The 72,089-nt window shown below is 43.8% G+C and overlaps 2 long non-coding RNA genes across 4 annotated transcripts; both read right to left on the bottom strand.

The window, feature by feature from the left end:
• Positions 1 to 31,203: 31,203 nt before the first annotated feature.
• On the bottom strand, positions 31,204 to 31,914 carry LOC141025571 (uncharacterized). The gene is made up of 2 exons (XR_012187401.1): positions 31,624 to 31,914; positions 31,204 to 31,499 (listed from the first exon to the last, which is right to left on the bottom strand). It is a non-coding gene; the product is annotated as an uncharacterized lncRNA (long non-coding RNA).
• A 162-nt stretch (positions 31,915 to 32,076) lies between these two features.
• LOC109777116 (uncharacterized) lies at positions 32,077 to 36,971 on the bottom strand. Of its 3 annotated transcripts, none has more exons than XR_002236223.4 (6): positions 36,693 to 36,971; positions 35,838 to 35,950; positions 33,733 to 34,040; positions 33,123 to 33,183; positions 32,433 to 32,591; positions 32,077 to 32,317 (listed from the first exon to the last, which is right to left on the bottom strand). It is a non-coding gene; the product is annotated as an uncharacterized lncRNA (long non-coding RNA). The 3 variants fall into 3 exon arrangements; XR_005759696.3 differs by lacking the exon at positions 32,077 to 32,317 and adding an exon at positions 36,428 to 36,555 and having other exon boundaries at positions 32,388 to 32,591; positions 36,693 to 36,943; XR_002236222.3 differs by lacking the exon at positions 32,077 to 32,317 and having other exon boundaries at positions 32,388 to 32,591.
• Between the last annotated feature and the right edge of the window lie 35,118 nt (positions 36,972 to 72,089).

Below are 72,089 nucleotides of genomic sequence, written 5' to 3'. Positions count from 1 at the left end.
AAAAGAAGTAACTTCTTCATGTTAGGAAGCAGTTCCAGCGAGGAGGGAAGTATGGTCAACCTCGAGATCACTACTGCAGGATGTTGCTAACGCGACACTACGATCAGAGACCCTTCGACGAAACTGTGTGCGATGCCATAATCGCAAACGGTGGTGTAAAAAACCGTCAAAAAGGTGCAAAACGTTTGCGATGGAGGATGCATCAAACACGGTTCAGATTTTAGTTGCGTGTGTGATGCAGGGCATACGGTTCAGCTCAATTAACCGTTTGCGATGAGGAGGAACAAAAGAAACGGGCAGCCAGATGAAAGTGTGTGCGACGTACAGCATACGGTTCACTCGGATGAACTGTTTGTGATTAGGCAACACAAAAGAAACGGTCAGCCAGATCAAAGGTGTGTGCGATATACGGCATGCGGTTCACTCGGATGAACTGTTTGCGTTGAGACATGAGAACAGAAACGGTTCAAATGAACACGATGTGTGTGATGCGAGGCACACAGGTCTATAATCGGAAACGTGTGCGAAGACCGATAACAACACAGACGATTACTGCTAACAAGCCGTGTGTGTTGTGAGCAAACGATTGATGGTATACAATTGTGAGTGATTGATGAAAACATCACCGACGGGTTCCATTGTTTAGTCCGTGTGCGATGTGATTTTCTTTGTCCGCACAACATCTACGCTCTGTCTACAGAGCATCAACATATATACTTAAAAAGACAGCATTGCATAACCAAATTAAGCATACAATTACACAAGTGACTACACACATAACATTTCCACACACCAAAGAAAGCAATTACATGCATACTAAAGTAGGGGAAACGAGGATCTAATCATCTACTTATTGTTGCGATGACGCTTGCCATTGCTCTGCTTCCGGCTGGATCCCTGGCCGTTTTGGGGAAGGAGGCACTTCCTCATGTCAACGATCTGCTTGTACATGTCGTAGCTCGTCTACGCCTCCTTGGCCGCGTACACAATGTGAGCTTTGTCGAGTTTCTCCATCCAGGACGAGTGCCAGGCACGCTTGTACTTGTTGCACGAATCCTTCATGTCTCTGTAGTAGGGGTCGATGATGGCCTCGGCGAGGTGAACCAGTGAGTCCTTCGCATGCTCCTTGCTACCCCAGATCTTGTATTGGCCCTGGATGTCGACAAGATTCTGGCAGGCGATGCCCGAATTCTCGAGCGCCTTTACATTGTTGGTGATGTCCACCATAGCGAACATGTAGTGGGGGCTGTTGAAAAACCTGGCGAAACACTCGTAAGGCCTTGTGGCCAGGCAGTAGTGGTAGACGAGGACGTGGTGGCGCACGCACATCTGGGCGACGGCGACGCTGGGACGAGACCCAACACGAGCGCGGGTGTACTCGAGGTCGAACCCGACCACCTTGTACTTCTCCTCGGCAAGCAACAGCTCCATCATGTGGATGGAGTGCTCCACTCAGACCGGGTCGTTGGTGTACACCACCGGGAGGTCCATGAACCTTCTGTGGGTGTCCACCACGGCACGCATGGTGAACTGCTGCTCATCATCGGCAGCCGCTTGGAGCGCCATTGGAGCCGCGCGGGATACCCTCTAAGAATTTCTCGTGGTGGGTGTGCTTCTTGCAATGGTGGGGCGCGATCGAAAGGTTGAAGAGACACAAGGGTAGGTTAAATGGCCGATGTAATAAATGGGGGCCGGCCTGTAATCGTCATGTCTTGTCACGACGTTCATAGCAGAGGATTCCAGTGCACGCTTGACAACACCGCACCGCACGCGTGGGCTCGAAGAGGCACCAAATGTATCGTCGGTGAGCCTGTTCTCGCGCTACCACACTGTTTACTGCGCAAGCTTCCCGCCTGGCTAATTTGGCCACGCGTCGACTAGAAGAGGGACAAATCGTGGGCGCTTATTGGCAAAAAGCTTTGTAAAAACAAAGTGTGTGGAATGACTTCGGTCATAAGTTTACCCTTGGGTGATGAGGTCATAGTTACACAGAAGGGTGATGATGGACACTCAAGTGCGATAATTAATTCTGCGCTCTACAGTGCACATGATGGAAGAAACCAACTGTGTGCAATAATGTCGAAGATCGCAGTCGAGTTAGCTTTACAGATCATGTGCTGTGAGATTGACAAGGTAAACTAATTCGAGAATGGTTAATAAAATCTAAGACCATTGCATATTAAGGTCAAAATAGTGCTAGCAATATACGAGTCTCATACGATGCCATTTCAACGATTGTACCACAAAAGCTCGAAATGTTACAAGGTTCAAATTCCAGAGTTATATGGCTCAAATTCGAAGATTACAAGGTTCAAACTGATATTAGAAATGAAATTCAGCTCATCAGCTGCAAATGCTCACGCTGATCCGCTGAACATGGATATCAGAGAGGTTCAAACTAATATCACCGCTTCTAAGTCTGGCTTCGAAACCTCACATTTTTTGCAAAGGGGCCAGCCACTGAGAAGTCATGTATGGGGTTGATACGATGACTTCCGATTACTCTATCATCTGAAGTTCCAAAATGAAATTCAGCATTTTTGGAGCCTACTCCATTCTGCCGCAGGCGCCGGCGCTGATCAACAAACCATTCATTTTTGCGAAATAAATGTAGGGCAAACCTCATTTCCTTCAGCACCCTTTCTCTGAGAACAAAGAACCTGGCGAATATAATCTCCGGTAAGGTCCCTTGGTAGGAGTTCAAAGTAATTTCTGAGAGATGCAGATCTAGGCATTCGACGTGATTGTTATATTGTATCGCATTATCCACTACTGGGCCTAATCTTATCTACAAAAGAAGAAAATGTGTTAGTGCCTACATGCAGTTTTGAACATTACTATAGGCCTAGCTATTTGGTTTGTAGGATTTGTAAAATGCACTAACATGCAATCTTCGATCTGACATGATTAACATGGGCAATTGATTACATTCTAGAAAAATGTAGCCTTCTTCACAAGAGGTTGGAGTGGATGAAAAGTTCCCTAAGAAAACTAGTACAGATGAATCCAAAGGAGAAATGCTTATTGACTGTAACCATATGGATCAAGCAACCAATATGGGGGGGACATGTATGTACTGAAATCCTCCAAAAGAACCTTCAGAAATCGTAGTACATTGTCATTGTAAACTTGGAAAAAGGTGTCACAAATTGAACTCCCTTATGGTTAACATTTAAGAGGAAAGGAACATCACCTCGATATATAGCTTCTCCAGGCACGGAAAGCATCTCAGGAAACTGACAACTTGCTCCAGGTCGGGCCCGATAGATTCTAGTGCCAAGACTTCACTATGCATAGTTTCGGGGTCAAACTTGTGGGAATCATTTTCTGAATGACAGACGAACAAACATCTTCAAAATTAGAAATAATGTTAATTTGTAGAAGGAGAGGTAGAAGGCCGCTATTGTACCTGAACGGGTGTGGATCCAATAACAAGTTCGGAGTATTTGTCAGACGAGTAGCCCACCACTTTCAATTTCGGCGCAGAAATGACATTGATTCTTGTTGGACCTTCTTGATCAACTACAAGTAATCTCTCAAGTGCAGGTGTGTCCTGGATGACCATATCGTGGTACACATCTTGTGATGTCTTCCTGCCGCACCAGCAACACACATAAATAGTCCGGAGAGTCATGGAGGTGATGTGTAAGGTACTCAACCCATTGATCGCCTGAAGACAAAGGTACTCGAGTGTAGTACAGCCATGGAGCAGGCGCTCCATGTCACCCTTTGAGAGGCAGACGGCGACGAGCTCGAGGTGCTTCAGTCGTGGTAGAATAAGAGCGGGTGCATCATTAAGGGGCGGTAAATGGCAGTTCCTTAACTTGGCGACGCGCAGCGTGGGCGCGAGGCAGAGTGCGGACGTTGGCAGCGACCGCGTATGCCCATCATCAAAAGTGAGCTTCTCGAGCTGATCTTGGGTGGGGGACCGGAACCAGTCGTCAAGCTTGGCTCGGTCCTTGCCGTTGGAACGGAACTTGCCATTCTAAGGCCTTTGGTTGGGCCAAGGTGACTGCCGAGGATCTTGGAGAACGCATCCAAGCTTTTGCAATAGCCATGGTAGAGCTCGTGGGTGCCGATGAGGTCGAGAGGGCTGGAGTTCCATAGGGGGCGCCACCGCCGGGAAAGGAGGGTTGTCCGCGCCCCATATTTGATTGGGAGGAGGGAGATGACGACTGTCAACATATCATAGGGGAGGCTGCTGATTAAGTCTAGGCCTGCTGGAGTCGCTTGCGGTTCTAGCTCGCCCCGCCTCCGCTTGTTGGAAGCCCCGTTCTCCACCTCCGGAGTCTTCTTGTCAGCAGCGCTTTCTGATAGAAATGGGAGTACATGGAATATTTAGTTAAAACAGGGCAATAGAAAAGTGTATTGGTAACTAGAAGTTATTAGGTAGGAATATAGTAAGAAAAGGGAATAACAATTGGTTGCTTAAATACTACACAATTCATTTGACATCGCTGGGTAAGTCAACATATGTAGATAGTTGAAAAGAAAACTTACTTTGAACAAAGTCTGGACGGATGATTTCGTCGGGGAAGTTAGCATATATCTCATGACCAGGCCCTTCTATGTGCAGTGCAATTTTAGTGCCAGCTTTCAGTACATAAAACTTTGCAATTTCATTCCAAAAGCCAGTGCCAAAATAGGAGTCACCACTTTCATCAAGTCTTACAGTAGCAACGATTGTAAATCCATGGTTTGTGTGCAGTATGACATCCATGGAGCCTTGATCTATGTAAAGGGAAAAATTGTGCACTACATAATCTGTTGCATAGCGAGGGATGTTCTGTAGAAAATGGTAGGATTGTTAAAGAAAATATGGTAACATGCAAATATGGGCCCAAATTGAAAGAACTGTACAACAGTTGAAATGGAAGGACAAAAATCTATAATTAAACAGATAGGGTAAACATGATGTCATGGAAAAATGAGAGTAACCGAAAGAACAATACATCATTAATTGGCCTAATATAGAAAGAAGAGGGGAAAATCCCCTTTGACGTATATGGTGCATGTGGCACCTTTTATCCAAATGTAGCAATATTTAGAATATGTTCAGGAAAGTAGGCCATGCCAACCGATTTAGGGTGAGATTGAACATACCGCGCGCGGCTTCAAGTTATCTGGTACGGTGAGATGGAATCTCTAGCGGCGGTCGCAAAGTCTTGAAGTTTCGGCGCACTGTACATTCTATGAATGAAAGAAAACCCTCAAATCAGCTCGAATAAAAATGAATTCACGGCGATTTCTGCTGGGTGATTAAAGGAGGCAGATGAACTGGGATAAGAGATGAGATAATATCTCGTTAAATTAGTTACCTTGTCGTCCATGAGAAATAACCCTCAGTACGGCAGATTCCCCAACCGAGCGGAGCTGGGTCGACCGCGAGCAGCGTCGAGAAAGTTGGTGGCGATAGGCGGCGGCAAGCGAAAGTGGCGAAATGTTGTGGGCTTTGCCGGCAGTCTGGCGGCGGTGGCAGGCGTCGAGCTAAGTGTTTGCCGCCGCGATAGGCGGTGCCATGGCATAGACGCCGAGGAGCTTGTGCATGTGTGAATGAGGAACCACTACTAGGGAAAAGCCTAGCAGCAGCGCGGGTTTTAGGACTATCAGTAGCGCGGGCAGGAGCGCTACTGGTACAGCGCTACAGCTAAAGGTTAGCAGTAGCGTTGGTTAACCAACGCTACTGCTACACCGACTTAGTAGTAGCGCTTTCTCAATGCTGCGCTACTGGTAATTACTAGTAGCACTTCTCCCAGCCCGCGCTACTACTATTATTCCGTATTTTATTTCTTTTTTATTTCATGTTGTATTCATACACCTCTATAGAAGTTTTCATACAGCAGCAATTTAGAGATTGTTTTTACATCATAATGAGTTATTACATCATTGGGTGAAAGAACCGTGTACTAGTTTCAAGTGGATGGACATCCACTTGAAACTAATCCGCGGTTCTTTCACGCAATGATATAATAAATATCATCATCATATCATTAACAACTTATCATCATAATACATCATTGTCATATAACACCTCGTCATGATCATCGTTTTCATCGATGAGACATCACATAGCAAGTTGGTCACTAGTCATAATCACAACTACTCCTCATCATCAACTCTAACACATTGTACCACATAATAAACATATTGTACCTCATAGGACCTACTACATTCTCTTAGGACCTACTATATTCTCTAAGGTAAAATAGCAAAAAACAAGATAGCCCCTGGCTCTCCATTATGGAGAATGCAGATTATCCTGTCTCCAATTCTTGCCTTTCGCTTAATGTTGCTTCCAAGAACCTCCTTACGAATGTCCAAACATTTTTTCCACTCTTTGATTAGCATGTGTTCACCGGTTTCAGAAATCTGATATGCACAGGTGAGATCCGTAGGATGACCTGGCTGTATGTTCAGAACTTCAAGGCAACCATTGTAATACATTAGATGAGGCACACAATCCATCGGGATTTTCTGTTGAAAAAATAGTAATAACTTCGTAGTTAGCAATGATGTACTAGTTTTAGAAGTATGCAAAAGATGCACGAATGTCGTAATAGTAAAAAATCTTACCAGGGTATCTCCATAGAAGTTATCGTGGTTCAACACGTGCACTAGTGGCACGTATTCACCATAATTTGGAGGAGTTCGATAATAGGTATTGTAATTCTCAAAGAAAGTACAAAATGCGATCAGATGATTTTTCTCCTTATAAGTTAATTCGGAGCCATCGGTGTAGTGGGTATTGTCTACCATCTTCCGCACATTCTTTGAAGAATGAAAATAAGATGTCAATGGAAATAAGCTGTCAAGTATTTTGAAATAAACAATATAAATTTGTTAATAACTATGTTTGAGAAACTCACATAGCGGTAGAATCGGAAGCGTATCAACAAGGACCGAAATGTCCATATTGTTTTGCTCGATATCAGGATCACCAAGATCCGTGGTGACAATCATACCCTCATAAAAACCATACATTTTGCAAAGTGCTTCCCAATTTTGGCAACCAAAATGGGTTACGCTCTGAAAATTGTACAGATTTACTTTAAAATCCATATCCTGATGGGTCCTTAGGTGTATTTTCTTTGTTTCAAAATTTTCATGGTCTTCAAAACCCATCCTCTCCAAGACATAGCGTCTTGCATGGCATGGGATAAGCTAGTCGAATTGTAAAATATGAAAATTAGACGTTGACATAGTTGAAGTCATGCTTAATTACGAAAAAAAACACTTGTCGTCGTTGCGTGCCATTTCAACGTCGAAGGTCTCCTCGAGCTTAATGTTGAAGCGTCGATCATCGTCTAGGTGAGGGCACCTGTGGCACAGACCTCAATCGTCGTGGCACCAGCTGCACTCCCCCGGGAGACTTTCGTCATCCGAGTATGACATTTCCTACGTTCATAATTCAAAGTGCTTCCCAATTAAATATATGTACTAAAAACCTAAATTAGATCATTATCTTTCGAGAAAATCCAGGCCACTCGATATTTCCTACATATTCTAGCACAAGTCATGCCAGAATTCACGGAAAAATCCGGCATGACCTTTGCTAAAAAAGGACATATCGAGCGCCTGAAATTTGCTGGAACGGAAATTAATCAACACTCCGGAAAAACATAGGCCACTCGGAGGTGTAACCTGAACATGACCGGCCACTTGGGCAACCACATATCCTATTTGAGCAACACAGGATATACATGTTTTTATCTACATCATATATATCTTATAGGACTCATATTGACATGGAGATTTGGCTGGTCTCACCTTGAGGTCGGAGGGGGTCGGTGGAGGAGGGAGGAGGGACTCCTTGATTTCTGCAAAAGCAAAAACCCCATAAGTTATCACTAATACATCCCGAATAATTGCTTAAAATAAAAAAGTAACAACAAATATCACATGTTCAACTAGTTCTATTAATTCAACTAGTTCTTACTAAATATAAACTTACTATAAATAGAAAAAAAACTAGTTCTTTATAAAAATAAAGTAGTTCAACTAGTTATATTAATTTCCTTACTAAAAATACATTAGTTCTATTAATTCAACTAGTTTATTAATTTACTTACTAAACTAGTTCAACTAAAACTAAACTAGTTCAACTAGTTTATTAATTTACTTACTAATTATTTTAAACACTTCCTAAATAAACTATTTCTATTAAACACTTGCTAAAGATTCTACTACCCTAGTTCTACCCTAAATTTTCTTACTTCTATTTTATTCAAAACACCTAAAATAGTCAAAAAAATATTCTATTAAAAAACCTACATTCTACAATGTCTACATTCTAAAATCTACATTTAAATTACCTACAATTTGCAAGAACAGAGACAAGGGAGGGAGGGAGGAGAGAGGAGGGGGAGGGGGTGTCTGGAGGAGGAGGGGGAGGGGCCGGCCGGAGGAGGAGGAGGGAGGGGCGGCGGGAGGAGGGCTGCCGGCGGAGGAGGGAGGAGGGAGGAGGGGCGGCCGGAGGAGGGGGAAGGGGCCGGACGGAGGAGGAGGAGGGAGGGGCGATGGAAGGAGGGCTGCCGGCGGAGGAGGGAGGAGGGGGCGGCCGGAGGAGGATGGAGGAGGGGGCGGACGGAGGCGGAGGGAGGAGGGCGCGATGGGAGGAGGAGGGAGGAGGGAGTACCTCGGTGGAGGACGGACGACGGCGGCGGCGGCGGCGGACGACGGGTATCGGCGCGGGCGAGAGTGACTGAGAGGGAGAGTGAGTGAGAGAGGGTCGGCCGCGTGGGGAGGATAAGGTAGGGTTAGTAGTAGCGCGTGTGCGAGAAAAGTGCTACAGCTAAGGAGAATAGCAGTAGCGTTGTGCGAGGATACACGCTACTGCTAAGTTGGGCTAGACATGTGCGCCTAGTTCAAACATAGCAGCAGCGCTTTTTGCTCGTACGCGCTACTGCTAAAGTTATAGCAGCAGCGCGGTTTATTTACGCGCGCTGCTACTAAGTAGCAGTAGCGCATGATTTTGTCCAGCGCTACTGCTAAGATGCTGTGTATAAGGTTTTCCCTAGTAGTGAACGTACCGGAGGGGCCGAGGGGGTGGCGGGCGGGGTGAGGGTTTTTGTGACGTGGCGATGGTGAGGGTTTTCTTTTTTGAATTGGGTGGTGAGGGTTTTCTGTCCCACAAAGAATTTTGGGGGCGACGGTTTGCTAGAGCGAACCGTGTGTGATTGACGCAACAGGCAAAATGAAAGTCATTGCACACGGTTCCAATTTTGGGAACCGTGTGTGATTGACGTACTACCTCTGTCCTGGTTTATTGGTCCCCCGTTGTAATTTTTACCAAAATTTGGCGAAATATTTAACATACTCAGACATAGATAATAAGCGTACACGTACATAAGCATAGTTCAACCATAAGTATGTAGTTCAACCGTCATTAAGCATACTCAAGCGTACATAGTTCGATCCATCCCACATCTCATCTCACATGCGGCCGGCACGATCCTGAAGCTTCTCCAGGTACTCGACGTACGCGTCGTGCGCCACCCTGCGAGAATACTTCTGCTTGAAGGAGCCAACGGCCCGTCCTCTTGCATGTGCCAGAAAACTTAGATACGCGTCATGAAGCTTCTGGTTGCAAAATGGGCATCCATAGCCACCGTTCCAGGTCCTACTAGGCAGGTTATGCATTCCCGCATAAAGCTCCCTCAGGATTTGCCTCTTGTACCTCCTCTGGCTATCTTCATCATCGCTGTCCACATCGTCAGACATCACCTATACAAATAGTAAAACAAATTTGGCATCAAATCAATGATTACATGCCGTGAAGTACGATTAGGAATTTATGGCTCTTTATTTATACATATCCAGAGATTATGGTTTGATTTTTAAGCACACTCGTCTATGTACAGACCAATCTTGAAGAAAATAATGGCACAAACATATGTAGGTCACTCAAAATCAATTGTCAAACCCTGGCTAGGAATTATTAGCACGAACACTAATCCTAGTCAGATTACTAGCAGAAATCATTTGCACAGATGAAACAACTAATCACTTATCACCTGTACCATTCAAACAATCAATACGCTACACGGATCTAACGAAACTTACTCAGATTTCATGGATTGGGAGAACATAACCATAGGATTTCTATTCCAAAAAGGGGGAGGCAGGAGTAACCAGAGAAACCCTATGATCTATTTGACACATAAATGGGTATAGATGACTAACCAGCTGTCCGTCGTTATCGGAGTCTACGCCGGAGTGGTCGTCGGAGTCGTCGCTGGAGTGGTCGTCGGAATCGTCGCCGGAGTGGTCGTCGGAGTCGGTGTGGAACTCCGCCTCCGGCTATGGAAGCTCGACGCCGTCGACGACATCAGGGTGCAGCGATAACTCGTCGGCGGTGACGGCAACCTCTGTCTCCATCTCCACGCCGTGCTCCGGTGCTTTAGCAGCCCCAGCGTCGCCACTCCCTCCGATGGGGCGCTTCGGCGGCATCCTCATACACTGACGGCTTTGAGGACTGAGAGCGGCGTCGAGGATGCAAGCGGAGAGAGAGGATTCTATGTGCGTAGCGAGGATGGGGGTGTGGCCGCTCGGGCGCACCATTAATATGGAGTAGTGGGAGTTGTGGGAGAGAGGCGGGCGGCGGTCAAACCAATGGCTCGCCACCCGGTGAGCCTACGCACCGGACTGCTGGCATGCCTACCAAAGTTTCACACAGCTACTCACACGCCTCCTGATGACACTGCGCAGCGAGCACGCCTCCGTCAATTCACACACCTGCACGCACGCCTCCCCGTCTGCCTGCGCGGCGGACTGCTCGCATGCATCCCGTCAACTCACGCGTGCTCGCACGCCACACGGGTCGCGCGGTGGCAGATATATTGTTTTTTCTATTTGGATGATTAATGTTGTCGCTTTATTGCTTAACCGAAGCGTGGCACGTATCCATTGTTGGTCTAACGCTCACGGTTCGAATAAATAATCCGTTTGGGATATTGGTTCCCAATTATTAATAATCTCCCGTCTGTAATTAGATAAAGATTACATCAAAACTGGTCTCAAATTTGACAAAAAAAGTACAATGCCACTTTGTATTGGTGTCCATATGACAACATGATAAATTTCATGAACTTCAAATAAGTTTTGGATGTACTAGGATTTAAAAATCAAGATTCTCAATGTTTGAAATTTGTTGCACTGGGCGTAAACATGCACCCAGTGAGACACATGTGTTTTTGCAATCCATTTAGGTTCACTGTCACGTGTGCATGTAGCTCAAATTTGATTTTTGCACATTATACCCGTAGAAAATCAATCAATCAATGTACTAAAACGTCTTAATGATCTCTATGATTTTTTTGAATTAAAAAGTCCCTCCTTTGGTAACATGTACGTTCACCGCGGGATAATTAATTTAACATGCATCGTAGTTGCGGTGGATTCGCGATGTGTGTGTGGGTGTGTGCGTCTGGGGGTGGCGGGTGGCTCGCAGTACACTACGAGTTGTGAGCCACCGTGTGGGTTGGCCGTTTTGTTAGGTAGGCCGGTGCCACATCAGAGTCGTGAAATCGTTATTTAAAACATTACACAATCCTTTCATAAATAAATGTTTTGGCCACATGCAGTCGATGGTTGTCCTACAAGACACTCGATACTCGCGTGTGACGCTTTCTATGGGCCCGCGAGGTCGTCGTTGATCACTTTGACGAACAGCCAGCAGTGAGGTTAATTTGACCAGCAAGGCTAAATCTTTTTTGTTTGTGTTATGGTGGTATATAGTACACGTCGAAGAGGTGGGAGGGGACTAGCTTATATACTATACGTACGCGTCCGTGAACAAGTACACCTCACTCAGTGTCGGGACTGTTTGGTTACCGAGGCACGTGCCACATCAAAATTGTGAAATTGGTTATTCAAGCATCACACAACACCTTTTTAGGCCACATGCATATCCTAGCTAGGACACTCATGTGTGACGCTTCCATCTGTGGGCCCACGAGGCCATCATCGATGCATGCATGCATCACTTTGACCTATATTAGGAGAGGTTAATTAATTTCACCATCGATGAGGATTCTTTTGGGTTGTACATATATTACGGCAGGAACATATAGTATGCGGTGAAGAGGGGGGAAGGGGACCATCATATGTAGTACGCTTGATATGAACCTCACTCTGTGTGGGTGCATGGTTTATAGTTTTTGCGGCATGTGGCACATCAAAGTTGTGCATTTTGGGTATTCAACATATATATGTTTGGCCCACATGCAAAGCGGTGGTGGTTGTCCTCTCGCACCCACTTAAGCGGTTATCCGTGATATCCATGCTTTCCATCTGTGGGCTCGCTTGGTCCATCACTACTTTTTGCCTGACAACAAGAGAGGTTAATTTTACTTAGGAGGGGATTATTATTTTTGCTCTGGGATGACATGCATGATACAGTTTGAGCACACACACATGCATGTGTACACATGAATCCCTCCCATCGAGTCGAAGTGGCTAGTACAACGACACATCATGAACCGATCTCGCTCTGTGTGGGGAGCTAGTGTATGATTTTTGACACATGTGCCACATCAATGTTGTGTATTCAAACATGCATGCACGCATCACCTCCATACATATGCATGTAGTGGTTGCCTTCGAACGATACACTCCCTCGCATGGTTATCGGCGACGAGCCTATATATTCGTGGGCCCGCGTGGACATCCATGACCACCTTGACCAACAACAAGATAGTTTACCATGTCGAATTCTTCATTCGGTTCGTGTTATCGTAGTATAGGTCATGGTGAGATTCAGACCTAATTAAGTTTGAGCGCATATAATATGCGCGCATGCATGCATGAATCCCCGTCGTTGGCTTGAAGTGTGGTGTAACATACATATGCATCGTCAACCTAACCCTCACTCAGTGTGGGGATTTCTAGTTCGAAATCACGGTGCCACATCAAAGTTGTTCCTTTGTTACTCAAAAACACACCTCTCCATACATATGTTTGGGCCACACGCATGCAGTGGTTGTCTTCAGGAACTAGCTACTTGCATGATTATTGGTGAGCTAGCCCATCTCCGGGGTCGCATGGACGGCCATCACTTTTACCAACAACAAGAGAGAGGTTGTACGACGAAGGTGGATTATTCTTGGTCCGTTTTATGATCCATCTTGGTGAGATATATGCCTCTCTGGCCCGCCGACTGAAAGTGTGTGGGGGGGTGCTACTTCGCAGTTTGCTAGGTGAACCTTGGTTGAGGGGGGCATGCATTCATAGCTTAGGATTCCCTTCGTGGTGACACGAGGGGGGGGGGCTGCTAGCTACTTCGCACTTTGCTAGGTGAACCTCGGTTGGTGAGGAGGGGGCATGCATTCATAGCTTAGGATTCCCTTCGTGCCGACACAAGGGGGGCTGCTAGCTACTTCGCACTTTGCTAGGTGAACCTCGGTTGGGGGGCATGCATTCATAGCTTGGGATTCCCTTCATGCCGACACGAGGGAGGGGTGGCTGCTAGCTACTTCGCACTTTGCTAGGGTGAACCTCGGTTGGGGGGGGGGGGGAGGGCATGCATTCATAGCTTAGGATTCCCTTCATGCCGACACGAGGGAGGGGGCTGCTAGCTACTTCGCACTTTGCTAGGTGAACCTCGGTTGGGGGGGCATGCATTCATAGCTTAGGAATCCCTTCGTGCCGACACGAGGGAGGGGGGCTGCTAGCTACTTCGCGCTATGCTAGGTGAACCTCGGTTGGGGCATGCATTCATAGCTTAGTTCCCTTCGTGCCGACACGAGGGAGGGGGCGGCTAGCTACTTCGCACTTTGCTAAGGTGAACCTCGGTTGGGGGGGCATGCATTCATAGCTTAGGATTCCCTTCGTGCTAACACGAGGGAGGGGGCTGCTAGCTACTTCGCACTTTGCTAGGGTGAACCTTGGTTGGGGGGCATGCATTCATAGCTTAGGATTCCCTTCGTGCCGACATGAGGGAGGGGGGCTGCTAGCTACTTCGCACTTTGCTAGGTGAATGAACCTCGGTTGGGGGGCATGCATTCATAGCTTAGGATTCCCTTCGTGCCGACATGAGGGAGGAGGGGGCTGGTAGCTACTTCGCACTTTGCTAGGTGAACCTCGGTTGGGGGGAGGGGGCATGCATTCATAGCTTAGGATTCCCTTCGTGCCGACACGAGGGGGGTGGGGGCAAGCAATACCGTGCGCTTTGCGAGAGAGGTGCCACATCGAAGTTGCATTTGGTATTTGAAAATCAAACCACCCTTTTGATACATAAATTTGGTCCACATGCAAGGGTGTTCGTGTTCTCACCCTCTCCCGCATCATTTTTCGCCACATTCATGAACATTAGACAAGTCGAATGACGCAACAGACACGGTTCACTCAAACTAACCGTGTGCCACGCCGGTGCACCTGTCATGTACACATCCGCACAGTACATTGGGCTCCACGAGGCTCCCCCTCTCAAAAATATCTGCCCGCCTCGTGGGTTTTTCTGTTTCATAACACACGGTTGTTATCTCCGGACCGTGTGCAATGTTTCTTGTTCCCAATCCCGCCTGCATCCCTAGAAAATATCTACCCGCCTCGAGGGTTTTTCTGTTTCATAACACATGGTTGTTATCTCCAGACCGTGTGCGATGTTTCTTGTTCCCAATACCGCCCGCATCCCTAGAAAATTTCTGCCCGCCTCGAGGGTTTTTCTCTTTCATAACACACGGTTGTTATCTCCGGACCGTGTGCGATGCACTATCATCAAAATTTTCAATAGCCTGGCATTTCACTCCCGCATTTGACTCCCGCGTAGTAAAATTTTCAGTACCCGCGTCATTTCCTCAAACACCCCGCGCCCCCTCCACACACACACACACACACACACACACCAAAACCTCCTCAGGTGTGCGCGCGCACACACACCCCCTCCCACGCTCGAAACCCTAGCAAGGTCCCCGCTGCCGCCGCCGCCGCAAGGCCTCCATTGTCAACATCTGCCGGTTTGCCCTTGCAGCTTACCCACCGATCTCCATACCCAGGCCGCCTTGAGATTCTTAGATGACGCCTACCAAACGCCCCCTTTCCCATAGATCCCCATGCCCATCCCCATCCCCCACTCCAGAGTGTCACAGTCTAAGCCCGGCTACGCTTCCCGTGGAGCGACTGGCCCAAAAGAGGTGTATAGCGGTCTCTTCGCCCGACGTCGCCGAGGAAGCTGACGACCATTACTGGCGGCAGGCACTCAAGCAGCGGGCTAGAGTATGCGGGCATGTCTCGGCCACCGGCTACGACATCGAGGTCATCGACAGCGACGGCCTGAGGCGGGCTGTGTCACAGGTTAAGTGGCCCACCCCCAACCCCTCGGGTTCAACCGCCGTCGATCTCATCCATGGCCCCGCCGCTTATCTCCTCTGGCTCGCTGTCAAGAATTTGCCATTCTACATCGCCATCGAGCCCCTTTTGTCATTTTTGAAGGACACATTCTGCGACGCTGGCTTGGGATCCACAACTTCCAAGTCAGACCTCATCGACGGCAACCACGAGGAGGGCACCCTCTCCGGCTCTTCCAAGGGGAAAGAGCCCATCTGCTCTTCCAAGGGGAAAGCGCCCGTCTGTGACATCAGGGAGGGCACCCTACAGCCGTGCTCTTCCAAGGGGAAGGAGCCCATCTGCGACAACATGGAGCGCATCCAGGGTCCGTGCTCTTCCCACGGGAACGAGCCCATCTATGACAAGTGAGGAAACCCATGATTTGTTTTGCCGTGCCTCTTCACAGGGGGAAACCCATGATTTGTTTTGTCGAGTCCCTTTTGTAGTGTAGTGAGAATATGTCCAGTTTTAATTGCTATATCTGGTTGTTTGCAGTATGCCTTGTTTATTTCAGTTGTTCACAATGTGATGCTCTATATGTGCAATTATTTACTGTGCAGTACATTTCATCAATCCAGTTTTAAACATACCGATAGGAATGCATATATTTGCTTGTTGTTAAGCCTGTTATAGCTAGCATATGCCTCTTTTAAAGTTTTTTGATTGCTCGGTTGTTTGTAGTTAGCATATGTTCAGTTTCAAATGCTATCTTTGGTTGTTCGTAGTATACCTTGTTTATTCCAGTTATTCACAATGTGATGTTCTATATGTGCAAGTATGAACTGTGCAGTTCAATTTCATCAATACGAGTTTCAACAATACCACTATGAATGACTACATTTGGTTGATGCATCTTGTAGTTAACACGCCTTTCCATTTTTTTAACCATAACCAGTGTACTTAGACCGGCACAATACCAGTTTGAATGACTATGTTTGCTTGTTGTTAAATGTTAGGCCTGTTGCTTGCTTTACTAGTGTGCTTAAACCTGCACACTGAAGCTATCTTTTGGAGATTATTTTGTCTGCCATGTATAATTTGGGTTGATGTTTAGCCTGTTGTGCTTAACATGCTTCTCGATGTACCTACACAGGACAATTTTGGGAACGACTGCTGTTCCATTGAGGTTATTTTCATCCCATGGCTTATATCTGCTCAATGTTCAGGATATCGGTAGTTGGTACCATATAGGCCGGCGGCTGATAAGGGACTAATCAGTGAATCAGACTTTTAACTGAATATATCTGCAACCCATTTTTCGTTAGGTTAACTAGGGCCATATGTAATATATCTGAGGCTACATAGCAACATACACTATACTTAATGTCTAAATATGCAATCCTAGGCTACATAGCAACAAGGAAGAGTGTTACATTAATGTTCTAATGATGTCTAGATATACGTAGAAGAGCAGCAGCAACAACAGCAACAACACAGCCTTGTTTGGATACTCAACTTAGCTAGAGGTTAGAGTTAGTTTCTAGCTCATTACTAACCCTGAACTAACTCCATCCAAAGAGTTGTTTGGATGGCAGGGTTAGATTGACAATAAGTGCACTAGGAGAACTAGCTCCAATTAGCACCTCTTGGGTTGGATAGTTTTTTTGGGTGGGTTATAGATGCAATTAGCTCAAACTAGCCCTCATATTTAGATATACTTTAGGGCTATTTGAGCCCGAACTAGCTCAAACTAATTGTAACCCATGGATACAACAGCAGTTAATCAGCCGATAATTTGTAAGAATGAACTAAACTCCTTCCGGCCCATAATATAAGATGTTAATTCATCTAATATGTGAGTATATTGGATGTTATAAGATACTCCCTCCGTTCCTAAATATTTGTCTTTTAGAGATTTCAAATGGACTACCACATACGGATGTATATAGACATAGTATAAAAGAGTGTTGTACTACATCATTGTGCAATTGCTGTTTAGCTTCTAATATTAACTTGGTGCTTTTAGGTACATATGTCATTGGTAAAGATCCATGTTTCAACCCTTTCTGCGTATGGGGCAATGAGATATCGATGAACCAGCATCAAGTGAGGAAGCTGATAAAGATTGTTAGTAAAATGGGTCCAAAGATGGCAATTAAACTATTTGTTTACACTTTATCCAAGGCAACAGCGAACTGCAGGATGGTAAGTAAGAACTCTGCAGCCTTCTTTTTACTACCCATAATGAGTTGTGTTAGATGACAATGTCTGAATTTTTTTCCTTTGCAGTGGTTGCCAAAGCAGTTTACTCAAGATTACCTCTCAAACTACATGATTGGTGGGCATGCAAAGGTTAAAGTATTTCTACCAGAACACGATGAGTATCTAAATGTTTTCATGAGGACCGTGAAGGATGGGCAGTCGGCCATCACAAGGGGTTGGACTAGAGTCGTGCGTGCCTTCTGCATGGAGGAGGGCACAATATGGGCATTCCGCTTCACCTTGTTCAGCAACCATAATATATTTCGCCTCTTTCTTTACCGTCTTTAATAGTACAAGTATACAACTGTGGTTCATCATTCTTTATTTGGTTCTTATGTAGTTCTTGAACATATGTACCTATGAATCGAATAATGCATTGGTTGTTTGAAACTGATGGATATGAATAAAGCTGTGGCATACATTCAAATTCAAACCAAAATCCGGTACAATTAGGAAAAACAGCAATTAAATTACGGTGAAATTACACTCTCCAGGTTGTTACGGCACATACGGTTGGTAAAACACAAACGTTTGCGATATGCACCATAATTCGAGACGGTTCACAGAGAGGAAACGTGTGCAAGCATGCACACAGTTGCCGTTTGCAAAGCATGTGCGATGTCAAACAATATCACAAATGGTGTGGGCAAACTAAACGTTTGTGTTAGTTGCCTTATCGTACACGATTCGCAACCATGAACTGTTTCTGATGAAGTATGCATCGTAATCATTGCACCACAGAATAGCGTGTGCGATAGTTGTCGTGTACGACGATGTTACGACGGTCCGACGTTTCGTAATCCTGTCCGACACTCGTACGACGATTAGCTAATCTTCGTAATGGTGAAACGTTTGTGATGGGCCGCGCATCATACACGTTCTATAATAGTGAACCGTTTGCGATGGGCCGCGCATCGTAAATGTAGCACCACATAATACCGACTGCAATGGCAATGCGAGCAGAAACGAGTAGGAGTACTAGAGGCGCCCTATCCCCGACGGTTTCTGAGTCATGTGGGAAGGACCCCCCTATCGCCCACACTCACTTGGCGACGATTCCAAATGCCGTCGCGAAAAGGGGTTAAAAACCATTTGTTTAGGACCGACGCGTGATACGTCTCCGTCGTATCTATAATTTTTTATTGTTCCATGCCAATATTATACAACTTTCATATACTTTTGGCAACTTTTTATACTATTTTTGGGACTAACATATTGATCTAGTGCCCAGTGTCAGTTCTTGTTTGTTGCATGTTTTTTGTTTCGCAGAAAATCCATATCAAACGGAGTCCAAACGGGATAAAAACTGACGGAGATTTTTTTTGGAATATATGTGAATTTTGGGAAGTGGAATCAACGCGAGACGATGCCCGAGGGGGCCACGAGGCTGGGGGGCGCGCCCCAGAGGGGCAGGCGCGCCCTTGACCCTCCTAGACACCCCGTAAGGCAGTTGTTGCCCTTCTTTCGCCGCAAGAAAGCCAATATCCAGATAAAAATCGTGTCCAAATTTCAGCACAATCGGAGTTACGGATCTCCGGTTATAAAAGAAACGGTGAAAGGGTAGAATCAGGGAACATAGAAACGGAGAGAGACAGAGAGACAGATCCAATCTCGGAGGGGCTCTCGCCCCTCCCGTGCCATGGAGACCAAGGACTAGAGGGGAAACCCTTCTTCCATCTAGGGAGAAGGTCAAGGAAGAAGAAGAAGGAGGGGGGCTCTCTCCCCCTCGCTTCCGGTGGCACCGGAGTGCCGCCGGGGCCATCATCGTCACCGCAATCTACACCAACAACTTCACTGCCGTCATCACCAACTCTTCCCCCCTCTATGCAGCGGTGTAAACCCTCTTTTACCCGCTGTAATCTCTAATTAAACATGGTGCTCAACGCTATATATTATTTCCCAATGATGTATGGCTATCCTATGGTGTTTGAGTAGATCCGTTTTGTCCTATGGGTTAATTGATGATCGTGATTGGTTTGAGTTGCATGTTTTATTATTGGTGCTGTCCTATGGTGCTCTCCGTGTCGCGCAAGCGTGAGGGATCCCCGCTGTAGGGTTTGCAATATGTTCATGGTTTGCTTATTGTCTGCGTTGCGTGAGTGACTGAAACACAAACACGGATAAGTGGGTCATGGTGTGTGGGAATAAAGAGGGCTTGATACTTTAATGCTATGGTTGGGTTTTACCTTAATGATCTTTAGTAGTTGCGGATGCTTGCTAGAGTTCCAATCATAAGTGCATATGATCCAAGAAGAGAAAGTATGTTAGCTTATGCCTCTCCCTCAAATAAAATTGCAATAATGATTACCGGTCTAGTTATCGGTTGCCTAGGGACAAATAACTTTCTTGTGTGACAACAAGCTCTCTACTAAAACTAACTTAGTTATTTCTTTATCTAAACAACCCCTAGTTTTTATTTACGCGTTCTTTATTATCTTGCAAACCTATCCAAAAACACCTACAAAGTATTTCTAGTTTCTTACTTGTTCTAGGTAAAGCGAACGTTAAGCGTGCGTAGAGTTGTATCGGTGGTCGATAGAACTTGAGGGAATATTTGTTCTACCTTTAGCTCCTCGTTGGGTTCGACACTCTTACTTATCGAAAGAGGCTACAATTTATCCCCTATACTTGTGGGTTATCAAGACCTTTTTCTGGCGCCGTTGCCGGGGAGCAATAGCGTGGGGTGAATATTCTCGTGTGTGCTTGTTTGCTTTATCACTAAGTAATTTTTATTTGCTATTCTAAGTTGTTCTCTATCTTTAGTTATGGATATGGAACACGAAATACCAAAAAAAATTAGGTGTACTTGCTACTCACGGAGATGGGGAACCTCCTAAAACCCTCGATGCTCATTATGTGAAAGATATTATGTACTACTTTGATAATCCTGAGAAAACCCCATTCAATTATGTTATGGGAGACACGTTGGATCAACGTGAATACTTTAGGAATTATCGCTTGACTCAAAAAGGGAAACTATTATGGGATCAAATTTATATGTTGCATTGGTATGCTCGGCAACTATGCTTGAGATATGATTATACTTGTTGCTCTAGGATGAAGGTTCCACACCTTCCCTTTTCATGTGAATTTAATGATAATGAAACCTTAGCTTCTTATGCTAATGGTATATATGATTACTATGATGTGGAACAAATAGAAGAGTTCGTTGCTTTTATGGGTGCTTATGACATTGAATCTTTGTTTAAAGAGTTTGAAGATTTTGATGATTCAGTTTATAGACCTAAATTTTTTGCTATACTTAAATATTGCTATGAGAATTATGAATTCAATTCTGATATTGATGATTTTATTGAGAGAGTCTCCGATGTCCAAGAAGAGACTAATATTTTGCAGGAGTCTATGGAAGAAGAAATTAATGACATTGTGAGCTCATTGGATGAAAAAGATGAGGAGGAGAGCGAAGAACAAAAGGAGGAAGAGTGGATTGATCACCCGTGCCCACCTTCTAATGAGAGTAACTCTTCAACTCATACATTGTTTAATTTCCCTTCGTGCTTACCGAAGGATGAATGCTATGATGATTGTTATGATCCCGTTGATTCTTTTGAAATATCCCTTTTTGATGATGCTTGCTATGCTTGTGGCCAAGATGCCAATATGAATTATGCTTATGGAGATTAACTTGCTATAGTTCCTTATGTTAAACATGAAATTGTTGCTATTGCACCCACGCATGATAGTCCTATTATCTTTTTGAATTCTCCCGACTACACTATATTGGAGAAGTTTGCCCTTATTAAGGATTATATTGATGGGTTGCCTTTTACCGTTGCACATGATGATTTTGATGAATATAATATGCATGTGCTTGCTGCTCCTACTTGCAATTATTATTTATTATGAAAGAGGAACTATATCTCCACCTCTCTATGTTTCCCACATGATAAAATTGCAAGAAACTGTTTATACTATGCATTGGCCTTTACTTTGTGTGCGTGAATTGTTCTTTTATGACATGCCGATTCATAGGAAGAGAGTTAGACTTCGTAATTACATGATATATGTTACTTTTTGCTCACTACTAAATTACAAATCATTGTTAATTAAAATTGGCTTTGATATACCTTGGGATCCGGGTGGATCCATTACTTGAGCACTATATGCCTAGCTTAATGGCTTTAAAGAAAGCGCTGCCAGGGAGACAACCCGGAAGTTTTAGAGAGTCATTTATTTCATTTATGTGCTTTTATAAAGTTTAAAAATAGAAATAATGTGCCAAGGTTTGCCTTTAGGATGTTTTAGATTACTTGTTGGTTTGTGCGGTGCAGGACAGAAACTTTGGCTGTAGTGCGCGATTTTACATTTTTTTACTGGAACGTCAAACGGTTCTGAAACTTTTTGCACTGTCTTTCTATACAAATTGTTTATTTGTCCTAATTATTTCAGAATTTTTGGAGTACCAGAAGTATGGTGAATGTTCAGATTACTACAGACTGTCCTGTTTAAGACAGATTCTGTTTTTGATGCATAGTTTGCTTGTTTTGATGAAACTATCGATTCCTATCAGTGGATTAAGCCATGGAAAAGTTATACAGTAGATATAATGCAAAAAAAAATATGAATTGGTTTGCAACAGTACTTAGAGTAGTGATTTGCTTTATTATACTAACGGATCTTACCGAACTTTCTGTTGAGTTTTGTGTGGATGAAGTGTTCGAAGATCGAGGATGTCTTGATGTGACGAGAAGGAGGAGAGGCAAGATCTCAAGCTTGGGGATGCCCAAGGCACCCCAAGTAAATATTCAAGGAGACTCAAGCGTCTAAGCTTGGGGATGCCCCGGAAGGCATCCCATCTTTCTTCAACAAGTATCGGTATGTTTTCGGATTCGTTTCGTTCATGCGATATGTGCAAATCTTGGAGAGTCTTTTGCATTTATTTTTCACTTTTCTTTTATGAACCATGCTGGTATGAGATAGTCCTTGGTTGATTTATAGAATGCTCTTTGAACTTCACTTATATCCTTTGAGTACGGCTTTATAGAATGCTTCATGTGCTTCGCTTATATCATTTGAAGTTTGGATTGCCTGTTTCTCTTCACATAGAAAACCGCCATTTGTAGAATGCTCTTTTGCTTCACTTATATTTGTTAGAGCGTGGGCATATCTTTTGTAGAAATAATTGAACTCTCTTTCTTCACTTATATCTATTTAGAGAGATGACAGGAATTGGTCATTCACATGGTTAGTCATAAAATCCTACATAAAACTTGTAGATCACTGAATATGATATGTTTGATTCCTTGCAATAGTTTTGCGATATAAAGATGGTGATATTAGAGTCATGCTAGTGGGTAGTTGTGGATTGTAGAAATACTTGTGTTGAAGTTTGTGATTCCCGTAGCATGCACGTATGGTGAACCGTTATGTAACGAAGTTGGAGCATGAGGTATTTATTGATTGTCTTCCTTATGAGTGGCGGTCGGGGACGAGCGATGGTCTTTTCCTACCAATCTATCCCCCTAGGGGCATGCGCGTAGTACTTTGTTTCAATGACTAATAGATTTTTTCAATAAGTATGTGAGTTCTTTATGACTAATGTTGAGTTCATGGATTATACGCACTCTCACCCTTCCATCATTGCTATCCTCTTCGATACCATGCATTGCCCTCTCTCACCTCGAGAGTTGGTGCAAACTTCGCCGGTGCATCCAAATCCCGTGATATGATACGCTCTGTCACACATAAGCCTCCTTATATCTTCCTCAAAACAGCCACCATACCTACCTATCATGGCATTTCCATAGCCATCCCGAGATATATTGTCATGCAACTTCCATCATCATCATATACATGACTTGAGCATTTATTGTCATATTGCTTTGCATGATCGTAAGATAGCTAGCATGATGTTTTCATGGCTTGTCCATTTTTTGATGTCATTGCTACGCTAGATCATTGCACATCCTGGTACACTGCCGGAGGCATTCATATAGAGTCATATCTTTGTTCTAGTATCGAGTTGTAATATTGAGTTGTAAGTAAATAAAAGTGTGATGATCATCATTATTAGAACATTGTCCCATGTGAGGTTATCAAAATAAAGGTGGCCAAAGAAGCCCCCCAAAAAAGGAGAGGCCAAAGAAGCCTAAAAAAGAGAAAAAAGGAGAAAAAATAAAAAAATGAGAGAAAAGAGAGAAGGGACAATGTTACTATCCTTTTACCACACTTGTGCTTCAAAGTAGCACCATGTTCTTCATATAGAGAGTCTCTTGAGTTATCACTTTCATATACTAGTGGGAATTTTCATTATAGAACTTGGCTTGTATATTCCAACGATGGGCTTCCTCAAATGCCCTAGGTCTTCATGAGCAAGCAAGTTGGATGCACACCCACTTAGTTTCAGTTTGAGCTTTCATACACTTATAGCTCTAGTGCATCTGTTGCATGGCAATCCCTACTCCTCACATTGACATCAATTGATGGGCATCTCCATAGCCCGTTGATTAGCCGCGTCAATGTGAGACTTTCTCCTTTTTTGTCTTCTCCACACAACCTCCACCATCATATTCTATTCCACCTATAGTGCTATGTCCATGGCTCACGCTCATGTATTGCGTGAAAGTTGAAAAGGTTTGAGAACATCAAAAGTATGAAACAATTGCTTGGCTTGTCATCGGGGTTGTGCATGATTTGAATATTTGGTGTGGTGAAGATGGAGCATAGCCAGACCATATGATTTTGTAGGGATAACTTTCTTTGGCCATGTTATTTTGAAAAGACATGCTTGCTTTATTAGTATGCTTGAAGTATTGTTGTCTTAATGTCAAAAGATAGACTATTGCTTTGAATCACTCGTGTCTTAATATTCATGCCATGATTAGATTAGATGATCAAGATTATGCTAGGTAGCATTCCACATCAAAAATTATCTTTTTTTATCATTTGCCTACTCGAGGACGAGCAGGAATTAAGCTTGGGGATGCTAATACGTCTCCGTCGTATCTATAATTTTTTATTGTTCCATGCTAATATTCGAATATTCCCTTTTGCTCCTACGTGCATATGCACCCATTGTCGAAATACACATTTCGAAAAGTTGAAAAATTCGGAACAAAAATCCCGCGTGTATATCCGGACATTTTATGTCCGTTCACAAGGTTTCGGTGAAAAACGACGTTTTTTGTGGCTTGTGTAAAAAAGACAATTTCTGATGCTTCATTCTAACTATTCACGAGGCATTTCTTTATCTTTTTTACACAAGCCACAAAAAATGTCGTTTTTCACCGAAACCTTGTGAAAGGACATAAAATGTCCGGATATACACGCAGGATTTTTGTTCCGATTTTTTTCAACTTTTCAAAATGTGTGTTTTCGACAATGGGTGCATATGCACCTAGGAGCAAAAAAGCCGCGTCCGCTAATATTATACAACTTTCATATACTTTTGGCAACTTTTTATACTATTTTTGGGACTAACATATTGATCCAGTGCCCAGTGCTAGTTCCTGTTTGTTGCATGTTTTTTGTTTCGCAGAAAATCCATATGAAACGGAGTCCAAATGGGATAAAAACTGACGGAGAGTTTTTTGTAATATATGTGAATTTTGGGAAGTGGAATCAATGCGAGACGATGCCCGAGGGGGCCACGAGGCAGGGGGCGCGCCCTTGACCCTCGTGGACACCCCGTAAGGCGGTTGTTGCCCTTCTTTCACTGCAAGAAAACCAAAATCCGGATAAAAATTGTGTCCAAATTTCAGCCCAATCGGAGTTACGGATCTCCGGTTATAAAAGAAATGGTGAAAGGGCAGAATCAGGGAACGTAGAAACAGAGAGAGACAGATCCAATCTCGGAGGGGCTCTCGCCCCTCCTGTGCCATGGAGACCAAGGACCAGAGGGGAAACCCTTCTCCCATCTAGGGAGAAGGTTAAGGAAGAAGAAGAAGGAGGGGGGGCTCTCTCCCCCTCGCTTCCGGTGGCACCGGAGTGCCGCCGGGGCCATCATCATCACTGCAATCTACACCAACAACTTCACCGCCGTCATCACCAACTCTTCCCCCCTCTATGCAGCGGTGTAACCCCTCTTTTACCCGTTGTAATCTCTAATTAAACATGGTGCTCAACTCTATATATTATTTCCCAATGATGTATGGCTATCCTATGATGTTTGAGTAGATCCGTTTTGTCCTATGGGTTAATTGATGATCGTGATTGGTTTGAGTTGCATGTTTTATTATTGGTGTTGTCCTATGGTGCTCTCCGTGTCGCGCAAGCGTGACGGATCCCCGTTGTAGGGTTTGCAATATGTTCATGGTTTGCTTATTGTCTGCGTTGCGTGAGTGACTGAAACACAAACACGGATAAGTGGGTCATGGTGTGTGGGAATAAAGAGGGCTTGATACTTTAATGCTATGGTTGGGTTTTACCTTAATGATCTTTAGTAGTTGCGGATGCTTGCTAGAGTTCAATCATAAGTGCATATGATCCAAGAAGAGAAAGTATGTTAGCTTATGCCTCCCTCAAATAAAATTGCAATAATGATTACCGGTCTAGTTATCGGTTGCCTAGGGACAAATAACTTTCTTGTGTGACAACAAGCTCTCTACTAAAACTAACTTAGTTATTTCTTTATCTAAACAACCCCTAGTTTTTTTTTACGCGCTCTTTATTATCTTGCAAACCTATCCAAAAACACCTACAAAGTATTTCTAGTTTCATACTTGTTCTAGGTAAAGCGAACGTTAAGCGTGCGTAGAGTTGTATCGGTGGTCGATAAAACTTGAGGGAATATTTGTTCTACATTTAGCTCCTCGTTGGGTTCGACACTCTTACTTATCGAAAGAGGCTACAATTGATCCCCTATACTTGTGGGTTATCAACGCGTACCAGTGGATCATGTTTCCAAAATGAGGATGGATTACACACAAGGTGCCATTTCCCTCATGATGTCGGATTAGACACAAGGTGCAAATTCCCAGATGATGCTGGATTACTCACAAGCCAGGTGGAGTCGTCAAGTGTTCGTGTCCTCGTTTCTCTAGTAAAGGCTAAAAGAAAGCATGCAGCATCCCTTGAGAATGTAGCTGAGTTCCTGAAGAAGTGAAAAGAGCAATCAGATGCTCTCTTCACCCAAGCCAAAGAAGAGATGGAAGAAGCCAGAAAGAAGCTAGCAGAGGCAGAGCATGCTAGGCGTCTCCTGCTATCTAAAACTGTTGTCAATACAAATTTCCAGTCATAATAACTAGGTTCAAATGTTTATCCAGTCAGCATGCCTGTTGTGATGTCCGTGCATCTACTGATGTGGCACAAAATAAATTTTTTCGGGTCATGTAATAACAACCATTACTTTCCGAACAATAACAGACGAACCATTGGACATGGTATAGTTCACACGCAAGCCCAACATTCCAAGTTCAACTTCCACATCAAACTCATGTTCCCAGATATCTGCATATTCATAGATAATGTCCACAACCATGATTCACTTCAAAGCCAAAAAAAGTGAGGAGAGTTATAAATAAAGAAAAATCTCTAGTTCCTACTACAAGTGTGAGCACAACAAGTCAAACCCATACATAATTAATTATATTTTGGTCATTTTTTTTACTAAACGCGAATAACTTCTAGAAGCAGGTATAATTTCTAATGCTGGCCGCAGCTGGGGTCCACGATGTTTTGAGCCAAACCAGGCAACACACCGGGTGTCTATGCCGGCGACGCAGTGGTCGTAGCATTCGTGGGTTCGGAGCGGCGGCGAGAGCGGCGGCGACTCTTGTGGTCTACTATTCCTCGGTGTTGGCGGTGGCCGCAGACGTGTTGGCCACCTCCGCCAGCATGCCACGGTTCCGCCAACGTTTGCGTCGGATGGCGTAGCCAACCATGGTGCATTGGACGCCGTGGTCCCCCGTGTGCCGACGTGCAGCAACTGGTCACTCCTGTGCGAGCAGACTTGGAGCGTCGAGTTGATGCACTAGGGGCCAGCTTGGAGCGGCGTCTTGCTCCTCCGCTTGCCCACCTGCAACGTCACCCATGGTACTGACAGCCTGGGGCGCGGAGGGAGGTGGGGCAGCGAGTTGCCTAGCTCGTCGGGCACCCAGCCGGCTTTTATGCCGGAGAACTCGTCTTCCTGCTCACCGGATGCTATGGAGGATTTGGAAAAAATGGTGCAAGGAGGATACGGGGAGCGGCGGTGTGGTGCGTTCTTGCCAAGCGTCTGGCCTCGTTTAAATAGCGGGCGAACGAGAGGAGCCAACTGGCCGGCTCGTGGAAGGACTTGTTACCGGCAGCCCGACACATGCATGGATTCCATGGAGGTAGGTGCGGTAGTCTGAAGCCGGTTGAATGCGGCAAGGAGCCATGTTCAGCCTGGCGTGCAGCGAGTGGGGCCCTCTTGGCCGGCGTGCCGGTTCAATGCCTGCGCCATGAGAGGTCGCGTCCGTGTGAGAGCAATCACTCCCTCCAGTCCTTTTTTGTTTGGGTACTAGCAAGATGCCCGTGCGTTGCACGGAACATCAAGATGCATTTGTATGAGTAGTTTATCTTGTGGGAGAAAAGGATGAACGAGGGAAGGCCTTATCTAGAAATGTGGAGAGGAGTTCGGGTAAATTGTCATAGTTTCCTTCCTATCCGTCAGATATAGATTGGACGGCCTATATTACAGGATGGCAGTCACACCATCATCACCAACTCTGCTTTTTATAAGAGCAAGAGATAAGAGATAAGAAAATCTCATTTTGCATTAACATTTTACAAGTAAAATTCGTGGACAAACTTTGACCCAAAATACGATGCAGACTAGTAAACCAGGGCGGAGGTAGTAGTAGTGGTGAATTCCATTTTCGCTTTATACCAATCGTTCTAAAAAATAGTATAACGCGCCATTGAAAATCGGAACTCTTACCCCTTTAAAAAATGATATTTAAACGTGGCAACTCGATCACTGGCGACTGTCGAGCCATCGCCTCCAGGTCGTTCACCTGTGGTCCCCGACCATCAACTCCTATGGAGAAAATTATCACGCGAGCTGACTATTCCTACAAAGGTGCGCTCCACCATGTACCCGGTACCCGCGCGTGCAACAATCGTGCACCTATGGGTTTATTTGTTTACTGCGCCTCACGTAACTCTCATGTGTGCGAGACAGCAAAAGACAGATTGTGTGTGTGTGCCTCTTCTCTTCATACTACTAGCAAGAGGCCCATGCGTTGCACAGAACACCAAGATGCATTTATACGAGTTTTTTTATCTTGTGGGAGACAAAGATGAACGGGGGAATGCCTTATCTGCAGATGTGGAGAGGGGTGCAGGTATCTTTTTGCATAATTTCCATAGTTTGCTTTCTATCCGTCAGATATAGATCGGACGGTCTATATTGCAGGATGGCAGGCACACCATCATCACCAACTCGGTTTTTTATAAGAGTACTAGCAAGATGCCCGTGCATTGCATGGAACATCAAGATGCATTTTTTTACAAAACACCTGTTGTGATTGACCCATGCAGGAGTAATCCCATGTGTAAAAACTAATGATATCTCGAGAATTTCATTGAAAAATGGTATCTCGAGAATTTCATCGAAAAAATGATAGTATCTCGAGAAAGATGAGAGATAAGGTGAGGAGGAGTGGGCGCGGTGGTGATTTGTGGTCAGACTTAGCGGAGGCACGGGGATGGTCGATGCCGGCAGCGGCCACCATGCCAGATTGTTCCAGAGTTTCCTTTTTTAACTACTCAACAATGAAGTTGTGGGAGATAAGGATGAACGAGAGACGTGCGGGTATCCTTATGTTTGCTTTCTATCTGTCAAGTATAGATCGGACGGTCTATATTGTAAGATGGCAGGCACACCATCATCACCAACTCGGTTTTTTATAAGAGTAGATATATATATATATATATATATATATATATATATATATATATATATATATATAAGTAGATAAGTAGAAGTACAGAAAATATATTTTGATATACATATATCACTAAAAATATCTTATGTTTCACTCAAAATATATTCCTTTGGATGTTTTGATGAGACAAGGGAGGAATGTGGTAGGTTTCAAGATTCTAGAAGTGGGAGATTGTTGCAAAAAGCCCATGTGTGTGAGAGAAAGAGGGAGAGAGGAGGAGGAAAGAATGTGTGTGTGACAAAGACACGAAGTGCGAGAGGTATTACCATAACTAGTACAAATGCCCGTGCTTTGCACCGGGCGATAAAAAAGACACATATGCCATTGTGCATTATTTTTTATATCAGATTTTAATAAACGTCTATAATGAGGTCAAACATGGAAAATCCTTATTTTTAATAAAAGTTAACGTTTTCACAAAATTGGAACTCTTTTTAAGAATATTTAACATATTTATGAAAATAACATTTCTCTAAAAAAGAACATTTTTTACGGAAAAAGTACATTTTTTTAATAGAAGTCTTTTATGAAAACAATGTTTTTTGTGTTTTACGTTTCTAAATGGACTTTGTTAATGTTTTTTGTTTTATGTTTCTAAATGGACTTTGTTTTAGTAAAAATGGAACATTTTTTGGGAATTTTTAAATTTTTTAAATGTGAATATAATTGTTTGAAACAAAAATAGTGTGAACATTTGGGCTATTTTTACTGTGTTAAAAAAATTACATCTATTTTTTAGAGCATTTTTTGACGGGTTTTTAGAGCATTTTTGTTGACTTTTACATGTGGTTGTTTGGTTGGGAATAGTTTATTCTTTTTTTGGCTATTTGGGCTTGGTCCAAACAAATTACTTGACGTTAACTTTTATTAAAAGTAACAACCAATTGTTTCGCCCAAGCAATATATATTAAAAGGCGACAATACTACTTTTTGCCGAACAATACACCACTGCAATCATGGGAGTCCAATTAATGATTTACATTGAAACTGAATTCATTATTGAACACGACACCAATAAGACGATTTTTGGACAACAGTGAGATCGTGCCATCCATGTATATAATTAAACTGCAGCAGACCGTTTGATTAGGGGCATGCAATGATCTGCAGCATAAACTATCGTCCACAGAGTAGTTTCGGAGCAAATAAACTGTAACTTTCTGAATTCTATTGACCCGTATGTTTGTCAATGGCGGTTCTAATCATAGAGTCCATATAGCTCAACATCAGCAGTTACAGCACCTAATCATATATTGGGTCTTCAACAGAAGCAAACACATGGTCAGAGTGTTCCTAAGTTTGATGGTTTCTGAACTCTGTATCTGCTATTCTATAAGTTTTTTTTTTTAAATGCTATTCTATAAGTTAGCCATGAACAAGGTTTGCTTCCTGTGAAGGAATATAAGAGCACCACGGCAGCAACTGAAGGGTTTGATTTCAGTCAAGAAATATAGCATTACATCAATAGCAAAACATGATGATATTTGTGGAAATAAAATAGTAAGAACACTGCAACTGCTAGTAAAAGCAATATTATCCAACATGATAATTTGAACCAGCACATAGGACCACCATCAACCACATCATACTGTTAAAGAGTAGTACATGTCTAAATTTTATGAAAGCTAGAAACTGAAAGTCATTTACAGCCAACAATTTGTAATTGAACCTACTGGTCTACATTCAAAGAATTATGAGATGCCATTTCTTTTCCTACATACTCCTGTGTAGCATAGGGGATGCCAGCCAACAGGGAAGCTTCTTTTTTCAGGAATAGCACACATGCCCTGTTTTGAGATAATGGAAGTTAGCACAAACAAGTAAATCAATCTTGAAAAAATAATAGAGTTTCGAGATGTGCTTACATTATCAATTTACACAAATGTATGCCATATCTTTTCTTACAGATTCATATTGGAGAATAAAGCTGTCCCGGAATCAACAAAATGTTCGGATTACTTTACAAAGACTATCAATTTTTGTTAATATGAAACCTTATGAATCGTATTTCCTCAAATATGTATGTCTCCCACCCGCGCCTTACCACCTCTCTTCCGTCCATTTTAGATGCTTCGTCATTCGCCACACCGCCGCCGTCAATTTCTTTGAAAATTTTCATAGATAGATAGTGCACAAAAAGAGAACAGATTCATAAGAAAAGTAATGTATGCACCTGTCCTATCTCCCAAGAATCGAACTTCTGTGGTAAATTAAAACTAACACATACCATGGCTATCCAACAGCACATAGTAGTGACAAATCTGAACCGGGTCCTCTTTCCTTAGGATCTGATATACCTTCAGGCTGATTAACTCTGCTAGGTGTTCTCTGAACTCTGAAAGTCTGAATCAACTCATGCGCAACTTTTGACGATGGAAATGGAGTGGCATCACAGGATTGGATCCTTATCCTGCTATATAACTGTACTAAAGTTAAAGCAAATAAGCTAAGAAGTTGGATAGCAAGATGAAGGTGCACCACACCATCCAATTCTGAAAAAGTGGCTGATGGTTTTCCTCATTGAATCCATAAGGAGCATGCTTTTCTATCCTTGAACTAAGCTGAAACTCAAGAGATCTAAAATCTGAACAAAAGAACTTGATTTCTCGGAAGGAGGGCGACTACACCAGATAGAGTAGCCTCGCCCGTGCATCACCAAAGCTGGGGCATACATGGAGCCGTGGCATTTGCGACGCCCAGCAGCAGGGTCACATCTCATCCCCATCAACTCAAATCAAAACAGAAGGAGCAAACAAAACAGGTATCCAAATCACACTCATCGCCACTCTGGTAATCACAGGCTAGCCATGGCTTCAGAAGTTGTCGTCACTCTCTGCATGCCTCACTGCAGAGCTGTAGGAGCTAGGCGTCCACCGCAGCTGGCGTGGGTGGAGGGCGAAGGCCAAGCCAAAAGGCATGTGCTGTGCAACGGGTAGAAAATTAATAAATATATGGTTGCAAACTTGAAAAATAATTTACCACCCAAACAACTTTGGAAGTAGAAAACAATATTGGAAGTACTCAAAGTAGGTGTACATCAGCTCCAGAACCAGCTCTTCCAAAATATCATCTTTTGTCATTCCACATCCCTGCCTGCCATGTCAATGTAAACTACCAACTATTCTGGGAAACTTCATCCAAGTACAGCATAATGAGGCACGAATAGGTGTATGCTCTGAGTACTATTCAATGGTCCTGCAGCACATCGGACAATGAACACACTGTGTCATCACAAGTCACGAGTAATGTTGAAGTGTTAATATTAAGTGATACATGCAGTAAGATAGGAAGGCCTTCACTAAAAAAAATCTGATTACTGCGGAAAAACTCTGGTGCCAAACATTTAGTATCGACTAAGCTACATGTTTTCTATATTTGAACATGGCAGAGAAACAAAAGAAATATGTGACCAGATCAGGTTCTCGTCTCACCATTGAGCGTGATGCACATATCCTGATATGCACCCTAAATCCTAACAAGTTTCAGAAATATCAAACTTACAAAACCAAATAACTGAATTTGTTGGCCCCGTACATCATTTAAAGATTAAAAGAAACTCAAATCCAAGATCAATTGTTTTCATAGTTGTTGTCCCCAGATCAAATACTGTTCCAAATTTTCCAAGAGATCCACCACAAAAATTGTTTCTTATTTTTATTTCTTCCATTGAAGCAAAGCAAGATAAACAAATAAATAAAGACATGCTTGTGTTTAAGGGTTGTATACCAGGAATAGCAGCTCAGCGAGCAAGATCTGATGTTGCGCATTTGAGGTTCGCCTCTCCACCCTAGGAAACCACACACAATTATAGCAAAGAATAAGCAAATCAGCGTAAGAAATAACACAGAAAGCTAGAATTTCTATGCAACCAACATCACTATAAAAGTAATTGTAATGTTCATTCATTGTATAAGTATACAAAAATTATCTATATGAGAGCTATTAATTGTACTGTCCATTCATTTCTATACAACCTCTTATTATAATTTACAATGAAAGTATGAGAGCTATTAAAATTGACCAGTACAAAAATTAGAAGACACTACCAAGGTAAAAAAAAAAAAAAGCAAGCATGGATTTTGAGAAAACTCACTAACAGTTTTATGAGAGGAATGGACTGCAATGCTGAATGTTCAAAGTGGGAAGAAATTCCTTTAGCATCATATATGCAAGAGATTTGTAAGCAACTCTCAGTTTGCCTAATGGTCCTAATAAGCCATGTTGCTTCCTTTTTCCATCGAATTTTGTGTGAGCAATGTGGTTGGGCATTTCATCAAACATGTGGAAGGCAGCAATGATATGCAGTAACCTAGAGCAAAATAGAGAGTGCACTTACACCTCGTCGTGGCTTAGTACATGGAGGAAGAGAACACAGCTGATCATAGAGCCGTTGACATCGAGGGAAGCGACAAACTGGATGCACGGCTGAAACGCGAATCTGAGGAAGCACGGCGCCCGGCGGCCCGGCCCACGCCGTCGGAGATGCCTCGCGCTGTCTCCCCGATTCACCGGGGAGCCTCCTGCTTGTGGACGCCTCGCCCTCCTTCGGCTCAGCTCGCCGTCCTCCTCCCGTCGCTTGCCAGCGAGATCACCACGACGCCGCTCGCTCTAGTAAATTACTCGTGCGTTGCTATGAAAAAAAATCTACATCAACAAATAATTAAAGGGTCATCCTATTAGAGGGCGAGAACCAATGGAGTAAAATAAGGTACACATCTTCAAGATTATGAATCATACAACAATGAAATCTGATATGGTTTTTGGTAAGTCAGAAATAAATCTATGGACCTCCAATTAAAGTAGTTTTCAGTTCATGTGTTACATAATTTTGTCTAAATGAAGAATCTGTAACTAATTAGACAATTTTACTACAGCAGAAATTAGTGAAACATATCAAGTAGGTTTCTCAAACAGAAATGCTTATTATTTTTATTCCAGATCATCGGAAGTAAGTTGCTAAAGTTTTAGATCATAACAGTTATTCTTTTCTGAAAAAATGAATAGATACGGAGCAGATAAGTTATGGGGTATCTAAACAGAAATTGCAAGCAAAGTGCCAGTATATAGAACCAAGCAATAGGCTATCAGAGACCTTCCTTTGTGTAACAAATGTGCCGTCCAATTAGCAAAGTTTCCCGCAGATGCTTAGCAATAAGAGGTGTCCAACGCATTAACAGACACTCTGAGATTGCTACTTTTGTTCCATTTGATATATGTTTAAATTGTGTTTGTTTGGACAATCAGATATCGCAAATTGGATTACATGGAAATGCAGTAAGACAACTGCAAGAACCTGCTTACACTTAGTTCCACATTTTTATCTCCTCATCATGTGGCCATAACGAAATTCAGCACAGGAGTGCCACATCTTTTATCTCCTCGGATTGATATAACAAACTTCAACACAGTATTGCCACATTTTCCATCTAAGTGCAGAGCACCAATGACTCGCAGCTTTAACAAGCACACTCTTCCTCCCAAGGACAGAGCAGAAGCTCCCCTGAACTTCCCCCAAACAGTGGAATTCTTTGCAGCACCACTACCATGCAATGTCAGAGGAACTACTACTATTTAAAACTGTAGTAAAAAGATATTACAAAGTTCAGTGTCTAAGAGTCAAACTACCTAACTGACCAAATGTTAGGCACTGCTAATAAAGGTTGCAGGCTAAGTACATGAACACCAGTGAGAAATTGCACAAGAATGAATTAACATAGTGGAAATTCAGGTAGCCAACTCAACTGAAAAAACTGAAGGACATGGAAAAGCAATGTCGTGACCCTTCTAGTCACTGAATTGTTCAGACTCCCAGAGCATATACTAAAGAACATACAGAACTAATAAGTACTCCCTCTGTAAAGAAATGCAAAATACTTGATCAAGACTGTTGCAACTCCTGTACCATTTTTTTGTGAACCTCTTCAAGCTGTTACAATGTGAAGACTTACTATATATATTTTCAGAGCCAACCAATTATGTATACCTTAAGCCAATTGACTACAGAGATTTAGAGTGGAACCATATAGCATTGGTCTGAACCACTAATGCAAACCTTCAGCCAATTAAGTACAGAGATTTAGAGTGGAACCATGTAGCACTGATATGAAAACTTTGTCATACAACAGCTGTTCTTCCTAGATAAAAATTTAGCTAGCTTTATCACCTTTTATTGCTACTTCCAAAATAGTCAATTAAATAATTACCTCTCTGCCATCACCATGATATTAGTTTACCTTTTCTTATATTTTTCTGTCATACAATAGATGTTCCTCCTATATACAAATTTAGCTAGATTTATCACATTTGATCGCTACTTCTAATTATTGTTTTTCCTCAGGACCATCTTGCAATGAGGACAGGGGGGTGTTTTAGGCATTGACTTGTTCAGAGCTTATGTAGTAGTTGATGACAGATGAAAATTGATTACACTGTAGTATGTACCTCAGGTCAGACGAAGTTCCGGCAGACGGTGGAGTACGTGCAGACGGATTTCCGGCAAAGTCCACGGTGTACAGCGACGTCAGAAACTTGCGACACGACGATGAGCCAAATAACTGCAGATTATCGCAGAGTTAGAACACACAAGATTATTTAACTTTTCAATTAGAATACAAAGGGTTCAGTGATGTCTTTTTTCCTTGATGACAGATGCAAATCATCTGGATATGAATTGGGTAGTATTTATTGTCAGGTTTATATACATTGATTGATGGGACTGTAGCAATAACAAAAACTTTCAGTAGCAAGCTACATCTCTGTTCTCTATCTAAATGTGCATCAATCAGTAGCATCATACATCATACATCAGCATCTATGTAAATGTGAAGCCTTCTCTATCTCTCTGCTCTCTCTCTCTTGTTCACCGGTCTCTTTTTTTTATCCACAAGAGCAAATCAGTAGTCGTTGGACCCTGTCTCTCATCTCTGTTCTCTCTCTCTTTCTAGCAGCAGCGGCCAGTAGCAGTTCCATCAATCCTTCTATCTAAATGTGCAGCAATCATCATCTCTCTCTCTGCTCTCTCTCATCCTAACCTGTCTCACCAACAACAGTGTCCAGCATGCCCTCTGCTCTCTCCCTAGAGCAAGAACTCCTCGTCGCCAAGGGCGTATGCCTCACTAGCTCCCAGCTCACATGCCCCACCGCAGAAGCGACCTATCCCCTACGCAGCATCGAGAGGAGGAGGCGGATCGAGATCAATCATAGGGACGTGAGAAGTGCGACGGGCAACACTGAGGCGGGCTGCTCCAAGTTCTGGGAGGAAGACGGAGGCGAGGAGGCCAAGAAGGAGGGACGAACCTGGGGCCGCCGGAGACGCGCCGGCGAAGCCCTGCCTGAAACCCTAGCCACGGGGGTGGGGTTGCGAGCGGGCGGTAGAGGACGGGAGCGGAGAATCTGGCCGAAGGGGAGGGAGGCGCGGACCATGGGGAGCTCGGGGGCGTGCTGCGCGGCATCAGAGGTCGCCGGAAGCGGCCGGCGCGGGTGGCGGCGGCGGCGAGGAGTTCGTGGGCGAGGGGGAGAGGAGCAGATTGGAAAAAAGTAAGTAGAATTATATTCAAAATTAAAGGGGCTTTTCGTAAGAAAACGTGGATGAATACTTGCTGTTTTCTAGATTTTTGATCGGTGACGTCGGCCCACTGCGGAATGGGTGCCACCTAACTATGATTCGGTGAAGGTTCCACCTTCCTCGAGCGCCCGTGTCTGTTTTTTGCCGTGTTTTTTTCCTTTACAAATCTGCTCGGATCGCGGGTTGAATACTCCAAACGATAGGGAGTTTTGTGTAAAAACGAAGCATTTTCCTGATTAACCACTTAAAATAGGACCGTGAGTTGAATATCAGAAAACATAGGGACTTTTCTGAAAAAATACCGACGATGTACGGCCAAAAGCAATGCGTGGTTTATTATTAGGGAAAGAAATGAGGCGATAGTGTGCGTGTGCATGATCGAGAGGGCGAGTCTCAAGAAGGGACGAAATATCTACATAGATACAAGGAGCGAAAATGTGCGGTAGATGGATAAACCTATCAAGAGGCTAGTCGATCAATGTTTGTGAGAGAGATACGAGTCGGGGGTACGAAAGCGAGAGTTGTGTGTGTGTGTGTGTGTGTGTGTGTGTGAGAGAGAGAGAGTAGTCAATAGGGGGGATCCAAAGCGAGAGTTGTGTGTGTGAGAGGGAGAGAGGGAGAGAGAGAGGGGGAGAGTTTGTCTGGTCGGTAAACAAATGGATAATGTTAGTTTTGGAACGGAGATGAAGACGGAAAGGAGACCCCAACAAATGGTGTGTGTGCGGGGAAGGTAATTCTAGTGGTAGGAGTCGTATATAGAAAGATATAGGGTGCGTGAGAGAACCCTGGAGAGAAAGGGTGAAAGACGAGTGAGAGTGCATGTGTGGCGGTGAAAAAGAAAGCTTAGGTAGCTATAGTGATACCAGAGAACGATAGAGACGCGAGAGATAATGAAAACCGTGTAATCTATGAAGATAGAGAGAGTGTGACACTTCTTCAGGGAGACAGCGAGAGACCGTGTTTGCAAAAAAGGGAGAAGCATGTAGCGAGCGTGCGGGTGAGATGGAGAAAGGAGAGTGATAGCTACATGAAGGAGCACACGAGAGAGACCTAGAGAGAGATGGGCGTGAAACAAGATTCAAATATTTAGTTGTGTATATAGAAGATGTCAACATAAAAGGGATTCAAAAATTTGAATTCCAGATGATGGTACATGTAACTCATACTCGAACCAAAATTGATCTATCAAACATGCATACTAATTTGAATTTGCACGCGCGTATGTTATTTAATATATTGATATTGCCGATCCATACATTTGAAATGAACATAATTTGGTTTCAAAATTTTGAATTCAAAGTTAAACATAATTTGGTTTAAAAATTTGAATTCAACCTTATGATTTTGAGATCATTGCATTTGTAAATCATATTTTGTACATAAAGGAGTAGAATTCTTTGTTGTGCTTTTGAAGTTATATTCAAAAAAATGATGTATATAGATTTGTATTCGAATACAAAACCATGCCGAAAAAATCAATACAAAATGGATTTGAATTGAGTTGGCACGTTAAACATGCACTCTTTTTCTGTAAAAAATTGAACGAAGCAGGGAAACTCACAGTAACCGCCCGAAACCAAAATCTATGAGATGGAAATTACTGCCTATCCCAACACGCAAAGCCTATCGGCTCGATTTCTATAGGATTCGATAGGGGTAGGCTTGTAATTTCACTCAAACGTGACATAACCACCTCTGCCTCTCACCTCCCCGGATTCATACATGGTGGGCGCCAAAACACAGTTTCTCGTCGGCCGAAATCGCCTCTCACCTCCCCGATTCATACACGGTGGGCGCCAAAACAAACTCTTCTCAGCCGAAATCTTCGTCGGCAAATACTCCTATTCGGTGTATGCGAGATTACCGTCCTATCCCCAACCGACTAATATTGTTGTGATGTAGGAAATTTTAGACGGAGGCTAAGTTTGTAAATTTCCTCACATTTGAGACAAGCGCGCCCTGAAGACATGGTTCCCCCTACCTATCTCCCTTCATTTCCCCATTCGTACTCCGTGGACCCCAAAACAGCCTCTCCACCGCAGTCTCCTCCGTCCGCCACCCCATCCACCGCTGTCCTCCTCCACCATGCCGTAGTTGATACCCCGATGCTGTCGTCCATTACAAGAGATCAACCTATCTCATCCACGGCTTCAGACCAGGATCCTTGCATCGCGTCCTCTCGCTTCATCTGTGCCATCGTCCACCTTGCCGAGGCCGCTCGTACGACTATCTCGTCCACCGCACCGGGATATTTCCCTCGCCGCCACCATCTGCCCTCCTAGATCTGCTTCCACGCCACCAACAGCCATCGCTACCGCAGCACCCTCGACGCCTCAACAGATGCTTACACGGAACCACACCAGAGGCGGTACTCTTTCGTATCTGCTCAAGTTATTTATCTCCGCAAGAAAATAGATCGTCACTGCTTTACTGTGATTTATTGTCCATCACTTAGAATCTTACTTGTTAGTTGAAACCAAACATTGGTTGCGAAGTTACCTTTGTCCGGTTTGCACCTTCAGATCCGCCATGGCACGCTCACCACTATACTCGCAATGCTTATGGTTTTCCCCTTTTATATTCCACATTAGCTTAAATGACAGTTGACTGAATTTCAAATTGGGGTCAGTCCATTTTTGGGAGTTCGCCGGAGGGGAGGAAGGGGCTCACCGGAGGGCTACCCCATTATCTATCTTAGGGTTTCGGGTGGGGACAATGGTTGCGGGGTGATGTCGTCGGGCTATGATGGGGCCTCGCCGGAGGCAAAACTCGACGTGGGTGGGGGGGTGGGGTTAGCTAGAGGGATGGCCGGGGCGGCGGAAGACCGGAGGTGGTGCGTGGTTCAGGGGAGGGCGGGGGCCGGTGGTTTGGCCGGCGGCCCATGCGGTGGTCTTTAGGGGAAGAATAAGAGGCGAGGAAGAAGAAGGGTTAGGAGATGTAGGATCTTCATCCAACCGCCTGAAATGGTCGACATACCCAAATGACAAAAGTCAGGAGACTTGCATGTAGACATTCCCATATATTCAGTACCATCATCGTAGGTGCTTCGAGACGTACGTGCAAGCAGTGCTCCTCAGCCCATCAAGCTAAACAACATGCCACTCATAATTCCAAACTTAGTTGCTCAAATACGAATATGATATGATGCTGACATGTACTAAAACAGAGAATGTTTAATTGGCCAGCTAATGTTCCTACTTTACTTTCGAAAAGTACATGCGCCACATATCGAGGGACAGCAGGGAGTTGCATTCTTTATGCGCTCTAGTTCATCATGTGTGGGCAACCAACATTTTATTATCCAAAATCTGCTTGCTCTTCTTTAGCTTGCTCCTCTTCTGTTCTTCTTTCATAAGTACTCTCTCCGTTCCTAAATATAAGTCTTGGTAGAGATTCCACCATGGACTACATACGGAGCAAAATGAGTGTAGTGGAATCTCTACAAAGACTTGTATTTAGGAATAGAGGGAGTATAATAGTAGTACAGTATGCTCCTTGTAGTGAAGAGGAGCAAGGACATTTGCACTGTACAGGTCTATTCAGTCGCTTGTCATGGACGCTTTCAAATCTTCGTGTTGGTCTTCGTGTCGCTTGTCATGGACGCTTTCAACTCTTCGTATTCGGTCGTATGTGTCGCCTTTGAGAGTTAGACTAATCGTAACAGTATTGCGCCTTCAGTTGTAGAGAGCTGGTATCCAAAGCCTTTCTAGCCGTACCGGCAATACTAGCACATATTTTTCAGCAAGTTCCACTCTCCAGGTTTTACTCCTGATGCTTAGGGTTCTCCAATTATATCTACACTATGATCTGCATAGGTGCTTTGTGTCCTACTAGCAGCAGTCCACCCTTAAAAGCTAAATAACACACCAATCATAATTCCAAAGCTTAGTTGTTCCAATACGAATGTGACATGATATTCATATTATTAACGGACATACATTTAATTGGTCAGCTAATGCTCCCACTTTAGTTTCCAAATGCCTGTGGCAACATAGGAGAGACATCATGGAATTGCATTTCTTTGGATGCTCTGATTCGTCATGGGTGGGCAACCAACATTGTATAGAAAGAAGCTGAATCTCCATAATATGCTTCCTCTTGTATTCTTTAACATGTTCCTATTCTATTCTTCTTTAATAAGTATAGTATATTCCTCGTCAAGAAGGCAAGCAGGGACATCTGCAGTCGACAGGTCTATTTGGCCGCTTCTGCAAGCTGCTTTCAGCAATTCGAGTTGGTCTGCCATAATATCTAGGAAATGTTGGGAGCTGTGCGGCCTTTGAGAGACTAGACTGATAGTAACAGTAGTGCGCCTTCAGGCGAACAGAGCTGGCATGTACGGTGATCGATAGGCTTTTGATTAGTAGCGGTAATACAACCCCATATTTTCGAGCCAGTTCCACTTCCCCGATTTATTTATGATGCTTATGGTGTCCCCCTTTTATCGACACTTCAATCTATGTAGTGGCTTTGTGTTGTAATAGCAGCACTCCATCCTTCAAGCGAAACTACATGCCACTCATATTTCCAAAGCTTACATTTAATTGTTCAGCTAATGTTACTACGTGAGTTTTAAAATGCACCACTGCAGGATGCTGCTAACGCGACACTACGATCAGAGACCCTTCGACGAAACTCTGTGCGATGCCATAATCGCAAACGGTGGTGTAAAAAACCCGTCAAAAAAGGTGCAAAACTTTTGCGATGGCGGAGCCATCAAACACGGTTCGTATTTTAGTTGCGTGTGCGATGCAGGGCATACAGTTCAATTCAATTAACTGTTTGTGATGAGGGGGGACAAAAGAAACGGGCAGCCAGATGGAGGTGTGTGCGATATACAGCATACGGTTCACTCGGATGAGCTGTTTGTGATTAGGCAACACAAAAGAAACAGTCCGCCAGATGAAGGTGTGTGCGATATACGACATGCAGTTCATAAACCAGGACGGGGGTATAGGAGGTAATTAAATCGCAAACGTTTTTTTGTATTAACCGTATGTGTACGTGTCCTTTCGTCCTCCTCTCGCACGTCTTGTCACCCCGCTGCCGCAGACGGCTTACAGCGCAAGCTTGCGCAGCGCGCTTGGGCGTTCTTTTGGCCAAATGGTGGCGCCAATTAATCGTTGGTGAGCCCGTTCCCGCACAACCTCGCAGGTTCCCGCACAAGCTTCCCGCCCAACTTGGTGAAATTCCCCAAAATCCCAATGCTTACCGGCCTGCTATAAAAACCCTCATGGCCGGCGAGTCTTGCGTCGCATTTCCCCTCCCTCCCTGTAGCTTATCTCGTCTGCTTCTCCGACAATCGCCAATGGCACCGGTCCGTCGTCGTTGCTCAGCCACTCCGCTGTCATCAGAGGACAGCTCCAGCTGGGAGGCTGCACCGCGGCGGCGGCGCAGTCCCCGGCGTAGTGTAGTGCGCACGGCGTCCCTGTTGGGTGTGCGAGGAACACCCACCACATGCTCCGCCGCCACTGCCCGTCGCCAGTTGTTGCCGGCCGCCAGGGCCATCTCCCGCACCGCCGCCGCGGCCCGAAGGCGGGAGGTGGCCGTCGTGGCCTCCACCCCAATGCCGGCCATCGTGGCCATCACCCCCTCCGCCACCGCGGCCCGAAGGCGGGAGGCGGTGGTCGTGGCCACCACCCCATCGTCGGCCGCCGTGGCTGCCAGCCCACCATCGACCATCGAGGTCATCACCCGCTCCGCCACTGCCGCCCGAAGGAGGGAGGCGGAGGTGGAGGCCCGCACGTGCGTCAGCGACCTTGCGCGCTACATCGAGTTCCTGCGGGAGGAGGAGGAGCGCCTCGTCGAGCACGCAAAGAGCCTTACCGCAGCCGTGGCCGCAGCACACGCCGACGCAGAGGCGAGGAATCAGGAGATCTACGAGCAGTCCGGCCGCTTCGAGAGGGATCGTCTGGAGCGACAGTGGGCGTTCGAGCTGGCGAGCGTCGCTGAACGTGCAAAAGCGGCAGGCACCGTATTGCATTTCTCCGGCTCGTCGGTAGGCTCATCCTCCTCCTTTGCCTCTCACTGAGCGCGCTCGGCAGAGGAGAGGCTGCCGGAAGTAGCACAAAGCCCCTCCGTGGTAGTAGTAGTATTCAGGGGCTATTTTGTTCAGTTCATCTGACTATAGATGTGTGGTCGGACTGTACAACGTACTTAAAATTAGCTAGTATATATAGTTGATCAGTACGTGGTTGGCAACAATTGGGGAAAAGTTTGGTCGGTTCAGCTGTCGAGTTGAACTGTTTGTAAAAACTAAGAACGACTGCTTAATCTATGAATGAAATCTATGCTTAATTACTGAATTTTAGTTGCAAAAATTAGATTGTGCTAGTGATTTCTAGCTGCATATTTTGACAAATCGCAGTGTTACAAGGATTGACAAATGGCAACGTTACTAGATCAACAAATGTAAATCTTTCCAGTTTGATAAATGGCAACATAACCAATATGACAGATGCAAATCTTACCAAATTGTTTGTACGTGGTTTCACATGGGTCATCCAAAACAACCGTTTGCGTTGAAGGGATGCAAAAATCTTGCACTGCTCTCACTTTGCAAACGTGTGTTCTATCTAAAACGTTTGCGATCAAGAGCTGCACAAATCCTTCTCGGCACATTTTCCCTTAGCTTCTTGGGGAAGCTGTCGGTTTGCATACGGGTGTTCTAACTAAAACGTTTGCGATGAGTGTTTTATATTTAAAAACCGAATTAAACTGCGGCTTGGGCGTTATTAATGGAGAGGATGCGAGCAAGGCGGGTGGCCATGGAAGTCAAAGGGCTCGCTTCCCGATGAGCCTGCGCGGCGTACACTCGCACGCTTCCCGTTGAGCCTCCGCATTGGAGTACAGCTCACACGCCTTCCGTTTAGTCAAGCACTCAAGCACCTGTCCGCACGACACCTCCTAGCCATTAAAAGAGTGAGGCGTGGCGTCACGTGAATGGTTAACAGAATGCACACAATTTAAATTATACAAAACGTTTGAGATGTTACAGTGGCAGCTATTTGTTTCAAAATGCCTTTGTTGGCTGTTATTCGAGTGCGCCTTCTCTCAAAATGGACACGAAAAATACCACAACACGTCGGGTGCTATTCCATGATAGCATGCCAAGTTTCATGAATTTCAGACGAGTTTTGGATTTACTAGAATTTAAAAACAAAGTATCTCAACGTTTTGCCGGCCATCAACAGTGCCCTGGTGTTTGAAATTCATTCCCATTTCTTGCATGGGACCTAAGCATGCAACCAAGGACACATATTTGATTTTTAACCGGTTTATATGCAATGGAGAATGTGCATGTGGTTCAAATTTGAATTATGCACATAAAATGCCTGGAAAAGCTAGTTAATGTATAAAGATGTCCAAACGAACCCCGAAAAATTCCAAAATTGAACACAACACTCCTGTTGTTCTATGTTGACACTCGAAATTTTTTGAAAGCAATAAGAGGCAACGGATATCGTTTCGTCCCCAAAGGTAGCATGTTCCCTACCAAAACCATCACGCTTGTTGTGAGAAGCTTATACCCAAACCTGCCCCAAATGGGACAAAAAATTTACCACGGCATGTTGATGCCACTCCATGATAGCATGCCAAGTTTCATGAATTTCAGACGAGTTTTGGATTTACTAGAATTTTAAAACCAGGTATCGCAATGTTTGCGGACGAGTGACGGTGGCAAGGTGTTTGAAATTCATTCCCATTTCTTGCATGGGACCTAAGCATGCAACCAAGGACACATATTTGATTTTTCAACCAGTTTATATGCATTGGAGAGTGTGCATGTACTTTAAATTTGAATTGTGCGCATAAAATGCCTAGGAAACCCAGTTAATGTATAAAAATGTCCAAACGAATCGCGAAAAATTCCAAAAACACAACACTCCTGTTGTTCTATGTTGACACTCGAATTTTTTTGAAAGCAATCAGAGGCAACGGATATCGTTTCGTCCCCAAAGGTGGCACGTTCCCTACCGAAACCATCACGCTTGTTGTGAGAAGCTCTGGTTTGTGAGAAGCTTATACCCAAACCTGCCCCAAATGGGACAAATTTTTTTCCACGGCATGTTGATGCCACTCCATGATAGCATGCCAAGTTTCATGAATTTCAGACGAGTTTTCGATTTAGTAGAATTTAAAAACCAGGTATCTCAATGTTTGCGGCCGAGTGACGGTGGCAAGGTGTTTGAAATTCATTCCCATTTCTTGCATGGGACCTAAGCATGCAACCAAGGACACATATTTGACTTTTCAACTAGTTTATATGCACTGGAGAATGTGCATGTAGTTCAAATTTGAATTATGCGCATAAAATGCCTAGGAAACCCGGTTAATGTATAAAAATGTCCAAACGAACCACGAAAAAATCCAAAATTGAACACAACACTCCTGTTGTTCTATGTTGACACTCAAATTTTTTTGAAAGCAATTAGAGGCAACGGATATTGTTTCGTCCCCAAAGGTGGCATGTTCCCTACCGAAACCATCACACTTGTTGTGAGAAGCTCTGGTTTGTGAGAAGCTTATACCCAAACCTGCCCCAAATGTGACAAAATTTTTACCACGACATGTTGATGCCGCTCCATGATAGCATGCCAAGTTTCATGAATTTCAGACGAGTTTTGGATTTACTAGAATTTAAAAGACATGTATCTCAATGTTTGCGCCCGAGTGACGGTGGCAAGGTGTTTGAAATTCATTCCCATTTCTTGCATGGGACCTAAGCATGCAACCAAGGACACATGTTTGTTTTTTCAACCAGTTTGTATGCACTGGAGAATGTGCATGTAGTTCAAATTTGAATTATGCGCATAAAATGCCTGGGAAACCCAGTTAATGTATAAAAATGTCCAAACGAACCCCGAAAAATTCCAAAATTTAACACAACACTCCTTTGTTCTATGTTGACACTCGATTTTTTTGAAAGCAATCAGAGGCAACGGATATCGTTTCGTCCCCAAAGGTGGCACATTCCCTACCGAAAGCATCACACTTGTTGTGAGAAGCTCTGGTTTGTGAGAAGCTTATACCCAAACCTGCCCCAAATGGGACACAAAATTTACCACGACATGTTGATGCCGCTCCATGATAGCATGCCAAGTTTCATGAATTTCAGACGAGTTTTGGATTTACTAGAATTTAAAAACCAAGTATCTCAATGTTTGCGGCCGAGTGACGGTGGCTGGGTGTTTGACATTCATTCCCATTTCTTGCATGGGACCTAAGCATGCAACCAAGGACACAGATTTGATTTTTCAACCAATTTATATGCACTGGAGCATGTGCATGTAGTTCAAATTTGAATTATGCACCTGAAATGCCTACAAAACCAAGTTAATGTATAAAAACGTCCAAATGAACCCTGAATAATTCTAATTTTTTTGACAACACACCTATTACGTTCTAGCATGTTCACTGCAGATAATTTTTTTGACAACACACCTGAAATGCCTACAAAACCAAGTTAATGTATAAAAACGTCCAAACTGTAGCATGTTCACTGCAGATAAAAGTTCTAGTAATTCAAACACCATCCTTTGTAGCTGTGACCCCATTACGTAATTCAAATCAAGACGAAAAATCAAGTAGATCGCACACAGTTTATTATCACCAACCGTGTGAGATGCAACACAAAATATCTTGGAGCACCGTCGGCGTATAGTATGCCTATGGCTTACGCGAGAAGGTGCGTCGGCTACAGTCCACAACTAGCGTGTCAAGCACACTAGTTCACTCCCCAAATATCATTTCACTGTTCAATCGTCGCCAGTGAAAGATGGGGACGTGGACCCGCGTCGTGAGGGCAACTTCGGCGGCCCACTCCGGCGAGAGCGCGGCCGCAGCCACCAGGCACGTGCTAGCAAGCTTCGTGAGGGCGACCGCAATCTACGTCCGGGCGGCCAAGGCAGCCCAAACGGCGCCTATTGCTTCTCAGGTGGCGGCAGCAGCATCTGCCTCGGGGATAGCAACTGGCGAGAGCGGCACAGCAGCTGTCCGTTCCGTAGCGGCGGCCTTAGCCCTGATGGAGTCCTCCCACCACCATGTCGAGGCTGTCCACACCCAGCTCGTGGCGCTCACCGCCCAAATCGAAGGAAGCTTCTCCGACAACAGTTGGCAACCCACAGCCGAAGAGGTGGCAATCGCCGAGAGAGTTCGAGCAGCCATCCGTTCCTGCGCGGCATACCTTGCCACGACGGAGCCCGCCAAAGCCCAGATCGCGGCCGCCCACGCCCTGCTTGTGGCGGCCTATTCCAAAGATATGGCGGACGCGGATGGCGAGATGCTTGCCGAGAATGGTGCGATTGATGCCATGGAGCCCCTTCCCCAGGAGACCGTTGGGCGTGAGTTGGACATGGAGGCGGCGGCGGAGATCGACGAGCAACAGCCGTAGTAGTTCTGTTTAATTGCTTAGAGTAATGTTAAGAGCGCTGGTCTTTAATTATTTAGAGTAATTTTTAGGTCAGCTAGCTCTGTTTAATTGCTGAACTTGCTCGATTAAGAAGTGTGGGTGTGCTGTAGTCTCCTTTGTGTACTCAAATTATGCAATTACGTGGATGACCACCGTAACCATGGAAATTTGAAACAAAATTTTTGACGTTCAAACTCATCACACACGGGTTAAGCTATCTGAATCGTTTGTGATGTTCACATATCGTACACGGTTCTGAATAAGGAATCGTGTCTGATGACACTTTGCGCGCCAGTTTTTTGGCTGAAGCGATTCCAAATTTTTGGCTTCCGCGGAAATATCTACCTCCCCGCCCCCTCCCCCTTACCAAAATCCACATTTCCCCCCTTTCCGCCTTCATTTCCAAGTTGAAACCTTCACTCCTTGCTTGCAGCGCCGCCTCCTCACCGACGACCCTCCTTCACGCTACTCGGCCTCTCCTATCCAGGCACGTAATCCACACCCGACCCCCATCCTCCGCCTCCTTCCACATCCCACATGCCCTGACCGCCGGTGCGAGCGCGACACCTTCCACCCAAATCACCGACCCCTCCACCAAATAAGCGCCGGCCTAAGCCATGGTGCACGCAGTATAGCCAGGATCTCAAGGAGCATTTGGCAGCGGAGAAGGAAATCGCGGCCGCATGCGCGGATGTGGTCGCGATGGCTGCCATTCGTGCCGACCCCCAGATCTTGGAGGAGCACCTCGCCGTCGAGGCCACCGTTGACGCCTCGCGCACCGACGCCGCGACGCGGTTGGCTGCTTTAAACGACAGTTCGTGGCGTTTTCTTGAGGCCATCGTTTGCTAGCTACTGCCTTTCCTTAACAAATTCTAGTGAATTGTGCTATCTACTTTTACCATGCAATCTTATTCTATAGTGTATATGTTCTATATGTCGTGCAATGTGGTGTTCAGTTAACTGCTTGGTTCAATTCTGCAAATGTGATGTTCAATCCTTCAGGGTGCAATATTTCCAAGTTGTTAAGCATGCTTGGTTTGGATAACTGTCTGATCTTCTATTACGAGTATGTTATATTGTGCAATGTGGTACTCAGTTAACATTTGGTTCATTTGTTATGGTGTTTAGTTAACTGCTTGGTTCAATTATGCAATGCGATGTTCAATTGTTGTGCCTGCATTATGTTATTGTATACCATGTGAGAAATAGATCAAATTTGGCTGTACTAAATACATGAGAAACAAATACAATTGCTACATTTCCAAGTTGTTAAGCATGCTTGGTTTGGTTAACTGTCGGATCTTCTATTAGGAGTATGTTATATTGTGCAATGTGGTGCTCAGTTAATGTTTGGTTCATTTGTTGTGGTGTTTATGTTGGAGATATGCCCTAGAGGCAATAATAAATGGTTATTATTATATTTCTTTGTTCATGATAATTGTCTATTGTTCATGCTATAATTGTGTTATCCGGAAATCGTAATACATGTGTGAATACATAGACCACAACGTGTCCCTAGTAAGCCTCTAGTTGACTAGCTCGTTGATCAACAGATAGTCATGGTTTCCTGGCTATGGACATTGGATGTCATTGATAACGGGATCACATCATTAGGAGAATGATGTGATGGACAAGACCCAATCCTAAGCATAGCTCAAAGATCGTGTTGTTCGTTTGCTAGAGCTTTTCCAATGTCAAGTATCTTTTCCTTAGACCATGAGATCGTGCAACTCCCGGATACCGTAGGAGTGCTTTGGGTGTGCCAAACGTCACAACGTAACTGGGTGACTATAAAGGTACACTACGGGTATCTCCGAAAGTGTCTGTTGGGTTGGCACGGATCGAGACTGGGATTTGTCACTCCGTATGACGGAGAGGTATCTCTGGGCCCACTCGGTAATGCATCATCATAATGAGCTCAATGTGACTAAGGAGTTAGTCACGGGATCATGCATTACGGTACGAGTAAAGAGACTTGCCAGTAACGAGATTGAACAAGGTATTGGGATACCGACGATCGAATCTCTGGCAGGTAACATACCGATTGACAAAGGGAAATGCATACGGGATTGATTGAATCCTCAACATCGTGGTTCATCCGATGAGATCATCGTGGAACATGTGGGAGCCAACATGGGTATCCAGATCCCGCTGTTGGTTATTGACCGGAGAGGCGTCTCGGTCATGTCTGCATGTCTCCCGAACCCGTAGGGTCTACACACTTAAGGTTCGGTGACGTTAGGGTTGTAGAGATATGAGTATGCGGAAACCCGAAAGTTGTTCGGAGTCCCGGATGAGATCCCGGACGTCACGAGGAGTTCCGGAATGGTCCGGAGGTGAAGAATTATATATAGGAAGTCCAGTTTCGGCCATCGGGAAAGTTTCGAGGGTTATCGGTATTGTACCGGGACCACCGGAAGGGTCCCGGGGGTCCACCGGGTGGGGCCACCTATCCCGGAGGGCCCCATGGGCTGAAAGGGGAAGGGAACCAGCCCTTAGTGGGCTGGGGCGCCCCCCTTGGGCCTCCCCCTGCGCCTAGGGTTGGAAACCCTCGGGGTGGGGGGCGCCCCACTTGACTTGGGGGCGCCCCTTTCCCCCTTGGCCGCCGCCCCCCTTGGAGATCCCATCTCCCAGGGCCGGCGCCCCCCAGGGGTCCTATAAATAGTGGGGGGGGGAGGGAGGGCAGCAACACCACAGCCCCTGGCGCCTCCCTCTTCCCCTGCAACACCTCTCCCTCCCGCTAGTGCTTGGCGAAGCCCTGCCGGGATCCCGCTACATCCACCACCACGCCGTCGTGCTGCTGGATCTCCATCAACCTCTCCTTCCCCCTTGCTGGATCAAGAAGGAGGAGACGTCGCTGCTCCGTACGTGTGTTGAACGCGGAGGTGCCGTCCGTTCGACACTCGGTCATCGGTGATTTGGATCACGGCGAGTGCGACTCCATCAACCCCGTTCATTGGAACGCTTCCGCTCGCGATCTACAAGGGTATGTAGATGCACTCCTTTCCCCTCGTTGCTAGTATACTCCATATATGGATCTTGGTGATGCGTAGGAAATTTTAAAATTCTGCTACGATCCCCAACAGTTTAGCTAACTGCTTGGTTCAATTCTACACTGCGATGTCCAATTGTCGTGGGTAGAATTTTTTATTGTTGTGTATGTGAGGAATAAATCGAATTTGGCTGCACTTAATACATGAGAAACATATACAAGTGCTATATTTCCTAGTTCTTAATCATTCTTGGTTTGGATAAATGGGTTTTCCATGTGGCTTGAATTAATCTGATGAATTTGCAATGTGCTTATTTTTCATCAACATATTTTACTGATAGCATGCGAACCCTTACTTAACCTGATGACTAAATACCTTATATGTGTTGCAGGGAAACAATGGGAAGCACTGAGGTTTACAATCGAGGTTAGCACATGCATGGTCCGTTGTCTAATAGCACATTATTGTGCAATTGCAGGAACCATTCTAATATTTAGGTTTTTAACAATTTGGTCTTGCACATGTAGGTCCTGCTGTCAGAGGTTTTGACCCACTATTCGACCCTTTTTCATATGGGGAAATGAGTTGTCCATGAATATCAGTCAAGTCAAGAAACTCAGAAATATTGTTAGGATAAAGAAATTAGCAACAAAAAACAACAAGATCTTTGTCTGCACAATGAAGAAGACATCAGTTCACTACAGGATGGTACTAACTATTATACCTTGCCTTTTTATTCCTTTGCCCCATTTCCAATATAGAGAAGATATTTATGCACATCCTTGTTTTCAGGCCTTTCCAAAGCAGTTCGCTGATGATTACCTCTCAAACCACCTGTATGGTCAGGAGGCGAGGAAGTTATTCATACAACACCCACGGTTCAATATTGAAGTGTTCTTGAAGAGGACAAAGGATGGACGGTCAATCATCCACAGGCACTGGCCTAAAGTTACAAAGACCTTCAACATCAATGAAGGCTCTATATTCGCCTTCTGCTTCAGCAGTTTTCCAGATGAGATACATCTGTCTATGTACCGTCTATGATGCTAATTTCAAAAGGTTATAGATGTTGCATGTGGAACTTGGTCCTGGTATAGTTGTGTAATGGGGTAGCTGAGTGTTGAAGCTATATGATGTTGTACTCTGATGTATTTCAATTATGAAAATGAAACATATTGTGTGCTTAATATGAAATGTCAATTAGATTAATAAATGGATTATGAATAATCTGATAATTAGCCTGCTAATTGGGTTTTTCTATTGCAAACGGTTATTGAGAAAACACCGTGCGATGCATTCAATAACACACACAGTTTCTAGGAGTAAACCGTGTTAGATTAATGAACAATCACACACGACATCCTATTGAAAACCGTTTGCGTTAGGCCACCTGGCGCAAACGTTTACCACATAAAAACCGTGTGTGATGGACAACCTTTGCCACACAGTTTCTTCTACGCACCGTGTGTGATGCATTCAATAACGCAAATGATAAAATTGTTAATATCGTGTGCAATGGCAATGCTATCACAAACGATTTAACGGGAAAAATTGTGTGTGATGTACCTGTGAACGAAAACGTTTTTCTTGGAGCGACTGTGTGGGATGTACATACGAACGGAAACGTTTAGCGGGGACTGACTGTGTGGGATGTACTTGTGACCGGAAATGATTTCGCCTGTATAATTGTTTTTTTAGCACTACTGTATGTATTTCTGTATTTGAGTGCTCGCCGGTCGCACACGACCTCATTTTGCCGAGCGTGTGTGCCAGGAAGGCATATCCCCAACGGTTTTTGGGTCGTGTGGGAAGGACCCCCCCTATAGCCCACACTCACTTGGCGACGGTTCCAAAGGCCGTCGCGGAAAGGGGTTAAAAACCGTTTGTTTAGGAGCTCGCTGTACTAGTGGCATGTGCGCCACATATAGAGACATGTTGGAATACTATTTCTCTGTGCACTCTCGTTGTCATGGTTTCACAATAAACTTTCAATACAGTAAAGTATGAACCTATCATCTGCCAACTATCCTTAATTCTGGAGCTCCCAATAGGGAACCTGTTTTTTTGTAGTTGTGCCAGATTATATTATTTTACACACCAAATTACAACACACAAGGTCTCTCTCATCCAAATCCAGTGATAGCGCACAAGGGTTTACAAGGAGCCCCTATTATATTAGAATATCCTCTGCATTACAAAGATAATCTCGCTACTATTTATGTTGTCATGCTTCTCAGATATTGAACAAAATCGCAATGAATCTGAGAATGCGCACATCAGAAGAGTATCGCGGAACAGTGCAATGATTAACAAACATGACATCAAGGCATCGAGTTCCATTCTGGATGAATGAAGCCCACACACTACAGATTCGTGTTTAGAATATGATCCTAATGACTATTCTAAGCTCAAGGAGTCAAAGGTAGATGGCCTATCCTATTCACCCTACAAGGTGCCTACTCTAATTTGGCAAGGTATTATTGGTTGCACGTAACTTGCGTAAGCTGTCTTGCGTTTCTTCTGCTTCTTTGCACCGCCATCTGCTTAGTTTACTCATCATATATGTGAAGTTGCCATGCCCATCCATTATCAATACGCATTCCATTTGTCATCATACCATGTCTTTCCATTCAAATGGTGTTCTTGTGTATCAGACATCCAAAAGGAAGAGAGTGATTGTAGAATCTGAAGAAGTAGTAGCAAAGTCCTTGAAAAAGGTGGTGGTACCGCAGAAATCAGACATCACCCCACTTATATTGGCGATAGAAGCAGCGCCACCAAACCTAGGATATCGCAACTATGCTGCTCGCTGCTTTGCTCTTGTTAGTACCTGTTGTCTTGTATCGCTGTACTTATATCCATACCTAGTTGATTATGTGACATCAGTGTGCATGCTAACCTGCATATCCACTGTTCTCTCCTAATTATCAGATCTATATTAATGCTTACATTAATGTAGAATAAACCCAATGCTTATGAAGAAGTTTATCTCTACATTGCTCTTGTAAGTATCTGTTGTCATTTATCGCTTTACTTACACTGTCAGCTAGTTGTTCATGTACCATCACTTTGCAGCTTATTTTCCCTTGGTATCCATTTTCTACACATCAAATTTATGTTTACTCTTACCAAAATGTTGAATAAAACCAATGCCACTGAAGATGTTTAGCTCTGCATTACTCTTGTCAGTACCTTTTGGATGTATGCTGTACCTACATTTATAGCTAGTTGATTATGTAGAATCACTCTACATCTTTGCTTAAAAAATCTCCATTTGTTCCTATATTATCACTTCTATATTTACTCTTAACAAAATGTAGAATAAAGGCAATGCATATGAAGAATACTCTGTGGTAAACTTCTTGAATTCCCCCCACCCCATCAACATGGAAAAGGGCTTTGTAGAGCCGGTCTTCATTACTAACGTAAGTTTGTCCTTCTCGAGCCTTCAAACTTTTTGTGTATACTTGGATAGCAATGACTACAATTGCTGTTTATTTTTGTCGCTGGCATCAAATTGCATGTTTAAAGTTTATTATGAAGAAGTTCACAAACATAAATTTCTCCTTCTCTGTTTCAGTTTTTAGTTGTACAACCTACTTCCTTATTCATACCATGTAAGTTAAACTAAACGTAGCAAGTGATCTTCCTTAGCACTTCATGTATGCTTGTGTTGTTGATCTGTAATCCAGTGGTGTTGTCAAACTACCAACTCCATGACAATGTCATATCCTGCTATGTCATAACTATGAACAATGCATATTATGTTCATGTTATTTAAATTACGGTACTAAAACTGGCCGGCCCGCCAATCGTTGTGAATGGGCCGAAAAGTGGGCCTGCAATCGTGTCCAGCTAATAGCAGGCCTAGATGTAAACTCACCAACTATTAGTTTTGGGCCTTTAACAGACCGAGTAAACCAGTTTCCTAAATTGGGCTAGAAAATGGATATGGGCTTTAAACAGTCTGAAAAGTAGAATGGGCCTGAACAGTGTCAGAGGCCCATGATTGGCCCAGCCACAAAATGGGTCGTTAACATGCCAAAATATGCGCCGGCCCACAACTAACCCAATAACATTATGGGTCGTAAGCAGGCCGGTTGCAAAGTGGGCCATCATTAGGCCCAGTTATCTCACAGGCCTTTAATGCGCCAATAGTCAGGTTGGGCTAAAATGTATCCACGAAGACTACGGGCCTTTAAGAGGCTGAAAGTCATTTTGGCCCAGAAATAGGCCCACATGCAACACTGACCATTAAATGACCAAAAGTGAAACCGGGCCGACAACGGCCCATATCTATCAATGGCCATTAACAGGCCGAAAGTAATATCGAGCTGAACTATTACATGGGCCTTTAATAGGCTGTAGTTAAAATGGCCCCCAATGGGGCCGAAAGCACCGTGCCTTTCAACGGGCCAGATCAAATATGGGCCGTAATTTGGCCCAAAATATGTCAGGCTGTTAACGGGCCAGATCCGACATGGGCCATCATTTGGCCCAAACATGGTGGACTGTTAACGGGCTGGATCTGATGTGGGTTGTCATTTGGCCCGAAATGTGATAGACATCACAATGGGCCGGATCTTATGTGAGCCGTAATTTGGCCCAAACCATGGAAGGCTATTAACGGGCCGGCCCAGTGGAGTATGACAAAATCTTGTGGGCCCTTGGCTGGGCCGACCTTTTTTATCTTAAATGGGCTACTGTTGGGCCGTGCCACGTGTCAAAGTATCATAGGCACGTCTTCTCCATTGGATGGATGACATATGTCCCAACGCTGAGCTGACACGTGGATACTCCGGCGAATCAGAATTTTACACGTGGAAAATCCCCATTGGTCCGGGCTGTTAACGGGTTATCGGATCCAAACCGGAACCCGATAGCTTAACGGCGACCCATTACGGTGGATGCCACGTGTCGGGTACCCTTGACGAAAGCACTTCCATGACGCGCTATTTATCGTCATGGATAGCGCAGGTATGCCTATCTTGATTGTGTCATAAAATCGTCATGGATGTACATGCATGACAAAAAACATGACCTACTGTGACAAACACGTATCATCACGGAAGTGTATTTTTTTGTAGTGCTTTTTCTTGAAACTAGTGGTCTTGTTAACCATCAACACTTGATGCTCCTTCTTGATTTCTACCTCCGCGGCCTTAAGCATTGCGAAGAGCTCAGGAATCGTTTTATTCATCCCTTGCATATTATAGTTCATCACGAAGCCTTTGTAGCTTGGTGGCAGTGATTGAAGAACTCTGTCAATAACACTATCAACTGGAAGATACAACTCCCAGCTGAGTCAAGTGTTATGATACCCAGACATTTTTAGTATGTGTTCACTGATAGAACTATTCTCCTCCATCTTGCAGCTATAGAACTTGTTGGAGACTTCATATCTCTCAACCTGGGCATTTGCTTGAAATATTAACTTCAACTCTTGGAACATCTCATATGCTCCATGACATTCAAAACGTCTTTGAAGTTCCAGTTCTAAGCCGTAAAGCATGGCACACTGAGCTATTGAGTAGTCATCAGATCGAGCTTGCCAGACATTCATAAGATCTGCAGTAGCTCCTGCAGCAGGTCTATCACCTAGCGGTGCATCAAGGACATAATTCTTCTGTGCAGCAATGAGGATAATCCTCAAGTTACGAACCTAGTCCATGTAGTTGCTACCATCATCTTTCAACTTAGCTTTCTCTAGGAACGCATTAAAATTCAGGGGAACGGTAGCATGGGCCATCTATCTACAACATAGATATGCAAAACTATTAAGACTAAGTTCATGATAAATTAAGTTCAATTAATCAAATTAGTAATGAACTCCCACTTAAATAAACACCCCTCAAGTTATCTAAGTGATACATGATCCAAATCAACTAACCCATGCCCGATCATCACGCGAGATGGGGTAGTCATCAATGGTGAACATCTCTATGTTGATCATATCTACTATATGACTCACGTTCGACCTTTCGGTCTCCATTGTTCTGAGACCATGTCTATACATGCTAGGCTCGTCAAGTTTATCCCAAGTATTCTGCTTGTGTAAAACTGGCTTACACCCGTTGTATGCGGACGTAGAGTCTATCACACCCGATCATCACGAGGTGCTTCGAAATGACGAAATTTAGCAACGGTGCATAATCGGGGAGAACACTTTTATCTTGAAATTTAGTGAAGGGATCATCTTATAATGCTACCGCCGTTCTAAGAAAAATAAGATGCATAAAGGATAAACATCACATGCAATCAAAATATGTGACATGATATGGCCATCATCATCTTGTGCTTTTGATCTCCATCTCCAAAGCATCATCATGATCTCCATTGTGACCGGCTCGACACCTTGATCTCCATCATTGCGTCGGGGTTGTCTCGCCAACCATTGCTTCTACAACTATTGCTAATGCATAGCGATAAAGTAAAGCAATTACATGTCTCTTGCATTTCATATAATAATTAAGAGACAACCCTAAGCCTCCTGCTGGTTGTCAATATTACAAAAACATGATCATCTCATATAACAACGTATATCACATCACGTCTTGACCATATCACATCACAACATGCCCTGCAAAAACAAGTTAGACGTCCTCTACTTTGTTGTTGCAAGTTTTATGTGGCTGCTACGGGCTTCTTGATACGTCCATTTTGCATCATGTTTTCTTACTGTTATTTATAATGTTTTTATCCATAATAATGCTTTTTGGAGTAATTCTAATGCCTTTTCTCTCATAATTTGCATGGTACACACCAAGAGGGGGAATTCCGGCAGCTGGAAATCTGGACATGAAAAAGCTACGTCAGGCCACCTATTCTGCACAACTCCAAATGAGCTGAAACCTCACGGAGATTTTTTATGGATTACTTAAGAAATATTGGAGCCAATAAACACCAGAGGGGGGCCACCAGGTCAGCACAAACCCACCTGGGCGCGCCAGCCTCACCCCCAGGCGCGCCCTGGTGGGTTGTGGCCTCCTCAGCCCACCTCTGGTGCCCATCTTCTGGTATATAAGTCATTTTGACCTAGAAAAAATAAAGAGAAGACTTTCGGGGCGGAGCACCGCCGTCTCGAGGCGGAACTTGGGCAGGAGCACTTTTGCCCTCCGGTGGAGCGATTCTGCCGGGGGAACTTCCCTCCCGGAGGGGGAAATCATCGTCATCATCATCACCAACAACTCTCCCATCTTGGGGAGGGCAATCTCCATCAACATCTTCACCAGCACCATCTCATCTCAAACCCTAGTTCATCTCTTGTATTCAATCTTGTTACCGGAACTATAGATTGTTGCTAGGGGGTGACTAGTAGTGTTGATTACATCTTGTAGTTGATTACTATATGGTTTATTTGGTGGAAGATTATATGTTCAGATCCATGATGCTATTTAATACTCCTCTGATCATGAGCATGTTTATTATTTGTGAGTAGTTAATTTTGTTCTTGAGGTCATAGGATAAATCATGTTGCAAGTAATCATGTGTATTTGATATGTGTTTGATATTTTGATAGTATGTATGTTGTGATTCCCTTAGCGGTGTCATGTGAATGTAGACTACATGACACTTCACCATATTTGGGCCTAAGGGAATGCATTGTGGAGTAGTAAATATATGGTGGGTTGCGAGAGTGACAGAAGCTTAAACCCCAGTTTATGCACTATTCCGTAAGGGACCGATTGGACCCAAAAGTTTAATGCTATGGTTAGAATTTATTCTTAATGTTTTTCTCGTAATTGCGGATGCTTGCAGGAGGGTTAATCATAAGTAGGTGGTTTGTTCAAGTAGGAACAAAACCTAAGCACCGGTCCACCCACATATCAAATTATCAAAGTAGCGAACATGAATTAAACCAACATGATGAAAGTGACTAGATGAAATTCCCGTGTACCCTAAAAAACGCTCTGCTTATCATAAGAGACCGTTTTGGCCTGTCCTTTGCCTCAAAAGGATTGGGCTACCTTGCTGCATACTTATTGCTACTATCGTTACTTGCTCGTTACAAATTATCTTGCTATCAAACTACTCGCTACTTACCGTTTCAGCACTTGCAGACATTACCTTACTGAAAACTACTTGTCATTTCCTTCTGCTCCTCGTTGGGTTCGACACTCTTACTTATCGAAAAGAGCTACAATTGATCCCCTATACTTGTGGGTCATCAAGGCTATTTTCTGGCGCCGTTGCCGTGGAGTGAAGCGCCTTTGGTAAGGAAACATTTATATAGTGTGCAGAAATTTATTGTCACTTGTTACTATGGAAAACAATCCTTTGAGAGGTTTGTTCATTGTATCTTCACCTCATCCAGAACCACAATTAGTCACCCCTCAACCTACTGCACCTACTGAAAATATTGAATACAAAATTCCTTCGGGTATGATAAAACAACTGCTAGCTAATCCTTATGCAGGAGATGGAACAGAACATCCTGATATGCACTTGATATATGTAGAACAGATTTGTGGATTGTTTAAGCTTGCAGGTTTACCCAGAGATGACACTACTTCAGGATGCTGCTAACGCGACACTACGATTAGAGACCCTTCGACGAAACTGTGTGCGATGCAATAATCGCAAACGGTGGTGTAAAAGAACCGTCAAAAAAGGTGCAAAACGTTTGCGATGGCGGAGCCATCAAACATGGTTCAGATTTTAGTTGCGTGTGCGATCCAGGGCATACGGTTCATTCCAATGAACTGTTTGTGATGAGGCGGAACAAAAGAAACTGGCAGCCTAATGAAGGCGTGTGCGATATAGAGCATACGGTTCACTCGGATGAACTGTTTGTGATTAGGCAACACAAAAGAAACGGTCAGCCAGATCAAGGTGTGTGTGATTGAGGGCATACGCTTCAGAAGGATTAACTGTTTGCGATTAGGCAACAGAACAGAAACGGGTCAGCCAGATCATAGTGTATGCGATTGATGGCATACACTTCACATGGATGAACTGTTTGCAATTAGCCACAACATACTGAAACAGTTAGATAGATCAACGTGTGTGCGCTAGACGGGCACACACATTCTAATTAAAAGAAGCATGCACGATGGTAATAATGAGCGCGCACAGTTGTTGGAACAAGACGTGTGCTGACATTGCCTATTGCGGTGCACCCTATGGTGCAAACGCCACATACGCGACCGAGAAGGCGTATGTGCCCACGTTACGCCTTCCGGGAATAGTGCCACACTTATAACCGTCAGTAAATTTTGAGCATGCGTCCCGTCATAATTTTTTTTAGAAGAACAGGGAGGCCGCGTCCCGTCATATTCCAAATTGCAAACCTGTTCACACTGATCAAAACCTAAATGGTTTCCCACTTAGGAGCATATTACTACTCGGTTATAAATACTACTACTCCAAGATGATTGCACATTCCTCCTCAATTCCTCATCCACAAAAACAAACAAGTCATTCATCATCATTCCCTTGCGTCTGCCATGGCCAACGTGAGTTCTGGGTCGAGAGATTGCCACCAGGGAGAGGCGAGCCTGGAAGTGGAAGCACGAGAGATGTCCCGCCTCGCTGCGAAAGCAGCCAGCATGTCCCGCCGCGCAGCCGTAGCAGCAGAGAGGTCCTGCCGCGCCGCTGAAGCAGCACGGAGGTCCCGCCGCGCCGTCGATGCAGCAGACTGGTTCGGCCGCGCCGCAGAAGCAGAAGAGATGCCCGCCGCGCCGCGATTGCAGCAGAGATGTCCTCCCGCGCCGCGGCGGCCTGGGAAAATTTCTCGCGGGTAGGCGAGGACTCTTACAGGCGCATGCGTGCCCTCGTCCTTAGGCAGATGGATCAGATCTCCAGCTGGGCGAGGTTGCAGGATGACCTGAAAGCCTCGTTTGAACAGTCTACTGGCGTCATCCGGCAACTAAATGAGAGCAATGCGAAGCTTTGGGCCGAGCACGACCTGCTGAGGGCGAAGATCGTCGGAAGTGCGGAGCAGCAGGAGCAGACCACTGCCTTGTTGAAGAGGACCGGCGTCATCGTCGAGAAACTTATGGACGAGAATGCCATGCTGCGCATTGAGTGCAGAAGGCTGGTGGAGGAATCCGTGGATGCTCTCAAGCAGCATCTTGAGGACAAGAAAGAGCTCATCGCCATTCGCCGCGGAGACTAGTTCCCGAGGCCTGCAGCAACGCATCAAGAAAGTAGAGATGAGCGAGCCAGATCGTTGTCTTCCTTCTTCTTTTGCCCTTGTGTATATCGGGCGTTGCCGCATGTGGCTTTTTTTAATTATGTTCCTAAATATGTAAGACAATTATTATCCACTGTCATCGTCCCTATATTCATCATGCTTACTATAAGTTGCAGTCGATGCTATATAGGTCCGTCGGATCTTACGTCAAGATCCGTGCAAAACTTTCTTTTCAGATTTTCATTTTTCTCTCTTAAATCTCAGTCGAGTGAGATATATAGCCACGCCGTAGAACAGGTGCTCGGGCGCCATTAATGGAGACGTTGGGAGGGAGGTGTGCGGCGGGTAGTGGTCAAAGGGCTCTCCTCTCGATGAGCACGCGCAGGGGTCTGATCGCACGCCTCCCGTACTCAAGTAGCTACCCCGCACGGCACCTCCTAGCCAATAAAAAAAGGGACGTGTGGCGACACGTAATTGGTAAGTAGAACACCCGCGGTTTTAATAATACTTGTGTTTCCAATTTGTAACGTGACAGCACTTGTTCCAAAATGAATCATTTGATTGTTAATGTGTGCGCCTTCACAAATCGGACAGAAAAATTACCACAACATGTTGGTGCCATGTCATGACACCATGCCAAGTTTCATAATTTCCAGGCGTGTTTTGGATTTACAGGAATTAAAAAACCAAGTTTCTCAATCTTTCCGGCCGAGCCACGACGCCCAGAAGTTTGAATTTCATTCCCATCTCTTGCACATGACCTAGAAATTCACCCAAGGACACACATGTGATTTTTCAAACAACTTTGGTGCACTGGAGCCTGTGCTTGCAGTTCAAATTTGAATTATGCACATTAAATGCACAAAATCTCAATTAATGTATAAAAAAGGCCAAACGAACCCGGAATAATTCCAAAATTTAGCACGATACTTCTATTTGGTCTAATCTGCCAGTGTAAAAAAATTTAGGCGGGAGAAGGCAGTGTACGTATGTCGTTTCGCACACGGAGGTGACACGTTCCCTATCGGAACCACGAGCCTTCTTGAGGGAAGCTCCGGTTTGCAAGAAGCTTACACCAAAGCTTGTCCCAATTGGGCCAAAAAAATTACCACAGCATGTTGGTGCCATGTCATGACACCATGCCAAGTTTCATGATTTTCAGGCGTGTTTTGGATTTACAGGAATTAAAAAACCAAGTTTCTCAATCTTTCCGGCCGAGCCACGACGCCCAGATGTTTGAATTTCATTCCCATCTCTTGCACAGGACCTAGAAATTCACCCAAGGACACACATGTAAATTTTCAAACAACTTTGGTGCACTGGAGCCTGTGCTTGCAGTTCAAATTTGAATTATGCACATTAAATGCACAAAATCTCAATTAATGTATAAAAAAGGCCAAACGAACACGGAATAATTCCAAAATTTAGCACGATACTTCTATTTGGTCTAATCTGCAAGTGTAAAAAAATTAAGGCGGGAGAAGGCAGTGTACGTATGTCGTTCCGCACACGGAGGTGACACGTTCCCTATCGGAACCACGAGCCTTCTTGAGGGAAGCTCCGGTTTGCAAGAAGCTTACACCAAAGCTTGTCCCAGTTCGGCCAAAAAAATTACCGCAGGATGTTGGTGCCATGTCATGACACCATGCCAAGTTTCATGATTTTCAGGCGTGTTTTGGATTTACAGGAATTAAAAAACCAAGTTTCTCAATCTTTCCGGCCGAGCCACGACGCCTAGATGTTTGAATTTCATTCTCATTTCTTGCATGGGACCTATAAATTCACCCAAGGACACACATGTGATTTTTCAACCACTTTGGTGCACTTGAGCATGTGCTTTGTTCAAATTTGAATTATGCACATTAAATGCGCAGAAACTCAATTAATGTATAAAAAAGGCCAAACGAACTCAGTATAATTCCAAAATTTAGCACGATACTTCTATTTGGTCTAATATGTCTGTGTAAAAAAAATTAAGGCGGGAGAAGGCAGTATACGTATCTCGTTTCGCACACGGAGGTGACACGTTCCCTCTCGGAACCACGAGCCTTCTTGAGGGAAGCTCCGATTTGCAAGAAGCTTACACCAAAGCTTGTCCCAATTCGGCCAAAAAAAATACCGCAGCATGTTGGTGCCATGTCATGACACCATGCCAAGTTTCATGATTTTTAAGCGTGTTTTGGATTTACAGGAATTAAAAAACCAAGTTTCTCAATCTTTCCGGCCGAGCCACGACGCCCAGATGTTTGAATTTCACTCCCATCTCTTGCACGAGACCTAGAAATTCACCCAAGGACACACATGTGATTTTTCAAACAACTTTGGTGCACTGGAGCCTGTGCTTGTAGTTCAAATTTGAATTATGCACATTAAATGCGCAGAAACTCCATTAATGTATAAAAAGGCCAAACGAACCCAGAATAATTCCAAAATTTAGCATGATACTTCTATTTGGTCTAATCTGCCTGTGTAAAAAAAATTAAGGCGGGAGAAGGTAGTGTACGTATGTCGTTTCGCATACGGAGGTGACACGTTCCCTCTCGGAACCAAGAGCCTTCTTGACGGAAGCTCCGGTTTGCATGAAGCTTACACCAAAGCTTGTCCCAATTCGGCCAAAAAATTACCGCAGTATGTTGGTGCCATGTCATGACACCATGCCAAGTTTCATAATTTTCAGGCGTGTTTTGGATTTACAGGAATTAAAAAACCAAGTTTCTCAATCCTTCCGGCCAAGCCACGACGCCCAGATGTTTGAATTTCATTCCCATTTCTTGCATGGGACCTATAAATTCACCCAAGGACACACATGTGATTTTTCAACCAACTTTGGTGCACTGGAGCATGTGCTTGTAGTTCAAATTTGAATTATGCACATTAAATGCCCAGAAACTCAACTAATGTATAAAAAAGGCCAAACGAACCCAGAATAATTCCAAAATTTAGCACCATACTTCTATTTGGTCTAATCTGCCAGTGTACAAAAATTAAGGCGGGAGAAGGCAGTGTACGTATGTCGTTTCGCACACGGAGGTGACACATTCCCTCTCGGAACCAAGAGCCTTCTTGAGGGAAGCTTCGGTTTGCAAGAAGCTTACACCAAAGCTTGTCCCAATTCGGCCAAAAAATTTACTGCAGCATGCTGGTGCCATGTCATGACACCATGCCAAGTTTCATGACTTTCAGCCGTGTTTTGGATTTACAGGAATTAAGAAACCAAGTTTCTCAATCATTCTGGCCGAGCCACGACGCCTAGATGTTTGAATTTCATTCCCATTTCTTGCATGGGACCTATAAATTCACCCAAAGACACACATGTGATTTTCAACAAACTTTGGTTCATTGGAGCATGTGCTTGTAGTTCAAATTTGAATTATGCACATTAAATGCCCAGAAACTCAATTAATGCATAAAAATGCCAAACAAACCCGGAATAATTCCAAATTTAAACACAACACTCATGTACTAGTTGCATGTTCATTGTACGTAAATGTTCTAGCAATTCAAACATCATCCTCTCCCTCCGTAACACCATTTTGTCTTTCAAAACATAATGAAAAAATCAGGTATACCACAAACAGTTTACTAGAAAGAATCGTGTGGGATGCGATATAAAATATCTTGGCGCACCGTATTGTCTGGCTTACGCAGGAAGCTTCGTCGTCTACAGTTCACCACCCCCGCTTGAACCACACTTGCGCGCCAGTTTCTCGCGGCATCGAGCGAATTTTTTTGCCACCGCAGAAATATCTATCTCCCCGCCCCCTCCCTCCTACCAAAAGCCACATTTCCACTGTTCCTCCTTGCTTTCCAAGTTCAAACCTTCACTGCTGCTTACTGGCAGCTTAGCCTCCTCACCGGCGACCCTTCTTCTTGCAGCGCCACCTCCTCGCCGGCTACCCTTCTTCTTGCAGCGCCGCCTCCTCACCGGCGACCCTTCTTCTTGCAGCGCTGCCTCCTCGCCGGCGACCCTTCTTCTTGCTGCGCGACCTCCTCGCCGCCGACCCTTCTTCTTGCTGCGCGGCCTCGTCGATATGGTCAGGTAATCCACACCCCACCCACACCATCCTCCTACTTTCCCGTCCCGCATGCCCCGACCGACAGAGCGACACCTTCCATCGAAATCACTGCCCCCTCCTCCAATTAAGCGCCGTCCACAGCCATTTTGCAAGCAGTATAACATGGAGCTCAGTAGCATGCGGCCGCACACGCAAACGAGGTCGCTATGGCTGCCATGCGTGTCGACCGCCAGATCTTGGAGGAGCACCTTCATCTTCGAGGCTACCGGCGACACCGCCACGCGGTTGTCTACTTTAAAATACAGTTCGTGATGTTTTCTCGAGGCCACCGCCAGTGCCTTCTACTAATTTGTCCTCTGTAATGTTAATATGCAATCTGATGTTCAGTTAACAGTTTGGTCCTCTAAAATGTAATGTTCAGTTAACACTTTGGTCCAACAATTGCTACATTTCATAGTACTGTTCTCAAGCATTCTTTGTTTTGTTAACTGTCTTATCTTCTAGTACATGTTTCTATTCTGCAATGTCATGCTCAGTTAACTATTTTGGTTCATTTGGTCTGCTATCCATTTAACTGTTTAGTTCAGTTCAGCAATTTGATTTTCATTTGCTGTGGGTACAATTTTGTATTGTTATGCATGTGACACCAATCAAATTTGGCTGTACTCAATACATATTCTACTGATAGTATGGCAACTCTCAGTTAACCTGATCAAGATCTTCCTTATGTGTGTTGCAGGGAAACAATGGGAGACACTGCGGTTTAGCATCGAGGTTTGTTCAAGCACGGTCATTTGGCTAATAGCACATTATTGTGCAGTTGTAGGAATCATTCTAATATTTAGGTTTCTTACAATTTTGTCTTGCACATGTAGGTGCTGCTGTCAGAGGCTTAGACCCACTGTTCGACCCATTTTGCATATGGGGAAATGAGATGTCCATGAATATCAGTCAAGTCAGGAAACTCAGAAAGATTGTTAGGATGAAGAAACTTGCGACGAATAACAGCAAGATCTTTGTTTGCACAATGAAGAAGACATTAGTCAACTATAGGATGGTACCAACTCTTTTACCTTGTTTTTACCCCTTGCGCCATTTCTAAATTTACAACAGCGATTTATGCATTGCTTTGTTTTCAGTACTTTTCAAAGCAGTTCACCGATGATTACCTCTCAAACCACCTGCATGGTCAAGAGGCGAGGAAGGTATTCATTCAACACCCACGATACAATATTGAAGTCTTGCTGAAGAGGACGAAGGTTGGGCGGGCAATTATCCATAGCCACTGGCCTAAAGTTGCAAGGACATTTAACATCACTGAAGGCTCAATATTTGCCTTCCGCTTCTGCAGTTTCCCAGATGAGATTCATCTGTCTATTTACCGTGTATGATGCTACTTTCCAAAGGTTTTTGATGCTACATGTGAAACTTGGTGCTGTTGTGTAATGGCGTAACTGAGTGCCGAAGCTATCTGATGTAATTCGATTATGAAATCCTGGTTGCTTTTATACGGATATGAAATATCTGGCAGGTTTCATAGGAAATATCAGTTTGATTAGTACATGGATTATCAATGATAGGCTAATTACCCTACTTATTGGGGTTTTCTATTGCAGACGGTTACTCAGACAGCATCGTGGGCGATGAACTCAAACAACCCGCACGGTTGCTAGAAAGTAGGCGTGTTCGATCAACTAACAATCACACATGGCTTCCGGCAGCGAACTGTTTGCGTCAGGCCACCTTGCACAAACGTTTCCACGCAAAGAAATGTGTGTGATATACATACCTACGGAAATGTTTTTCTAGGATTCACCGTGTGGGATGTACATACGTATGGAAATGATTTTCTGGGATTCACCGTGTGGGATATACATACCTACGGAAATGATTTTCTGGGATTCACCGTGTGGGATGTACATGCCTACGGAAATGTTTTTTTTGGATTACCGTGTGGGATGTACATACCTACGGAAATGATTGGATTTCGATGCCTCGCCTAGGCCTGGGCATTCGGTTAACCCGAACCGATCGGTTTGGTTCTTCGGTTTAATAAAAAATTTGGTTTTGCAAAATTGATGACCGATCGGTCTTGTAAAATTCTGCTAACCGAGAATTCGGTGGACCGATACTTCGGTCCGGTCGTCGCTTTCAGACCGAAGAGACCAAAGAAAAAGTCAAACACCATAGGGAAGAACACAAGCAGTGGTCGTCAATGGAATGAACCAAAAAAATAATCAAAAAATACATGTATGACAAGGAACAGGAGAGGAGATGCAGCTGTAGCCTGTAGGACCAGCTCGGCAGACAGGTTCAGTTAGCCTGTAGGAGCGCTTGTGGAATTTGAGTTGGGACTTGGGAGGTGCGGTCACTGTTGGAGAGAAGTATGAGGAGGATGGAAGAGATGTTGCGGCGCTGGCAGCCCGGCGCCAGCCAGCGAGATCAATAGGAGCGGCGGAGCATCGGCCGGCTGGCGGCTCAGATCTTGCGGCATCTTAGATGTGGATAAGGTGCGGTGAGGGTAGCCCGTTTTTAGTGGCAGGGCACGTTGAAGCTGAAGGGCATGGACGCATGTACGAGAGTGGGATATGGGCCTAATGCATGGAGTTGGCCTGTTACTATTTTTTCTCGGTTACTTCGATACTTCGGGTATTCGATGGTTAAAACCAAATCAGCCGATGTAATTTCAGTTTTACAGAGTTACTGACCGAATTTAGTACCAAATTTTCCGGTTTCGGTTCATTCGGCTTCGGTCTCGGTTTTTACGGTTCGGTAATTCGGTCTTTGGTTAAAGTGCCCACCCCTAGCCTCGCCCGATCACACACGGCCCCAACCTAGGTCCCAGGAGGGCCTATCCTCGAAGATTTCTGGGTTGTGTGGGAAGGACCCCCTATCGCCCACACTCACTTGGCGACGGTTCCAAATGCCGTCGCGGAAAGGGGTTAAAAACTATTTGTTTAGCACGTCGTTATACCAGTGTGAGGTGATGAAAAAGGTTTTCCCTTTATCTTTGAAGGGAATAGCATTGGCATGGTATAAGCTATGCGATGATATTGGATCATGGAATTGGAATCGCTTAAAATTGGAGTTCCACCAAAAAAATTATCCTATGCATCTAGTTCATCGTGAGCGGAATTATATATATAATTTTTGGCCTCGTGAAGGAGAAAGTATCGCTCTAGCTTGGGGGAGGCTTAAGTCAATGTTATATTCATGCCCCAATCATGAGCTCTCAAGAGAAATTATTATTCAGAACTTTTATGCTCGGCTTTCTCGTAATGATCAAACCATGCTAGATACTTCTTGTGCTGGTTCTTTTATGAAGAAAACTACTGAATTCCGGTGGGATCTTTTGGAAAGAATTGAACGCAACTCTGAAGATTGGGAACTCGAGGAAGGTAAAGAGTCAGGTATAAAGCTTAAGTATGATTGTGTTAAATCTTTTATGGATACCTATGCTTTTCAAAAGTTTAGCACTAAATATGGACTTGACTCTGAGATAGTAGCCTCCTTTTGTGAATCTTTTGCTACTCATATTGAACTCCCTAAAGAGAAGTGGTTTAAATATCACCCACCTATTAAAGAAGAAATTAAAAAACCGGTACCAGTTAAAGAAGAAACTATACTCTATAATGTTGATCCAGTTGTTCCTACTGCTTATATTGAGAAACACCTTTTCCTGTTAGGATAAAGGAACATGCTAAGCTTTCAACTGTGGTTAACAAAAGCTATGTTAGAACACCTAAACCAGATGAACAAATTAGAGTAGAACCTAATGTTGCTATGGTTAAAGATCTCTTGGAAGAAGATATAGATAGGCATGTTATTTACTTCTGTGAAGAAGCTGCTAGAATTGCTAAACCTGATAAAAGGGATAAACATAGACCAGTTGTTGGCATGCCTGTCATTTCAGTTAAAATAGGAGATCACTGTTATCATGGTTTATGTGACATGGGTGCTAGTGTGAGTGCCATCCCTTACACTTTATATCAAGAAATTAAGAAAGACATAGCACCTGCAGAGATAGAAGACATAGATGTTACTATTAAACTTGCTAATAGAGACACCATATCACCTTGTGGGATTATTAGAGATGTTGAAGTCTTGTGTGGGAAAATAAAATACCCCACTGATTTTCTTGTTCTTGGTTCCCCACAAGATAACTTTTGTCCCATTATCTTTGGTAGACCTTTCTTGAACACAATTAATGATAACATAGATTGCAAGAAACAAAATGTTGGTGTTAGCTTTGGTGATGAGTCTCATGAGTTTAATTTTTCCAAGTTTAGTAGAAATCATCATGAAAAAGAATTGCCTAGTAAGGATGAATTAATTGGTCTTGCTTCTATTGCTGTGCCACCTACTGATCCTTTAGAACAATACTTGCTAGAGCATGAAAATGATTTTTATATGCATGAAAGAAATGAAATAGATAAAATTTTCTTTGAACAACGTCCTCTGCTTAAACACAATTTTCCTATTGAAACTCTTAGAGGTCCTCCTCCACCTAAAGGTGATCCTGTGTTTGAATTAAAACAATTGCCAAACACTTTGAAATATGCTTATCTTGATGAAAAGAAGATATATCATGTTATTATCAGTGCTAACCTTTCAGAACATGAAGAAGAAAGATTATTGAAAGTTCTAAGGAAGCACCGAGATGCTATTGGATATACTCATGATGATTTAAAGGGCATTAGTCCCACTCTATGTCAGCACAAAAAAAATTAATATGGAACCTGATGCTAAACCCGTTGTTGATCACCAATGTCAGTTAAATCCGAAGATGAAAGAGGTGGTAAGAATGGAAATATTAAAACTTCTGGAAGCAGGTATAATCTATCCTATAGCTGATAGTAGATGGGTAAGTCCTGTTCATTGTGTCCCTAAGAAAGGAGGTATAACTGTTGTTCCTAATCATAAGAATGAACTTATTCCACAAAGAATTGTTACAGGCTATAGAATGGTAATTGATTTCAGAAAATTAAATAACGCTACTAGAAAAGATCATTACCCTTTGCCTTTCATTGATCAAATCCTTGAAAGATTATCTAAGCACACACACTTTTGCTTCCTTGATGGATATTCTGGCTTTTCACAAATACTTGTATCTCAACCTGATCAAGAAAAGACCACTTTTACTTGTCCTTTTGGAACCTACGCTTATAGACGTATGCCTTTTGGTTTATGTAATGCACCTGCTACCTTTCAAAGATGTATGATGGCTATATTCTCTGACTTTTGTGAAAATATTGTTGAGGTTTTCATGGATGACTTTTCTGTTTATGGGAAGTCTTTTGATGATTGTTTAAGCAATCTTGAGTGAGTTTTGCAGAGGTGTGAACAAACAAATATTGTCTTGAATTGGGAGAAGTGCCACTTTATGGTTAATGAAGGCATTGTCTTGGGTCATAAAATTTCTGAAAGAGGTATTGAAGTGGACCAAGCTAAGGTTGATGCAATTGAGAAAATGCCATGTCCTAAGGGCATCAAAGGTATCCGTAGTTTCCTAGGTCATGCTGGTTTCTATAGGAGATTTATCAAAGACTTATCTAAAATTTCTAGGCCTCTTACTAATCTTTTGCAAAAGGATATTCCTTTTGTTTTTGATGATGATTGTCTTGAAGCCTCTGAAACACTCAAGAAATCTTTAATCTCTGCACCTATTGTTCAACCACCTGATTGGAACTTGCCTTTTGAAATTATGTGTGATGCTAGTGATTATGCTGTTGGTGCTGTTCTAGGACAAAGAGTTGATAAGAAATTGAATGTTATTCATTATGCTAGTAAAACTCTAGACAATGCTCAAAGAAATTATGCTACAACTGAAAAAGAATTCTTAGCAGTGGTGTTTGCTTGTGATAAGTTTAGACCTTATATTCTTGATTATAAAGTAACTGTTCACACAGACCATGCTGCTATTAAATATCTTATGGAAAAGAAAGATGCTAAACCTAGACTTATTCGTTGGGTTCTCTTGTTACAAGAATTTGATTTGCATATTATTGATAGAAAAGGAGCTGAGAACCCCGTAGCTGATAACTTGTCTAGGCTTGAAAATGTGCTTGATGACCCACTACCTATTGATGATAGTTTTCGTGATGAGCAGTTGGCTGCAATAAATGTTGCTAATAGTACTCCTTGGTATGATGACTATGCTAATTACATTGTTGCTAAATATTTACCACCTAGCTTTACTTACCAACAAAAGAAAAAAATTCTTCTATGATTTAAGACATTACTTTTGGGATGACCCACATCTGTATAAAGAAGGAGTAGATGGTATTATTAGACTTTGTGTACCTGAGCATGAACAGGGACAATCCCACGGAAATGTCACTCTGAACCTTATGGAGGGCATCATGCTGGAGATAGAACTGCTCACAAGGTACTGCAGTCTGGATTTTATTGGCCTACTCTCATCAAGGATGCTCGTAAGTATGTCTCATCTTGTGATGAATGCCAAAGAATAGGTAATATCGGTAAGCGTCAAGAAATGCCTATGAATTATTCACTTGCTGTTGAACCATTTGATGTTTGGGGATTTGATTACATGGGACCTTTTCCTTCCTCTAATGGGTATACACATATTTTGGTTGCTGTTGATTATGTTACTAAATGGTTAGAAGCTATTCCAACCAGTAGTGCCGATCACAACACCTCTATTAAAATGCTTAAGGAAGTTATTTTCCTAAGGTTTGGAGTCCCTAGATATTTAATGGCTAATGGTGGTTCACACTTTATTCATGGTGCTTTCCGTAAGATGCTTGCTAAGTATGATGTTAACCATAGAATTGCATCACCCTATCATCCTCAGTCTAGTGGTCAAGTTGAACTTAGTAACAGAGAAATAAAATTGATTTTGCAAAATACTGTTAATAGCTCTAGGAAGAATTGGTCTAAGAAATTGGATGATGCACTTTGGGCTTATAGAACAGCATATAAAAATCCTATGGGTATGTCTCCTTATAAAATGGTTTATGGAAAATCATTTCATTTGCCTCTTGAGTTAGAACATAAATCATATTGGGCAGTTAAAGAACTCAACTATGATTTCAAACTTGCTGGTGAAAAGAGGTTATTTGATATAAGCTCGTTAGATGAATGGAGAACCCAAGCTTATGAAAATGCAAAATTATTCAAAGAAAAGGTTAAAATATGGCATGACAAAAGAATCCAAAAGCATGAGTTTAAAGTCGGAGAATATGTTCTTTTGTGCAACTCTCATTTCAGATTTTTTTCAGGGAAACTCCTCTCAAAATGGGAAGGCCCATATGTCATCAAGGAGGTTTACCGGTCTGGAGCCATCAAAATAAATACTTCCGAAGGTACTAACCCGAAGGTTGTCAATGGGCAACGAATAAAGCATTATATCTCAGGTACGCCTATTAATGTTGAAAGCAATATTATCCAAACTTTGACACCGGAAGAGCGCATAAAAGAGTCCTTCCGGAACACTCCAGAATCGTCAAAATAAGGAGGTACATGATACGGTAAGTAAACGGACTCCGAAAAATCCGCAAAAATATTTTTTGTCAGTTTTGGAATATTTTAGAATTTTGGAAATAAAGAAA

Source organism: Aegilops tauschii, chromosome 6 (assembly GCF_002575655.3).
Source record: "Aegilops tauschii subsp. strangulata cultivar AL8/78 chromosome 6, Aet v6.0, whole genome shotgun sequence".
Classification (NCBI taxonomy): Eukaryota; Viridiplantae; Streptophyta; class Magnoliopsida; order Poales; family Poaceae; genus Aegilops; species Aegilops tauschii.
Note: the sequence above shows the minus strand (reverse complement) of the source record. Positions and strands in the feature narration are given on the sequence as shown.